Source organism: Strongylocentrotus purpuratus, unplaced genomic scaffold, assembly GCF_000002235.5.
Source record: "Strongylocentrotus purpuratus isolate Spur 01 unplaced genomic scaffold, Spur_5.0 spur5_scaffold_12, whole genome shotgun sequence".
Classification (NCBI taxonomy): domain Eukaryota; kingdom Metazoa; phylum Echinodermata; class Echinoidea; order Camarodonta; family Strongylocentrotidae; genus Strongylocentrotus; species Strongylocentrotus purpuratus.
In genome coordinates this window covers 14,811,507-14,864,033 of record NW_022145597.1, presented here as the reverse complement: position 1 = coordinate 14,864,033, position 52,527 = coordinate 14,811,507, and the positions used below count along the sequence as shown (strand labels likewise).

At 37.9% G+C, this 52,527-nt stretch overlaps 1 protein-coding gene across 10 annotated transcripts; it reads left to right on the top strand.

Moving 5' to 3' along the window:
- Positions 1–19,300: 19,300 nt before the first annotated feature.
- On the top strand, positions 19,301–41,973 carry LOC580923 (RNA-binding motif protein, X chromosome). Of its 10 annotated transcripts, XR_004063525.1 has the most exons (16): positions 19,301–19,431; positions 20,989–21,130; positions 21,793–21,899; positions 23,022–23,146; positions 23,427–23,720; positions 24,588–24,676; positions 25,303–25,395; positions 26,505–26,573; positions 27,190–27,267; positions 29,753–29,809; positions 30,214–30,318; positions 30,909–31,137; positions 31,783–32,126; positions 32,362–32,427; positions 41,147–41,320; positions 41,873–41,973. XR_004063525.1 is itself a non-coding variant. In XM_030981902.1 (15 exons), the coding sequence occupies exons 2-15, from the start codon at positions 20,998–21,000 to the stop codon at positions 34,565–34,567; spliced, it is 1,977 nt and encodes a 658-aa protein (XP_030837762.1). In that variant the 5' UTR covers positions 19,301–19,431; positions 20,989–20,997; the 3' UTR covers positions 34,568–35,291. The 10 variants fall into 10 exon arrangements, 9 of the variants coding, with proteins under 9 accessions (XP_030837762.1, XP_030837759.1, XP_030837761.1 ...); XM_030981902.1 differs by lacking the exons at positions 41,147–41,320; positions 41,873–41,973 and adding an exon at positions 34,374–35,291 and having other exon boundaries at positions 24,588–24,670; XM_030981899.1 differs by lacking the exons at positions 41,147–41,320; positions 41,873–41,973 and adding an exon at positions 34,374–35,291 and having other exon boundaries at positions 19,302–19,431.
- Positions 41,974–52,527: the final 10,554 nt, after the last annotated feature.

Here is a 52,527-nt window from a genome sequence, read left to right as displayed (position 1 = left end):
GTAAGTAGTCCTCTCTAAGAAACTTGGTAACGAGTATGAGTACCTTACTGAAGGGCACTATCGCATCGACTTGGTGTCAAACCCTGGACCTTCCACGCACCATTACAGTTTAAGCAATTATTTTTAGATTATTAATCTTAATGCCAGGCTTTCTGGAAAAGCAGGACTAGAATTTGCCTTGAAATTATGCAACCCTGTTGAAAAAAAACTGTTTTTTCCTTCCTTTTAAATAGAGTAGTCAATATCCAATAAATAAATAAATAAATAAATAAGTAAATACATACTTATGTATAAATAAACAAATAAAAGCTCTTGCATCTCATAGATTTTCAAAAGTTTATTTCCTCGTTTGCCATCTCTGACCTGTCATCGCTCAGTATCTGTTCAGACACAGCTCTACATGGTTGAGATCTACCAGCTCTTCGAGCGATGAAATATGCAACACCGTATAATTCCAGAAAGATAAAACACCCCACGGCTGAGAAAAAATATGACGGGGCTTTCGTCACACAACAGCGAGTATTTTTTTAAAAGTTTAGCAAGGCGGTATGGCCGGCGGCGATAAAAAAAGAAAAAGAAACAAAACCATCTTCCAATGTAATACATGCACTGTTCAGGTAAAGTTATTTGTAGAGGAATAAATTATATCAACTTTTCCCTAAATTGTATAACTTGATGTGTATATGAGGCGAGGGACCTCATTCCATGAAATTTCGAATAGAAGGTTCATATTTTCGAGAAACGACATAATATAGTTTAAACATTTATCAGGCATATATATCATATTCTGCATCACGACTTGCACACTGTTTGATGATGAGTGGCAGATAAATATAATAAACCAAAGAAAGTGAAAAATATATCAGATCGGTTCGGCTGGACAAATAACACAATTTTTCGTCCTCCAATTCGTCTCAACGATTTGGAAAAATGAAACTGAAATTTTAACTGTAATTATTAAGCTTTTTCATTGTCATCTGATGTAACTGTAAGCAAAAATAAACTGGCTGCGTTGCATATTTCTATGGATATAAAGACGCACCAAGGCTTTTAATTTGTATCGGAATAATAACGCAGTATAATACCTTTAACAGGGTATCTTATTGCGTGAATGTAGGACCCTTCTAGCGAGGATGTGACCTAATAGTGAGGGGTAGCATACCGATCTGACTGATTAATAATCCGTGCACCTGTTTCATAGCGATGATATTTCAATAAATCAGCAACATCGCTCAAAGTGAGATATGACGTCGTGCCAGTAGCTCCAAGGAAAGTGCGTCGTGGAGGCATCACAAGGGGTGAGGGTATGGGAGGGGTGGGTGAAGGGTACCTACACTCCCCCGAGTTGAAGTCATCGTCTCCCAATAAGTATGCTTAGGGTTGAAAATAGATGTACATATTTTTTGTGTGTTTTGAATAGCTTACTTTTAGCAATGGTACCATGAAGGGTGATATAATGGGAGCACTTATCCCCGCCCCTCCAAGAAAAAAAATAAAACATGAAATAATTTTTTTTTTTTTTTAAATCCCTGTCACCGAATGAGCTAACGGGATACAAATTTGAGGGCATATTTTTTTGCTGCTTGAAACGACCCTCTATTTGGGATTCAAATCAAAAGTCTATTTCATTCGTAATGTTGTGCTCCTTCCCCCTTTCAATGGTTTGGAAAGTTTGAAAATGGAATTTAAACTGTTATAAGTGAGTATTTTCACCGTTAGTTTAATGTTGTGCCTCCCCCCATCCTTTCCTCAGAAGTTGATTTACTGCTACCCTCTTTAGATTTTGGATTGGGAGACTTTTTTCTCCTATTTTCTCCCCCCCCCCCCAGCCACCCCTCCCTATTTTTAAATCCTGCCTCTGCTTACCCATGGCCATCTTTCAACATCATGACTGTGTCAAATTAGAGAAATAGCGACCCAGTAAGGAGGGCAAGGAGAAGCCTAGGCGGCGGGTATAGAAATACAAAAACTGTTTATTTGGGGCATTTCAAAAGCTAGAAAATATTGCTTCAAATCAAAATAAATCTATCTGATCTTACGCACACTTCCATTTGAAAAGGGGGGAAGCTTACATTCTATACATGATTGTTACGAAATATAAATTATCTTCGTTGTTAGACATTTTCCCTTTATTATGTGCCACAAACATGATGAAAGAGATTCAAATTCATGACCGCAATGTGAGGCGATACCAGAACTAGTGATAACATTGTTATTTTGCGGCAATTACTTATTATTCTCTAAGTAATTGATTAGGCTAAGAGAAAAGGCGAATAAAATGGAGCGGGGACATCCATTAGTAAGTTAATCATACACTCGCTATTACCTACCTAATGATTTCCGTTCTGTCCTGCGTATATTGCCAATTAAAAATGATTCCTCGTTTCTCGTCCAGAATTTTTGAAAGCGGAGAGGAGGTGGCTCCATTTTGAGTAGATTTTTTTTTGTCTGTACTTACACGAAATGCCAATGGCTAAATTTCAAGACAAATTTTATTAGATCCATTCCGTACATCATAATTATGTACATCAGAGGCTCAAAACAAGATGAAATTACAATCTAATAATTAATTTTTTAACGTCATTGTTTCGATGTACTTAGTTTTCTAATTCATTAAAGTTTCATTTCAGGACAAGATTATCAAATAACCACCATAAAAGGGGGGCGACGAGAAACTAAGAGTTGATTTGATTGACCTCAGATGCATACATGTAGTTATCTGCATCAAGCACTCTGCTAATTGAACCAATGGATACAATATTTAAGGCGTGGGCCTAATGCACTTTTTTTTTTATCCATAATGTAAATGTTATGTGAATAAATTAAAGACATGTATTACTTTAATCATGATGAATACTTGAATAAAATAGCAGCGCTCACAACAATATATCGATACACGAAAGTCTTCTTTTATTTTAAACAGATTCCTAAAATATGTTGGAAATGTTGTTGATTTCCTGAGATTTAAATGTAGGCCTACATGAAAGTTGCTGATTTTCCAACCAAACTTACTTCAGAAAATAATCAAATCCTAAAAATGCATATTTTTGGTAAATAGCACGTTACACGTAAAGCTTGCTACCAGAACTTGTTTGTCCTCTTTTCCAATGATTAGTATGACAGATTTTTAGACTTGAGTTGACTTCACTAGTAATTTTTATCAATTTATTGTGTGAATATTGAATGTGAATGTCTTGCCTTTGGGGGTTATACATTTCAATTAATACAGCCCAGTGGCGGTTCTATAGAGGGGGACTTTAGCCCCTCCCATCCCACTTTTTGTCACGCTCCCCCCCCCCCCCCCCAAAAAAAGTATTATACAGTATATATATATTCTAGAACTGAGGGCCGCTCAATATTCTTTAGACATGACACCTGAAGTAGGGACAAACTTCTGGAACCCTTTAATTTATTCTCATCGTGACGTTGAGGCTATCAGTCTCAAGGTTTACTTTCTGGCAGCTAGGAGTTAAAAGTAGAAACAAAACCTTGGAGATAGCATCTACGTCTTCTACGACATCCATTTCTTTCCATCGCAAGCCGTCAAAACAAATGTGACATTCGAATACCTTCCGGCCGTCTATTTCATCTTCACTTTACCAGCTCAGGGGCTGCTGCATGGACTTGGAGGAGAATTGGTGCGAGAGTTTGTGCTTCAGTCCCTAGCGTCCAATAATGTGTCAGCAACTGAGATCCCGAGCTGACAGCCAATCGTGTAATCAAACATTTTCCCTTTTCCGTTGCAATGTCAAGTTGAGAGGTGGAATGACGGGGGCTTTGAGACTCTTAATGAGAGGGCTTAGGTTGTAGGTCCATGCTTAGACTGTATCACGGTAGGTGTGTACATTATTACTGCTCCATCTATACCCACGCACCATGCAGGCACCGTTCGATAAGAATATCAAAGTGGGGGCATTGGGGGCTTTGAGGACTAGGAGGGGGGGGGGGGTAGGTTTGGGGTTCTTGCATCCATTTCCTACATGAGCCTCATTTGAATTAATTTATATCATCAACAAATGGGGAGGTTTTTTTTTTGGGGGGGAGGGGGCTTCGGAACCCCAAGCCTCCCTCTAGAACAGCTATTGCTATGCACCTTCTGTGATTTACATTCATACATTTCCCATTTAATGAAGAGATCTAAAAGGTGTTCTATTCAACAAATATGTTTTTCGATTCGATATCATACATGTATATACCTCCGTGAAAAGATAACTCAGCTATGCCTATCAATGCCAAAATAATGCAGAAAACTAGAAGCGTAATCTATTTAAACCCGAGACATGGCTTGAGGCTTATGTTTAAAAAAAAATTGGGTTTAAAAAAGTAAGTTAATCCGAGGTTTTAGTTAACCTTTTGTCACACATGTTAAAAGGGGTTTTAGACCCAGGATCGATTTAACTGAATATGAATAATACGGACCTGAGAGTTTTAACACCGCCCCTCCCACTGTGGAAATTGCCAACCTTTTGATATAAATATCCAAATCGTCCGTGTTCATCTTGACATGATGCAAGCTTTGATCGGATATATTTGTAAAATAACTATATAATTGGGGAAATGATTGACATCGACATTGCCCTACTTCGAAGAAGAAAAACCTCAAAGTGGGAATCTCTCTTATTTCCTGGGATAAATTGTATTTTTGGTTTGATTTTTTTTCAGATATCATAAATTAAATCACGAAACATTTGAGGAACGCATGCTAGGAGTACAGTCAAATTTCTGTATCTCATTAAACAGAGCTGAGGGACGACCTTTGTTGCCTTTCATGTACATGTTGAATAAAGGCCGCGGCTTTTTATTTTGTTTAGGTGGAAGGGGGGGGGGGGGGTGGATTTGTTACCGCGCCATAATTGAATAAGCCACAAATCAAAGAGAAATACGTAGGGGCCTACAAATGAAAGTAATCGTGATTACACAATAGTCTAAAATAAAACTTCAATCATTTGCTTCGCCTTTTCATTTCGAGCTTTTGTCGACTAATGAACTTCATGAAGGATCTAATAAATCCGCGTTGAATTTATTAATGATTATTTTTCTTTGTTATCAATTTGCAATGAATAGTAAACAAACACCCATGAATTACAATGACAATGTACTGGTACTTTCGTTTTATATATAAATATATTGAAATATAACCCCTGATACCAACTTGAATCTCGTGTCAAGATTACACTCGGTTTCATAATTCTTAAAAAAACTATATAATTAGAGAAAATGATTGACATTGACATCGGCCTGCTTCTTGGTAGAAAAGCCTAACTTCCCTTGAAGCTGGGATCTCTCTTATTTCCTCGGACAGCGTATTTTGGTTAGATTTCACAGATATCGTAAATTAAATCACTCAAACATTTGAGGAACGCGTGCTAGGAGTCCCGCCAAATTCTAGGGATTCCATAAATTCATATTTGGATGAGCATAAATCATTATTGTAGGTCAAGGGTGGTGTGAGGTCTTGCATTTGGCATCGCGTTAACAAACAGAGGTAGTATTCTAAACCTACCAACAACAAACAACGAAACAAAGTTGGTGCGTCGGGAAACATGTTAAATGAAAAGAAATTCTGTCATTTGTGTTATTTTGCCATTATTCGAATCGATATTTATTTCAAATATAGATTAAAATAGTAAATATATTGCAGTTCAAGAAGGTATCTTGAAATTTTGGGAAACGATTATAGAGCAAATGTTTATCATGTTCAAAGTACTTATCATATAGGCCTAATATTGGTTTGAAATGATATGACAATAAGAAGAATGCAGTAGAAGTACAGTAAAAGTAGTAGTAGTAGTAGTAGTAGTAGTAGTAGTAGTAGTAGTAGTAGCTGTTGTAGTAGTAGTAGCAGCAGCAGTAGTAGTAGTAGTACGTAGTAGCAGCAGAATTAGCGGTAGTAATAATGTACTTCTCATTCTCATTATTTCATGAAATATACCATGTTGATAATCTGCGACAGCCGTCCCCACCCCCCCCCCCCCCCCCCCTGCCCCCAACCTCAATGGGCAGGCGTACTTTGTTTGAAATAATTTTGGGCTCGCTTGAACATTGTAGCAATCAAGAATATTCCAGGAAAACAAGAAAAAGAAGAAGAGGAGGGAACACCATGAGTGAAATTTCAGCTGATGTATAATTCTTCCAATCGGCATTGCTTATTATCTCAGTATCTCTCATTTCAGATGATCTATTTCGGCGCCAAAAGTTATAGCACCCTAAAGGGCTAATCTCACCAGATGCGCTGACGATGCGCAGTTCACACTGACCAAGGAAAAAATGACAACGATGCGTTGAAAGCAGAAATTGACGTCAGCATTTAAGTTTTTGATACAGGCAGAACAACAGCTTTTATAACAATGATAAAATTATGATCATTAATTAAATTTCAGACAAATTATGATCCGACTGAGAAAGCTGTGACACCTTATCGCTATCTCATTGAGACAAAATATCAACTCGGTTATGAGTTTGACATCGATCTCTCCATTACCATTCACCGAGTCCCTTAATCAAATGATAATCAAAAAGAGATGGAAAGGAAGGAAGAAAGGGAGAGAGGGAGAGAGAGAGGGGGGAAGAAAGAGAGATAGAGAGAGGGGAGAGAGAGACGGAGAGAGAGAGAGAGAGAGAGAGGGAGAGAAATAAAAAGAGATAGAGAGAGAGGGGAGAGAAATAAAGAGAGAAAGAGAGAGAGAGAGGGAGAGGAAGAGAGAGGGAAATAAATAGAGAGAGAGACAGAGGGAGAGAGAGTGAAAGAGAGAGAGGGAGAGAGGGAGAGGGGAAGAGAGTGAGATATAGAGGGGGGGGCAGAAAGAAAGAATGAAAAGGGGTGAGGGCAAAGTAAAAACAAGATAAAAACTACTCTTCCCACTCTCCTCCTACTCCACGGCCTTCTTCATCTCACATTTCCTCTAGCTAAGACCAGAGCCGCCCCAACCCATCCCCCTACCCACCACCCCACCCCATACCCACCACCACCACCACCATGACGAGTCCTACACACGTGCGTCCACTTCACGGGGACAGTTTGTGTACACTACGGTCGAAGGTGAGACGAGACCGTGATCGAACGACGGAGAGAGGCGCAAAAGCGAGAAATTGGAAACGTGCTTCGTAAACATGCGAGCTGTCCCCTGCAAATTAGTCCCCGTTACTTAGCCTACACCTCAACGCCTTCGCAATGGTCTTGGAGTCTTGGTGATGCGATACGCTTCAATGTTTCCTTTACGTTTTGTCATCGACCCACCGCCCCCCCCCCCCTCTCTCTCTCTCTCTCTCTCTCTCTCTTTCTCTCTTTCTCTCTCTGCCACCTCATTCTTTTTTCCTCATGCACACATTCGATTGAAATCTCAAGGTTCCCTCGCAACTGTATTCTCAAGTTCGTTGAACATTATGCGACGAATCAGAATAAACAAGGCGCTTCAATCAAGTTCCTTGGAATAGACAGCTGACAGTTCTCAGGTTCCATGTCTATATACATACATGCATAATTTCACGCTACACAAGTAGTAACTTTCTAGGGAGTTCCTTTTGTTTTACTTTAATTTGCTCCCAGGTGAATAAGCTGGATTTTGATTACCAAAAATGAGTAAAACTTTTTTGGTATTCAATACTTTCGTTCAGCCTCTTCAATTCCATTTGGGTTTAATCTTCTTCCTTTTTCTGCCCCCCCCCCCCCCCCCTCTCTCTCTCTCTCTCTCTCTTTCTTTCTCTCCCTTTCTCTTTCTCCTGAATAAATAATTTCCTTTCAACAACAGTTAGTCATCAAATTCAATATCGCGTTTCTTCTTCTTCGGAAATCGTATCAATGTTTGTTTACTCTTTAATACCTTTTTATCATTATTTATTATATCTATTTATCGATCGATTGATTATTATTTTTTCCCCTTTTTTGCCTTTGTGTCTGAAAATGAAGACATTAGTTATGAAACGCAAGTAACATTAATTGCAATACTAATTGTAGATTAGAGTCAATTCGAAAAAGATAATGAGAGGAGAGAAGGAGACATTCGGATAAGGAGAGAGAGAGAGAGAGAGAGAGAGAGAGAGAGAGAGAGAGAGCGAGAGAGTGAGATAGAAGGGGGAGTAGGGCATTCAAGGAGAGAGAGGGGAAGAGAGAAACAGACATACAAAGAGGAAGAGAGAGAGAGGGGTCTCCGAAGAAAGAAAGAAAGTTTTAAGAAAGCAAGCACGAAAGACGATGTGACGCAGATGCATTCGTAGCCGTTCATCCTGCCAGGCGGAATAAAACATTGCCGCATTGCATTTCTTAATTCGTCTAATTTTCTCTTTCTTTCCGGTTAAACGTGGCCCCCTTTGCTAGCATACGAAACTGCCTCCCATGATGTGACGTCACTCTTGACATTCACGTTAATTTAACCTGCGATGTAAGTCCGGAGAATCATGTTGCTTATAAATTGGTGACTCAACTTTGCCAAAAATTTATGAATGTGCATGTCTACAGTTATTAATCCCGTTTAGACAATTTTAAAATCATGTTTAGTCAATTAAGCTAATTACAGGTGTACTTTTTACGACATATTGCTCTTACAATGGAAATAATGCCATACATCTTCACTTAAAATATTGATGTGATGAATTCTGGAAATGAAAACTCTCAACAAAGCGCGGAAACGTGCATTTTAGGGTAGTATTCTGACGAAGAATGCCTAAATTTATTTTGGCGACGATGACGATTGTTGCAAAGAATTCACAATTTTGTATCGATCGATGTGTCTAAAAGTTAAGTGTTATGGTTGGGTAATGTTTTGTTTTGAGGAAGTCAACAACCGAAAGTGGGAATGAAATATTTTTTTTAGAAAAACATCTTAGCAAAAATCAAAAATCACCTATAGTTATCGTATGATGTCGTGTCTTTTTTTCGAAAATTCCCAGTTCCCATTTTTTCTGATGCCGTCTCTCTCTCTCTCGCTCTCTCTCTCTCTCTCTCTCTCTCTCTCTCTCTAGTAGTATTTCGCGTTCCCTATTCTGCTCTCTCACCGCTGTATTACTTGCCAGCTCTCCTCTTTCAGCACCAGTAATGGCCTACAAATTTCAAGAGCAAATTGAATTTGGTGTCCAGTCATACAAACCGGCAACCCCAGACGGTTTAAAATATGTGCCGTGTATTCCGGTTGCACACTTTCACACCATCTTAAATACAAGTTCAATGCAAGGGCGAAACTAAAAGGGAGGGGTGGGGTATATCAGCAAATACCTACCCCCCCCCCCCCTTTGTTTTGTTGTTGTTAATAGTCGGTGTGTCCAGGTGTTGACCCCCGTCGGCAAATTTTTAAAGTATGAGATCCCGTTCTAGTTGTTGAATTTTTAAAGAAAATTGTCGGGAAATTAAGTCCTTTGTCATTCTCCTTCATATTCGGAAGGGTCGGGAGCCGCCCTGGTTCAATGAATTATGAATAGTGTTGGTATGTAATCTCTGCCCCTGCTTTTGACTCTCACTCGCTCGTTGACAATATTACAGTCGCCTTTATTGTAATTTCTGATATGCCTGTGAATGCGACTATATGATATATAACACTCTGGGCATTGCAGCAAATTATTATTATTTTTGAGAAAGAAAACTAAATTCATCATGAGCTCTTCGAAAACAAAATATCAAGAGGCATGCCAAAATATATAGATATTTTGTCTGTATGCCTATTCCTTGATAATTTTCTTACAGATTTTTACATCATGACAATTTTCCAAGTCGGTTTGATTTATTACTTTGCCCCTACAAGCTTGATGAAGGTGTCAATAAAGATACAAGCATTAGCAAAATTGAATTGCTAAGTGTTTGAAGCGGTCAGGTGCACGTCAGAGTGAGAGAGGAGGAGAGGAGGAGGAGGAGGAGGAGGAGGAGGAGAAAGAGGGGAACGAGAAGTGGAGAGAGAGAGAGAGAGAGAGAGAGAGAGAGAGAGAGAGAGGGGGTATAGGAAGGGAGGGTGTAACAATATCAAAACAGCAAAGAAAGACAATTGCGGATTTAAGGGGCACACGAAAAAAGTGCCTTCTAATTTCACTATCGTGCCCCCTATCAAATCTTAGACCTGCAACAGGCGCCTGTAAAATCTGATAATTATTGATTTTTCTTGTTACACATCAGAAACCTATCTGAAATGTCCCCCCCCCCCACCCGAGCCCCGAATCCGCGCCTGAAAAATGGGAAAATTCTAAAAGACCCGGCAGAAGGAGAATTAGAGAAACAAATTGTATTTTTACAAGTTAGAGTATTAACTGATGAGATAAGCCTCTCAGTGTATGATTTTTTTTATTTCATATTCATAAAGCATATGATTATATCTGATTTATTTGTTGCCTGACTTTTCTTTTTTCCTCTGTAACGCCTCTTCAAGGACTTAATCAAATTTCTCCAGCAATGCGTTGTACAAAGTACCTCTCACGTGTTGCTTTATGATAGCTTGTCTTCTTGCCATTTTGAATATTCTCGCCAAAAATCACAATTTTATTCTGAGATGAAAAATCGATTATTTTTCCGCCTTTGTCATTGCGCAACATAATTGCTTTCAACACATCGCAAGGCCGTAATGGCGAACATTGTGATATTAATGGCCATGTTGGGAATGCATTATAGCATAGACGATACCTCAGCCAGACAATGAAGTAAAACGATGAAGAAGAAGAAGAAGAAGAAGAAGAAGAAGAAGAAGAAGAAGAAGAAGAAGAAGAAGAAGAAGAAGAAGAAGAAGAAGAAGAAGAAGAAGAAGAAGAAGAAGAAGAAGAAGAAGAAGAAGAAGGAGACGGATTTGGAGTAGGAGGAGAAGAAGAAAAAAAAGAGGAAAAAAAAAGGAGGAGACGGGGGAGGACGATGAGAAGAAGAAAGACGAAAAAGGAGGAGAAGACTATTCTAAAAAAAAATAGGGGGAAAGAAAAAAGAGTTGACGAAAAGAAGAGGAGGAAGGAAATGGTGATGAAGGAGAGAAAAAAACAAGAAATAGAATAAGGGAGACAAAATAAGCAGATTAATTGAATATACACACACGCACCCCCCCCCCCAAACACACATAAAAGTCATAACACATCATGGCATACATTTTATTCCAGTCATTATGTCATATAAATCCCCCCCCCCCCCCTCGACAGACAGACTAACATGATGTTCCCCTATCCCCCTCTTTCCTGTATTAGAGGCAACCCCTGCACGCCTCCATGCAACATGTTCAGCAGTGTTCAGTAACTAAAGCGATGTTGATCTAAATTGACCTAATGATTCCGAGGCTAAAATTCAAAGTTGACACATTTTGTTTAAAGAACGATGCGTCAACGCTGAATTTAAAAGTTTAATGAAAATATCTCGATGAACCTATTTTTGAATTAACTCTTAGACGGCAGATATATATTTTTTTTAATACCAAAAATACTGAAACTAGATTTGTAATTCGCACATTTGCTGAACGATTATTCAACAGGGCTTGTTTATCATCTTAAATAAAGAACATGAAAGAAAAACATTCGCCTAGCCAATGTTGACTCATTTTTCACTAATTTAATTTTGAGCTTGTTTAAAGATAAGAAGACGGCAAGAGAGGCAACTCGTTTTCTGAAATAACTCACAAAGCACGCGTTCGTTGACGCTTATATACCGTACTTGTTGAGCCAAATTTTGTTCAGTCTATTTTTGTCTTGTTTTCTCTTTCTTTCTTGTTCTGCAAAGTATCTTATGTATTTATTTTGATTTTCTTGGGGGTATTCTACCACTTCCATTTTCTTTCATGAATCTCAAATTCTCCTTCTTAATATAAATTTATTGTTTTCGCAAAGGGACTTACAGGGGAAGGTGGTATTACCAAGTTGAATATATACACAACAAAACAAGCAAGTGATGCCTTATTGTTGAGAATCAAGTCAGATACATAAAAACCATGTATAATCATGATATCTTATTATTGAGAATTGTTATCCCAACATGTTTTTTTGGTTTAGATAAAATAAAGGAAGAACTTAATATTTACTAGTTTTCAATATTTTATAACAATTATCGCATTACGTGGCTTACCTGCTATGTATATCTACCACGTTGGTTTTCAAAGTAATTGTAATGATTTTGTTTAATTTTACGTTACCAGCCATCGAAGAACCATCAATCGGGTCAATTCCTGGGCTAATTTCCTTATCATGTTCTTATTTTCCTCTGTATGTCTTTGTCATAATGTCCCTGTTCCTTTCTTGCTGAAGTATCAATAAAGTGATGTATCAGCAAATAATATAAAAATTGGCGAGTGTATGTTATTAATGGTTGTGACTTTGGCAATGTGCAGTTTTCATACAGGTAAATCTTAATCCAAGAGCCTAATCTGACCTTCGTTTAGAAAATTAAAAACCTTCTAATCCTTACCACAATCCCATTTCAAAGAACGACGATTACAAATTGGCTCGAGTATGATATGACCACGATAACCCCGTAAAATTATCATAAAATAAAATATTATATAGCTTTGGTTTATAATCCTTTCGTCTAAATCTCCATGATTTGCAAGTCCTTACAGGCCTGTATAACAACATATTTGCAGATAAATGGTACAATTTAGAGAATTTCTAGTTGTTAGTGTGATCTAACTATATAGAGCAGTTCAAGATTCAAGTTTCAAGTTTATTTGTTCCAAAAAATTATAGACAGACATATTAAATATGAATCATATATATATACACATGTAGTATGAGCACGTCTTTAATGATACTCAATTCAGTAGAATGTGGGGAATCTATCGAAAAACAGTTTTGATTGACAATAAACTAAATTTACTTGGAATTCAGAAATTAAAGCAGTATCCTTGTGTGATACCAGATCCATTTCCCCCTAAGCATTATATACTAGAAAATAACGATTTCAAATCCTGGACATATTACACACAAACATTCTGGTGTATGTATCACTAGCCTTATCCAGAAGCGAATGAGTTCCGGAAGAATATTATTGTCTTTTCATTTTTGTTCTTCGCGATTTTGTTTTTGGTTGGGGGGGGGGGGGTCGCTTGAGCTTGACCCCCGCCCTAGAACCACTGCTGGCCTTATCATATGGCTGGTTTAATCCAAGTCCAGCAAAGACAGAAAAGGGAAGGTAAAAACAAAGGCTACAAACATGAGTGAGACAAGGAAATATGAAAGAGTTTTTTTAAAACGGACCTTCCCTTTAATTATAGCTTGACACTCATGATATTTTTTTTCTTGAGTGAGAATGACGTGAAAGTATTAATGGAACTCGTCAAAATATCATCAGTTCATCACACCGATATTACCTGTCAATTCGCGGCATTAGCCTTGTTACTCAAAAAACATGAGCCAACATTTTCATCCCTCATAAATTCGGTAGTTGCGACCCGCGAGCACTCTCACACGAACTGACGATTATCAAACAGTTGAAATGTAATATTGAACATGTTGATTCTAACCTCACTAAATTTGATGATGTTTCTTACAGCTTTCGGGGTGTTAAATTTCCCTATCAATTTAAGAAAAATTGATAACAAAGTCAAACACTTGTCAAAGAACTTGTACTTATGATTTAAAGATCTGGAATTCAGTACAGAAGTAACGTCGATTTTAAGGGGCGGAAACTATGGAAATTCGTTACATTTTTCTCTAAAATATGAAATGATAATGTATATATTTGATATCACAGATTGAATCCATTGACGTTCTCTTTTACAAAGATAATTGGTTCGTTATCTTCAAAAGGGATTTAATGATATAAATTGACTGTTATGATTCTATTTCAGCTTCAAACTTTCCGAACGTTTGACAAAATGTAAACAGCAAATGGGTACCAGTATAGAAACGGTACATTTCGTGAGGGCACAGAGTGTCGACATTGTGTCTGTGCCCTTTGAATGTGCCCCAAAAAGATAATATTATATTTTGTTGTCAGGCAGCATTCCGAATTCCCCTTCATACATCAAAATCATAGTTCTACCCTTGCCTTTAGCTCTTCCTACCGTAACTTTCCTTTTTCTTCTTCTAGAAAACCAACTAATATGAATGAGGTGTTTGTTATCTTTTCTTCATGTTCATGGTGTATGGCTAGGGGTTCAGATTTAATGGTCTATAGTGCTGTGACGGTTTCTTTTATGAGGGGATCATTACCAAATCATAAGCAGGAAACCATTTTCTAGATTGGAATTCGCCGCTAATGTTCACTTCGTGGTGATTAAAAGATACCTGGGGGCAAATTTCACTTAAGAATAATAGGTTTTAACGATCTGTTCGCTGAATAAAAATGATTTAACTGATGGCATACCGTATAGGTCCCTCTTTCGCAAATTACAGTAATTGTGTATATAAGATAGACATAAACATTTTAAATAATCAGTACTAATTGATATAAAAACATAAATTACATCTCGTCGAAAGAGCACACGCCGGCGTTGCTATAATTATAGTGGGGTGAGGGCTATGACGCCTTATTCATTTACTTGTTTATTTATTTCTTTATTCATTTATACATTAATCTTGTTTATGTATTATTGGAACATTTTGAACTTTCGAGCCTTATGGGCAAAATCTTGAAAATCGTAATATTTTTCTATCTCTAGCTGCCCCTTCTTCTTTTCTCCCTTCCTTTTCTCGTTAGAAAAATGGCTTAGGTACACGTGTAACATTATCATCCTCCCACTTCTGTTCAACACATTTTTAAGTTACGTCCCTAAAGATGTTTATTTTTAATGTTTAGTATAGGCATACAATTTAAAAGGCACAATAGTGAGGCAAAGTGATCAAAATGCCCCACTGCATCCACAACATGATGGGCTTTTGAAAAAGAAAAATTGAGGATGATTGAGTCCCGGTCGCCTTCTTTGATGGGCCCTATGTTAAATATGTTAAATATGCTCTCTGCATCGTATCGTCATTGCGCGACAATAATACATGTAGTATCAATAAAATTGTCACCGATATTGTTTTCGTCAGGAAGTTAAAACGTCCCCCCTCTTCATTAAAAAAAAAATAATAATATCAACAGATCTTGAAGAATGACTAAACGAGTATTTCACAGAAAAATGTAAACATACGATCCCCTCTTTTACGATCTCGTTACGAAAAGCAACATTACACTGTATCTACATCCATAGGAGACTGTATCATACCAAAAAAGTTGATAGTTTACATGATTCATGATAGTACATGACTGTGTTGTTATGGTAATACTCGAAATAATGCGTTTCCTTTTTTTCAAATCAGAAGCATTTTCCATAAAATTCATTTAAAATGGGGGTAAGCATTTTAAAAGGAACACTCACTACATATTTTCATAACTTCTCAAATTAAAATCAGGTGCAGATGAATGGAGTATTAAAGAGAAAGAAACTACGATGAAAGGGAAAAATGAGATGACCATAAAATGTGACGTGAAATTTGCACTTACATCATTTTTAGGCCCCACCGTTGGTAGTACTTGAGTGCCATCCAATAACTCTTGGAGGTAATTATCGGTTGCATTCTGTCCCTCAGCAGAAATGACGGTTCCACCAGCAAAAAGAAAAACAACCATTACGAGAGTAGTCACAAAATCACCCATTTTGATGTCCATCGGTTTCCGGCGCCAGAATAAGAAAACAAAAATTGACAGGTTTATGAGAGAGGTATCGATTTTGCTCGCTCTCAGCAAAAGATTTATAAAATCGATTTTATGCTGTTGTCAGGCGAAATAGCGCAGTGATTCAAAGCCTTACACGATATCGACCACTCGTGCGCATTCGGTCAGCACGTTTATCCTCACTTATATTCAGCATGTAATGTTCCATCAGAATATATTAATCTCTTTAGAAATTAGCCAAGATTCTGCTTTTGGCTCACTGTATTTCATTACAATTCAATGAATACATCCATTGCTCAATGTTACAGTTTAAACAGTTCTTGCATGGTGTTAAAAATTGTAAGGTTCCAGCAAGAAAATATCATCTAGTACGCTGACCAGAGCATCTATATCGCCCTGATGACTCAGGATTGGTTGTGTCAATTTCCTTCAATTTTTGTTCAGGCATCAGTCGATCTCCATCAGTCGCGCAACGCTTCTAAATTAACGGAAGAGCTTTTGCTTTTTCCTGTCCGCACAGTCGCATCAATCGGAGGTCGATGGTACTTTCCTCGGTCCAACTTCACTTTATTTGTATTCAAACAAAATATCCATAGCACTTTTTACTGGGATCCGTAGAAAGTGTTGCCATGGAGATTTTCGCGATTTAAATTGATTAGTCGGCTGGCTTTGAAGTCTTTCTGGTAGAAATGAAGGGTGTTCCGTATGCAGCTTCAATAATCAGCTGATGATAGGCATAATTATGCTTTAATTTGCCGTCACCACAGAGATGACAGAGGCAAACATTCAAACAAAAATTGTTGCATAAAAGCTTCACAGTCTCGTCAAGGACGCAACAGGCTTATTCGACAATGTCAAAACGTTTTGCTCACAAGTTCCTAATGAATCTCGATGATCCAGAGACCTAAAACGATGTTGTTAAGAGGCGATAATTCCCATGTACCTCTAAATGACTTTATTTAGAGGTAAGCGTTTGAGTCAAAACCAAATTTAGTTCAAAATTACAAAGTTTAGAATGTAGCGCGAAATGATTTTCGTCGAGTCACGGTTTTCGGAGTAACCACATGACTGTCAGTCCATCAACCCCTCTCATCTACTCTCCAGCTTCTCTGCCTTCAGATGCGTGCCTTCCGAACACGTCTCCTAGCTACAAAAAGCGGAGGTGTTCTCTTTCTCTCTCGAGCGTTCAACGCTTGGCTGGTTACGCAGGAGAAAGCAGACGGCAATCTGTAGCAGTATCGCGATATTCGGGAGTCGATCTCGCCAGCAGTGCGCACCATAATTATAAACCTCTTTCGTTTAACCAGCTTTTTGCGCTAGGGGATTAGTGTATTCGTAATATTCATCATGGCGGTGGGTTATGAGGCTTACCTCCTGCATTAGCGGCGATCCAGCTCCAGTGACACATTATTCATTAATTGAATTGCTAATTAAGATTTTAATCACCGGGGCCTAATGAGGGATGCCAAGTCCACTTGCGGAATAGGGGGACTTGACCTAACGGGTGCATGTATGCAATGGGATAGTGGAACAAAAATAATTAAAGAGAGATGGTAGTCAGTTTCTGTGCAGTAGGTCCAGGCGCGGATCCAGGATTTCTTAGGGGAGGGGGCCCAACTTTTTTTTTTTTGCTCCCGAAAATTTGAAAATCGCGCCGGCCGAAAAGTCGCTCAGTAAGGGGGGGGGGGGGGGGGGGGGGGGGGGGGGGGGGGGGGGGGTACAGAGCACAATTTTTTTTTTTTTTGCTCCCGAGAATTTGAAAAACGCGCCGGCCAAAAAATCGCTCAGTGGGGGGGGGGGGGGGGGGGGGGGGGGGTAGTGAGCACTTTTTTTTTTTTTTTGATCCTCGAAAAAACCTTGAGCGCCAGGGGGGAGGGGGCCCAACCCCAAAAAATCGTAAAAATCACGTGATTTTACATGATTTTTTTCTCAAGGGGGGGGGGGGCCCGGGCCCCCCGGGGCCCCCCCCCCCCCCCCTGGATCCGCCACTGAGTAGGTCTAATAACTCGATGACACTAGACTTGGTGGAAATATCAAATTACCATGAATTACCATGGATCAATGGGTGTACAAATCGACCTAGCACGCAGCAAACCCGTGGTCCTATCAAGAAATATTCCCTGTATTCTTTTATATTTTGTAACTATTCTCCGGGGATATTCTTTTCGTACACTGTCCCTGGTATACTGTCTTTGTTGTAAAATATCTTTGTACCATTAATCTTTTTCTTTGTGACTCTTTTCCAAATGTACTCTTGATTTATATTCAATGACTTTCTTCGTTTTTGTCGAATGTGATAATAATAATAATAATAATAATAATAATAATAAAAACAATCTGCATTTATTCCCTGCCCCATGCAGGTGGGCCGTTTAAGAAATAAAACAAACCTTTCAACCTTCAACACAAAATATGGACAACGCAACTTTGATATCATTTTTTTTTCCTTCTCCATAATGCCTGCTTAGTGCTTGTCCAATGCTATATTGATGAGAACATCCTTTTATCAACGTTATAAACGAAATCATGTTTAAGGATCCGATAGGAAATGTGTTGATTGGTCAATGAGAACGGAGCTTTGTTCACCTGCACGTAAAATGTTCTGGTCGATAGATGGCGCTCGACTTGTAATTAATTATCTCAAAAGAGTCATGGACAAAGAGATATAGGCCTAGGCTACTCAGTATGGTCATCATAGAGATATAAAGTTTTATTATATATCTCTATGGTCGTGTACTGAATGAACAGTATATATTATTTACATATACAATGCAGGTACCCAAGGAAAATTCACATGCAGTAATAATTTATCTGTTAGATTTGGCACCCGTTTGATGTAGTGAAACCTGCTAAAAGATAGCAATCATCTGTCTATCAATACCACTCTCTCCTTGAAACATTACTATAATCATGATTAAACCACCTGTTTTTAAAGAGCCCTTTTTAAAAGTAATTGTCTGGGTCTTTAAACTTTAAAATAAGTTTTGTCTGGGGCTGTCATATTTTCAAGCAATCTCAGTTTACAATATGACAGTCCTTTCGCAAATGTTTGATGGAATTTACTATTTATGACACTTTATCACTTCGTTTTTAGAAAATAAAAAATTGTTATTTGTATTCACTGTCAGCAAAATGCCTTTTGCATTTTATATTACAAAAAAAAACTGTACTTATATGAATGCACTGAAGAAAATGGAATGAAATCAAATCAAATCAAATTTTAGCATGGATAATTTCATAAATGCTTGAATATATTTTGTGATGGCGACATTTGAAGCGAGAAGACAATATTCGAATTTATAGATGGTTTACAAGTAAATAATACATTGAGCTTACGAAAACAAAAGACAAAAGTTGTCTTTGTCTTCTTCTTCTTTGTCTTTTTCTTCAATATCTTCTTCTTCTCCTTCTTCTCCTCATTCTTCTTCTTCATCTTCTTAAGTTCTTCTTCGATCTCCTCATTCTTCTTCATCTTCTTAAGTTTTTCTTCTTCTTCTTCTTCTTCTTCTTCTTCTTCTTCTTCTTCTTCTTCTTCTTCTTCTTCTTCTTCTTCTTCTTCTTCTTCTTCTTCTTCTTCTTCTTCTTCTTCTTCTTCTTCTTCTTCTTCTTCTTCTTCTTCTTCTTCTTCTTCTTCTTCTTCTTCTTTCTTCTTCTTCTTCTTCTTCTACTACTACTGTACTAATTCTTCACACTGCGCATGCGCACATATAATGCTTTGTGTGTGTATCGTGTCGAAAAAAAAGCGAGCATGCATGCTTTGTCAATTCATTATTTCGCGTGCATGCTGCATGTGCTACGTACAGCTAGCTCTTTCACACACAGATTTCATCGCGTTATCAGATTGAGAAGCATTGCACACGTGAAAGCTCGACATTTAAACCGTTTTTTTACTCGTAAGTATGATAAAATATATTCATAAACCATTTTGATAACGATTAAGCTACATGTATTTAAGGAGATGTGAATTTGGTTTTGGTGAATAAGTGATACTAAAGTTGAATTTTACTCGTTTATATTTCATGTCGAATTTGATTTGTCAGGGTCAGAGCTCAGCGAGTGCATGGAAATGAATATGTGGGTACCTTGTTGCGTAGACCTCTACAGCATTTTTAAAAGAGGCGAGTTCGAGACCAAGTTGAGTTGAAGTGCCGACGGTTACTTGATAAAGCCAAGGCCAGGGTGACTAAGTAAATAACTAAAGGTCTGTTTCAAATATGAATAAGGTGTCAGTATCAATAGTGGGAAATGATGGTGGTGGTGGTTGATATTGTTGGTAATTTACTTTGCATCTGACATCCGACTGGAACTTGATTGTGAAAGAATGTGCATGATGTGTGAGGTGATTGATTGAGAAGTGAGAATTATGTTTTTGAATATCAGTAGAGGGTGCTGGTCCATGAATAAGAATCGTCCGCATAAACGAGGATTGTCTTTGTAAAGGATTCTTGTTTCAGGTCCACTGGTCGGCGATGCGAAAAAAAGGGATTCCGCAATAATTTTCTTGATGCATTTCACCAGTAGGGGCGCTGGTCCGAGAATAAGGATCGTCTTCATAAACGAGGATCGTCTTCTGTAACACTGACCGATGCGTCCTCAAAAATAAGGACCGTCTGCATTTTTGCAGACGTTTCATATTTTTGATCGACGCATTGGCGATGCAAAAAAACGGATTCTGCAATGATTTTCTTGATGCAATTTACATTGACTTTGTACAGAGACCTTCACATTATGAGCAATAAATCCTTGGGAAGACGGACAACCCATAAAAGTAGACGGACAACTAGGGTTATTTTCCCCGGGGAATCCATTTTTGGCATCGCCAGCGGGCAGTTCTGTAACATGAAACCCCCAGAGCGCCGATGAAAAAAAACGTCCTCGAAAATGCAGACGACCCTTATTTTTGAGGACACATTTTGTCCTCGTTTATGAGGATATCCTTGTTTATTAGGACGATCCTCATTCTCGGACCAGCGCCCCTACTGTTCACATTGACTCTGTACAGAGATTTTCAAGTTATGTGCGATAAATCTTCGGGAAGCAAACAACCCATAAAAGTAGACAGTGAATTAGGGGTATTTTAGTACGCCGAATCCTTTTTTTGCATTGCCAGCACGTGAATCTGGACCCCAAAACCCGCAGAGCGCCAAAGAAAAAAGTGTCAGCGAAAATGTGGACGATCCCTATTTTTAGGACGCAATTTTCTGCCCTCGTTTATGCAGGAGATCCTCATTCTCGGACGAGCGCCCCTCCTGACTGTATAAATGCAGCCTACATGTATGTGCATTCAATAGTTAATATAGTATTACAGTATTAACACTATTGTAACATTCTTAACAATATTCTTTTTTTTTTAAGCTGACTACCAGTGTAGATCAAATTGAGTAATTTGAGTTTTCATTTTCTCATTCTTCTTGTTCTTGATTTCTTGATTTCTTCATCATCTACAATAGATAAGTTGAATGACACATCCATCCAAGATGCCTGCTGCAGTCAAGGACTCGCCAAACAAGATCTTTGTTAGCAACCTTCCCAAGACATGGGATGAGGGCAGAATGGAGAAGTTGTTTGAAACCTTCGGCAAAATTAGTCAAGGTAAGGAAGGATTCAGACATTTTTTTTACAATCTTTACACTATCTTATTTTTTCTTTCTTTTTTCTTTGTCTACAAGAGCTTTTTCTGGGTTTTCATCTTTATTTTGCTTGGTTTTGGGCAGAGTTTGAACTGTTTTTATTTTTTATTTTTTAAAAATTATTATTCTATTTAATTGATTTATTTATATTTTAATTAATTTTGTTTAGTGTGTATTATGTGCCTGCCAAAGGAGCCAAAAAATTTCAGCTGTCATGCAATTATACTTTATAATTTGTTGGCCAGTTCAGCATTACAATCCTTATTGAAGTATGAAACAAAGTTTGTGGGTTTATGATGTTCATTTGATCTGTACAGGGGAGGCATGTTATACATGAGAATTTTAAAAGCTTATGGTAGTATGAATTTATGAAACCTGCAATTCTTTGAGACCCAAACTAGATTAATTGCATGAATGCGAAGTGAACAAATTCCCCTTTTCCCCTCAGTAAAAAGGTGTAAACATGAAACAAGTTGCACATGAGACATTTGAAACAAAGTACAAAACTTGCAATTCTTTGTGACTAAATACATATATAGATTATTGCATTTATTAGAAGAACAACAAATATTATTTATCTGTTCCTTTGTTTCTCGTCAAATTTTTATTCCTTCTTCCCCTCAGTTAATCTGATGAAGAACAAAGAGTCTGGAGATTCACGAGGGTTTGGCTTCATCACATTTGACACAGCAGAGGATGCCAACGATGCTATCCAGGGCATGAATGGCAAGGTAAGGTCAAGGGTCGAAGGGTCAAGATGAAACAAGGCATACTTATAGCTACTTGCGCCCTCCATATAGCAAACAATGCCTAATCGGTACCTGTTGGTCCCCCATGATCCCATTTTTTCTTATGTTAATTGAGAGCTGATTTAATGAGATAACCACCTGTCAGTTACCTTGCAGGGCGGTCTAATCCTCATGGCCTTACTTGTACAGACGGCCTTTAAAGTGGAATATTTCAAATGTTAATCTTTACAACAGAACTCATGACTTGATGGCTATTTAAATTTTATCAATTTTCAATGACGAAATTAACCTGTTGAATACTGAATTCTTGCATTCCCATTGGCTTTACACAGAGACCACCCGGTTCCAGTAGGCAATGGGTTAAGTGGCTTGCTATCAATTACAGTTCCCATTTGGTGTGGGATTATTCACAAGCTTTAATTCATTGTGCAATTTTAGTTCAGACCTTTTTCGAGGAATTGTGAAGAAAATTTCATAGTTGAACTTTTGTGATATATATTAGTTTCTGAGTATTTTGAAGTACAAAACTTCCAAGTATCCATCATTATATACATTTTTATCCATTTTTAACAATTTTTATTCTCTTTCATTTTGATTACTGGTACTGTATTTTATTTTTGATTGTGGTGGTGTCATGATCGTTGTAAGGTTATTCATTCATTTGACTCTGAATCAAAGGATTGAGGGCAAGGCACTACTCCACATTTGTTCTCTCCACCAAGGCATACATGGGTACCTGGTAGTTGGTAGGGTAATGAGAATTGCAGGAAGAGCATGGGTGTGTTTCACAAGACTAAGATCGACTTTAAGTTGGATTGAACTATGGCAGGCCATTCATGCCACTGTTTTCTCTCACCATTATGATCTTTAGATAAATATTTTTGCCTTCAATAATGAATCATCAAAAAAAGTAGATTTGTGACCATGATTTGTACATCCCTTGAAAGACCAATGCCAGTAAATGGTAATAGCAAACAGTGGCATGAACGGCCTGTCATAGTTAAGTCCAACTTAAAGTTGATCTTAGTCTTTGTGAAACACCCCCAGGTGTGGTTACCCTGGGTATATACTACCAAATTATTATTTTGTTTTGTTTTTGTCCAGGATGTTGAAGGTGTCCAGCTGAAGGTAGATGCTGCGCTCAAATCTCTACACTCTGGCGGAGGAGGTGGCATGGGCGATAGGGGCGGCCGAGGGGGCTTCAGGGGTGGCCGAGGAGGCTTCCAGAGGTAAGAAGAACAAGTACCCTAATGTCTCAGATGATTTACTGTCATTGTGTCAGTTTATTAGCCGTAGATGGAAGATTATTATTCTGGCCAATTATATGGGCTATTTAGTAAAATAATAACGATGAAGGGCATGACCTAAGCAATAATTTGTTCAACTCTTGATAGACCATGTTTATCTTTCAGGACCCATCTGCAGAAAGGGCTGACTTCATAAAGTGCGCATAGTTGGTTCTTGCATATTGCTAATTACATTCCTTTCATTTATTCTTTCCATTTATAGAGGAAGAGGCGGACCCCTTATGCGTGGAGGTCCAATGGGGGGATTCCCCCCAAGAGGAGGCCCAAGGGGCGGTTTCATGCCAAGGGGGCGTGGTGGCCCTTACTCAAGGGGAGGGTACGGCGGAGACCGTGACTCCGGTTTTGATGGAGGACCACCTTCCAGAGGAATGGGGCGTGGCCGATATGATGGACCACCGAGGGGTGGACCACCAAGGGGAGGACCAAGGGGCGCAATGAGAGGATCGCCTAGGGGTGCACCCAGAGGAGCTCCTAGGGGACGTGGAGGACCAGGAAGGTGAGAGAAACTTCACTGTTTGATTTGATTTCTATATCATATTTCAAACATACATATTTTTAAACATACATAATGTCCATCAGTGTTATATAATTTATGTTTCAAAGTACAATACATGATACTCAGACTGTATAGAACATAGGCAATATACTTCTACTTCTACGACAATACTCAGCAGGATCCATAAGTCAGGATGTAGTGCTGAGGAATAAAATATCTAGTTCTTGGTCTAGATGCTGGGTGGAAGCGCTCCCTTGCACCCATCATCTAGACCAAGAACTAGGAGAACACTACTCACTTTACACTTAACATGACTGTTCTTAACCTCTGTTGTCTGTAACATACTTTGAATGATATTCATCACATGGGGAAAAAGGAAGTGCTATAAATGTCATTCAGAATAGCAGTTTAGGATCAAGATTAATCCCAAGTCCAAAGCCAACAACTCTAGTGCCCTTGCACAGTGCAAGTGGTATCCCCCCCCCCTCAAAAAAGAAATGTGCTTAGTACTCCACCTTACTGACCTTAGATTAACTGCTATTAGGCATGACATTCATCTAGTCTTTTGGTCGTTTATTACCTAATTACTGAATTTGGTTGTTTAAATCTGAATATACTCACAATCACATACATGTATGCTTGCCTGCTTGTTATTTCAGTTCAAAAATATGTCTGAAATGTTGTTTGATCCGAGACCCGTTTCACAAAGCATTCTTTCAATGACAAATGACAAAAATCAGTGACAAATCTGCTGATAACCAATCAGAAGCATGTATTTCAGTAGCTTATAACAAAAACTGTCAGTTGTCACTGATGACAAGTTTTGTGAAAAGCCCCCCTGACATTATTATTTTCCCCTTCTCCTAGGCCACTGATCGATAGACCCCCAATGGAGGAGATGGACCAGGATGCAGGCTACAACGCACCTAGAGGAAGCAGACCTCTACTTGGTAAAGGTAATCCCTCAAGCTCCACTGGTCCTCCACGCATGTCGCATGTCGGTGGAGACTAGAGGAGACGTACCATAGTTTCTAGTGCCTTTGTAGTTTCTGATTTGCTTCGCAAGCTCTTAAAGCCCCACTATACTACCTATACCTACTTGCGCCCTCTATATAGCAAACAATGCCTAATCGGTGCCCATTGGTCCCCCATGATTACCTTTTTCTTATGATAATTGAGAGCTGATTTGATGAGATAACCTCCTATCAGTGACCTTGCAGGGTGGTCTAATCCCTCCTGTAAACTAGTACAGATGGGCTTTAATAAATAGCTCTAGTTTGATTCCTTAGTCACTCTTTTATAACTCGTAGTGTAGCATTTGAATAATTCTTTTGTCTGTGTAAATCAAATGAGAAATCCAAGCCAAAACGTATTGATGACATCAGATGATTTTCAAAGAGCCTCATATTTTGTTGTTCGATCCTGTCCAACGTAAATTGTATCAGTTGTTCTCACTGGAAACTTTCCCCATTGTAGATAAGTTGATGGAGGCCTTTTGTTTCCACAAGTTTGTCAGGACATGTCTAATTAAAACAACAAAAATTCTAATTTTATACAATTTAACTATTCTATTTATTTTTAGAGCCCCTGTTACAGGACCCAGGAGCACCAGAATTCAGACAAGCGAGGGAGCCCCTCGGACATCCGATGGAGAGACCTCAAGAAGGATATCGAAGTAAGTTTGTGCGACTTACAAGTTTGTTACTTTTCACCGTTTTATTTATTTATTTTGTGGAGGGGTTTATGTTATTTAGAGAGTGAAATTAGTGATATTTGTAAGAGTGAAATTCTAAGTTTGTGTTATTTACAAGTAGTTGACTGTTCAATTTTTTATAATTTTGTTGTTTTGGGTTGATTGCATGTCTTGTAGAGAGTGAAATTTGTGAAAGAAATTGAATTAATCTTGTTATTACAAGAATTCAGGAAAGAACACTGTAAAGTACAATTTAGTATCTCCAAAGTATACTTTGAGACTCTTTTTTTTTTGTTACCAAAAGCATAAGTGAATTCAAAAGCTATATTCAAAAGTCATGTTCTGGTTTTTTTCTTCAGAAAAACTTAGAAGATGTATCTTTGCATGTTTTCAGATATAAGTATTGTAGTCGATTTGTATGTTCATTGTTGTGCTTTGTTAATTGAATGAAGTTAAAATTGAAGATGCAGCATGACACATCATCCTTGCATGGATGTGCTATGCTGTGACAATGAGCCAGAGTAAACTTCGGTAAAGTGTTGATGTTGAATGACTGTCCCGCACAGTGCAGCATCTGAGGAGAACCAGAAAGGCGTTGGTGTCAACTCTGTGGAAAGTGATACGTGTCGACACCCTTCTGGCTCTCAGCAGTCTATACTGAATATATATATATATATATATATATGTGAGATGAGGGAGAGAGGAATGCATGACTCCTACTCACTCCGTGATATCTTGTAACACATTCATGATGATATACGATGATGATTGTTTTACCTGACTGCTATTAAGAAGGCATGTACATGTATATATGCTTGTAAGTAAGCAGCCAGGGGACCTACAGCTTTAAGTCCTCTCAGAGGGACTTGGTAATGAGGAATGATGCCTCATCAAAGGGTACGAGCGCATTGACTTAGTTTTGAACACAGGACCTCCTGCTCTACCACTGAGCCATAGCGCCTTCTCAATTCATCTAAATTCAACGGGGGAAAGTTCAGTAAACTAATATTCATTCAATAGGAAGACTGCTGACTCTGAACTCATCACCCTCTCTCATCTATCCGTCTGTGCTTGATTTTTTACCCCCAAAGATTCGCAACAGCGTAGGCCTGGCATGAATCCCGATCATCGGCAGCAGTGGTCCAACAATGGCCGGAATGGTAAATCCCTTTGCAGTGATGCCGTCATCACGCTTTCCTTTTCCTGTGCTGTTTAATGTTCTCAATGTACACCGACTTCATGATTTTTTTTTCTCATTTGTCTTAACTACATGCAGTGGTGTAATGTGCAACCCAATAGTGAGCACACTAACCACATTAACACAACCCCAGCAATCTAACCCACATTCTATAGTCAGTGTGCATTGTAAAATCTCTCTTTTAATAATGAATATTCATATATTCACATGCCCTTTCAAGTACCTGTACATTAAAAAAAAAAAAAAATCTTTATTCACATGAACACAAAAATGTTTTGCTGTGGTTTACACTACGGAGATGCACACAAGCGATCAACCGCGCGGAGACATTCAAAAAGTCATTACAAGCGTCCAGGCAGACACATTACCGGTCGCCTTGATTTGATGTATCTTTTGTTTCAGCTGGAACAAAATGAAAACATATTCATCAGTCGAACACAATCCCCTTCCAGCTGCACGAACATAACTTCCCTTCTCCTTTTTTCTTTCTTAGGTTGAGGTGATGAAAGAAAACACCTCCTAAAAGTAGAACTAAAAATCACTCATCCTTTTTCCATTTTTGTTTTCTGTTTTGTTAGGTGGTGGGTATTCCGATGGTGGTTTGCTTCCGACTCGCCAAGCGCAGTGGGACAGTGCACCCGTCAGACGAGAGCAGGGTAAAGAATTAGCAACCATTTCTTATGTCATTCTAATTCATATCATTTTACCATAGACACTGCAAGAGAACTGGACAATAAATCTGCGTGTGTCAATTTTTTTCCATTTCTTACCATTCTCCCATATCTTGGTTAATGTGATTGTGTGTTTCTTCTTCTTGTCTTCAATTCATGATGGTTAACTTTTGTGTGTTTTATGAAATGAAGTTTGATAAGAAATACATGATATCCCTTATCCTGTTGCTGTGTTGTGTTTCACTCAATGTTTTAATGCTTAGCATTGTTTTTGTGCCAAACTCTAATTAGTGTTCCGTCCTAAACCTTATTGTGATGCGTTGTTTTAAAGAAAATCTCCACATTTATATGTAGTAGAATTGTAGTAATGCATGACTTTCACAAAAATGTAAAAACCATTGTACATGTAAGTGTTGTATGTGTGTGCATTTACATAAAATACATGTACCTCGTTTTTTTCTTCGAGGTATTCAATAGGCCATTATCTTAATGTTATCAAATGTATGCATAAACATTATGGCTAATACCCTACATGTACTACTGCTGTAACATCACGGATATCTCCAATTCCGTTTAACCGCCAGTCAAAACCGGACGGTTTTCGGTTTTTGACCGACTGTGAAAAAAAAAACACGCGGGAAGGATATTCATTTAAAAGAACATTTAGAAGAATGTGTAAGATCATTAATGTAAATTAAAAACATTAGAGGACCTAGGATAGAACCTTGTGGTAGTGTGTAAAAGTTGGATGAATTATTATTATAAACTACATATTGAGATCTATTACAAAGATTACTTTCAAAACAAGATGACAGACAAATTGGAGTGTTGTTCTAGTTTCGGAGTGGTGAGTCAACGCACAGATTACTGAGCTGGTAGACATTGCCAGGCATAGTACCAGGTGGAGGGGCATATATAAATCAAAACTAAAAAAAAAAAAAATTATAAATTTTTTTTTTTTTTAAAAACGGGAGAACGAAATTGTCCAATTGAAAACGGAATCCGCCATGGGCGGTCGGATACCGGACGGTTGAACTTTTGACTACAGCACTAACATGTACCCAACAACACCTAATACATATGCAAATTGCATTCTGACTATCGAAAATACGATTATTTGTAACAGGAATTGAAATGATTCGTAATGAGGCACTAAGTGTAAATTTGGTTAGATTACAAAAATAAGCCATTATACAAATATTGACTGCTCATGAGGATGATGGTGGGAAATATCACTCCCAAGGTGGTGTTTACACCGGCCCTTCTATCACCTCCGAGGCGAAGCCGAGGGGGTGATAGAAGGGCCGGTGTGAACACCACCGAGGGAGTGGTAGTTCCCACCATCATCCGATTACAGAGCAGTCCATATTTGTTTTATATACCTCATCCTTTTTATTGATTCATGATAAGGTCTAGCTGTAGGTCTAGATCTAGCTCTAAAACAGGAAACGAGATCAAGAGGATTTACTAACCCAAATAAGAAAAATCCAACATCAAGTCCAAGGCAAGAGTATTGAATTCCCACGCGCTGCGCGTAACCGCGCGACTTGCGGTAGCCTAGCAACTCAAAAAATTTGTGTGCGCAACTAAGTCGCGGGAGGGGTTAGGGGTCCTATCCCAGGGTTTGATAGTAGCTATCAACCCCTCTGACGTAATGATACTTGATAGATCGAAATGCTCCTTGACATGTGATATAGTCTTGACCAATCAGTGAATGACAATCTATGTATGAGGTATTAAATATAAATTAGGGACTTGTTGAACAGGATATAGTTATGAGTCATGTAGCAAGCAATGGATATCTTACACCTAAAGAAACCTTTTTGTCATATGTAACAATAATAAGGAAGTAGGGGTAAAAGGTTTAAATAATTGGGATTAGGGATTAAAAGGGAGAAAAGCAAATGAGTGGGGGGGGGGGGGCTAGGGGTGAGAAGGATACAAAAAGTAGGACATGGGATTAAAAAGGGGAAAAGCAATGAAGGGACAAGGGGGTAAGAAAGATACAATAGGTGGCATTTCAAAAATCCAAACAAATGAGCATACTGTTTTGAGCCTCGTTATTTCCAAAGACAAGTGACTCATCCTTCAATGTTGTTCTTCATGTAATTAAGCCCCTAACCATGCAGTTATGTGTGCTTAAAAGTATTTCCCTACGCTTCATATAGCTTTAGTAATCATTCATGTGTCTGGAATTACATAGTACATTCTGATAAGGTCTCTGCTTCATCGTTTGAAAAAAAAACTACCACCAGAAGCCAAATTTGCAGTTATTTTATTTCAAAATGTAATTTCTAAGGCAGGATTACAAACTTTCAATTGTTTGGAAAAAAAATAAAAGAGTTACTGCCCATGTGTGTGTATGTAGCTTGTACTTGTGGTGTTTGTGTGGATAACCCTTCTTGATGGATGAAATCAATGTTTAGTAATTCATCTCTAATTGATGGTGTTATGGATTTTTTTTCTTCAGAACCACTCATGCGTGACAGAGAGGCTCGAGCTCCACCTCCAATGGAACGTCTTACAGGTACATGATCTCACTCACTCTTCTTTGTTAATACTGAGAGTATAATCAACTCTGTATAAGTGTGACACACAAAAAGTGGTCTCAATCTTTTGTGACAATCTATTTTCCTAATTTTTTTGTTTGGCTCGATAATTTCTGATTCCGCGACCTAAAAAGTATGCCAAGTACAAAAGGCAAAATTGTTTGTACTCGCTATATATTTTAACAAAGAGTTTTGGGAAATGTGTCAATTTCTATTTGAAGAATAATCTACATGTACATTGATTTTTTTAAAAACGAAAATCATGGATTAAAAAATAAAGAACTTTTTGTTTCATTATAATTCATGCATGCTAATATTGGGAATCTTACTAATATATTTACACATATATTTATCTTCTCCTATGGTTCTGTCTTGAATTTAGCTGAGCGCCCTCGCTCATCCTTCCCACCAGAGCGTGAAGCAAGCTACGGCGGCGGCCGAGGTGGTGGTGCTGCTGCTTCAACTCAGTATGGAGAGGAGAGCTACGGTAAGTGGTTAAAGAGTAGGTTGAGTTCTGGAAAGAGGGGAAAAACAATTTGTGAGCGTTATTATTATTATGCAAGTGTTGAAGAGCATCAGATAAGACATGTTCCCTGAAAAGCATGGCTCTTCTAATGCCTTAATATTCTAAATATGGCATGTAACAGTATAAAAAATTGGGACGGATTTTTATGCCACATGTTCTTGTAGTCCCATATTCATATTTCTGTGTACAGTGCAAGACTGGGCCAAATTTCTTATTATTTTGATGATTCCAGAACCTTGCAGTCCACACCAATACTTACATGCTACATGATCAACTTTTTCTGATCTATCCCACACAGTTTCTTTCACAATGCAATCGCATGACCAGAACACACTTTATCTTTAAGCATAGAAAAACAGGCATTTTTACCAGAATCATTTAAACATGTACTAACGAGACCTGTTTACAAAGACCACTTTTTGTGTTTCCCTTGGGTGGTCGCTATAGACAGGTTTTGTTGCTAGAAGTAGTAGTAGTATTTTTGACATAAAGTACTCATGAAGTGCCAGGAAAGGCACCTTTAATCACCCATGCTGTGCTTTTACCATCAGGTGGAGGAGGAGCCCGAGGTGGCGCCGCCGGACGTGGTGGTGGTGGTGGCCGGGAGGAGTTTGGCCAGAGCCGCGGGGGAGGAGCCAGCTCCTACGACTACCAGGCTGAGTCCAGACCAACCAGGGCAGAGTATGGGGCTGCGGCCTCTGCTGATCCTCTCTTCAGGTCTAGGGACCCGTACGGCGCTGCTAACAGTGACCCAGCACCAGCTCGCCAGACCAGGGACAGGTGAGACATCATAAAACTTGTTATTGATAAGTTAACAATAATTGTTATGAGCTACTGAAAACATAATATTTGATACGAAGGTTTATTCGATTCAGATTTTTGCTGATACACTTTCTCAATGAAATATAAATTGTTGTGTTCTAAGATTCAGTATTAAAGACATTGGTTAATTTGACCTTGCTGGAAAAACAAGCAATTCAGGAACAAATTGTGAAAGCTTTGGTAGGCACATTTGACGTAGTAAGGCAACTGAGCATTCAGACCCTATTTCAGAAACCTCATTTCGCACCCCTCCAAATTTTGGGTCAACAGGTGTCAAATTTGCCACAGATGCTTTGACGGCTTATAATATTAATCTATGGCTCGTAAGATTTTCCTTGATATATAATTCATCTATTTCATCTTTCACTTCCTACAGGTCTTTAAAAAATGCCATGTTAATTGTATTCCTAGTGGTCTTTGGTATAATTGTGCATGTAGTTCAAGTTGAAAAAAAAATATGAGGCAAATGGCCGAGTTCTCACACTTCTTCGGGTGAACAATGGCTCTCTTCTGATTTGTCTTCTGAGATATAATCCTCAAGCCCAAACTATTCTTGAGTGATTTATTTAATTTTTGAATGACTGTCCTCCCTTTCCAATACAGCTTCATGGAACGAGACTATGCGCCCCCAGCACGAAGCGCCGACCCTTACGGTGCTGCACCATCTGCCGCTGCATCTCGTGGATATGGAGCCCGAGAGCCCGCCCTTCCCCGTGATGCCCCACTGTCACGCGAAGCACCACGAGGGCGCGACCCCCTCCCGTCCAGGGACTACGCCCCTCCCGCCCGCAGCCAGAGGGATTATGCTGAACCGAGGCGTGAAGAGACCGTGAGGGATTACGCCAGGGGAGGAGCCGGCGGTGGCGGCGTCGGCGGAGCCAGGGGAGGTTACGCTGATGAAAGGCCAGCGGCTTCTTCTTTTGCTTCAAGAACCTTTGAAGACTATGGTAAATATGGAATGCCCTCGTTGACTGAATGGACGTTATATCATTTTTACTGGTGATTCGTTCCACTCATGAATTCTCTAAGAATCTTAGATGTTTTACATAAGATGTAAGCTGAGGAATCTAACAAGAGTTATAAGTAAAAAAAAGTATAATACTGCATGTCTTTTAATCAGTTTAATTAGTCTTGTCCTATGTGAGATAACCATGGACTCATCTGTCATTTTTTGTCTCGCAGATAAAGCCAGTAGCCGTGGATACGGAGCTGCTTCTGACAGCTTTGGCGCTGCCAGGGACCCTGCTGGTAAGTTTCCGTTAACCCCCTCCCTACCGTAGTCTTATAAACCATGCATGGAATGAAAGACGGTTAGGGTTTCTGGTAACACAAGGGTTAAGATGTAATCTGTTACCACAGGAAAGCAATGATAATGACAAAGTGCTGTGTGAAACTAGTGCTACACGGAGCTAAGTACACACACTTTAGAAACCATGTGGGAATAGATTATGCTACATGAAAAGAAAACTGTGGAAAGGAAAATGTTTCATGGGCAGAAGCAATTAAAAACCCTTTCATCTTGAATGCATTGAGATAGGCTTGGAAGTCAGGTAGTGTCTGCTTTGAAACGAACCAATGGTGCGACATTATATTCACGATAAGATTCCGAAAGAGAATTTCGCACAAGTAGAAGTTCAGGAAAAGAAATAGATGTGAGTTTAAACATGACTGAAAACTGTTGAAAACCAGTGAAATGGAATTCTGTGCCAGTTTGAGTGGCTGGATGTCACTTTGGGTATGAAAAACTACTGAAACTGGAGAGATGCAAACGTGAAATCCAATTGATGGGAGCTGAATAAACAAAAAAAGTAACGAACAGAATATTACCTCTACGTCGTATGTCGTCGTTACAAACAAACCTTAAACATAAATGAATATCTTACTGGGAATTAAAAAATGAAATTCATGAATTTTAAACCATGATGCAACTTGTACATATGTATGTAAGATTAGGAGTGTTTCTATTATTTTAGTGCCATCCTGAAAATGAAAAATCAAATAACGAAAGCAAATATCAAAATATTGAATGTGATAGATGTATATTTATATTACAGCCCTTTTTATGTGGAAAAAAAAGGCTTGATAACTTGACTTAAATATTGGACTGAATAACTTATAGTGATGTAAGAAAAATTGTTTTTATCTGTCCAATATGGTGATTACAGTTCAGGCATTGCCTGTTTAAAACAGATATGTTTTTTACAAAATGTTAAAAGCTGTAGTAATGATACAAGCTTGTCAAGAGAATGAGAATAGGAACACAAATGAAAAAGTAAACAATGCAGATTGGCTTATGAAATTGCAATCATAACATAAAATTTGTTGGGAATTACCAAGGCCATTCATTCCGTGTGTGAAGATGTCAACTAAAAATTGTAATGTGACAAAAATATGAATGAAAACTATTGAATGACTAAGAAATGTTTTTAACTTCGGCGTGCGATATTTCACCTTATCAGGAGGCCCTCTACAAAACAAACAAACGCCAACAAAAATATACAAAGAACCATGAACAGACAAACGATGTAAAAGAGCTACAACTCCAAATCAGGGGGGGGGGGGATATATATGTGTGAAAATGGAAGGCACACTATTTCATCATCAAGAAAAGAGGGAATGAAGATTTTATTACGGAGAAGATGAAAATGAAAGAGATATTGTGAAATACAGAAGAAAAAAAGAAGGCACAATGGATTCCATCTGGTATATAAAGATGGAAAATAGCATGAAACATTGCGCAGTCGTACGATCATGACAAGTAGCATGTCTCACGTATGTTTAGCTAAGGGAATTTGAAGGACATGCAGACTTGTGTCTTTCAGAAGCTTTTACATTTCTCGTTAATATTACACCTACATGTAATTCCAAAGATTTGTACAATGAACAATTTATGGGCAACATTTGGAAAGTACAAGAGATGAATAATATATACAAATTCACACAAGACTTTGACATTGCTTGAACAGTATGTCCACAAAATATGAAAATATCTTACACAAACTTTGCAAGACTCAAGACCGGAAATAAAGCAAATAGAAATGCAGGGTACACGGCAACATCAACTCAAAATGTATGGCCTCCTGATGCAACGGGTAAATTGACACATGCTCCAGTGGTCTTCAGGAGACCACCCCAAACTGAAAAATGCCCCAACCCCTATACCTCACCCATGTTGTTTCTCCTAAACTATACAGGAAGTACGTCCAGCTCAAGATCGGCCTATGCCTCCCGCGATCCGTACCCAAGTGGGCGTGGCGGCGATCGTGCCGAAAAGCCCGGGTACGGGGACCCCTTCAGATCCGCACCCCAATCCTCCTCCTATGGGGGTCGCTCCGCCCCCTCCGATAGAAATGGGGGCGGGGGCGGCCGCCCGTACAGCCGATATTAGACCACAAGAAAGCAGTTTGAATGTGGGAGAAAAATTGTAGAATAATGCCTATCCATGTAGGCCAAGTGAAAACATCCTTTGGGCATTCGTTGAAGAATGATTTGTAAATAGGAATGCATTTTTATGCGATGCATCTACCATAATCAGTGAATATACTGTTGTTGACCATATGTGTATCTCGTGATGTTCCTAGTGTTATGGAATCCTACAATGGGTGTATTGATTGTCCGGAAAGGATTTTATATTGGACTACATTGAGAGGATAGTTTTTAATATTTGAGATACTGTACAGTCTTGCAACTTATTTGTAAAGTTTTAAGGGTGATTACATTTTTTCACATAGCAAAGAGGTTTATTAGCAAAATTAATGGAATTACTACCACAGTAATGTCAATCTCAAACCTGTTGAAAACAGTAATAATGGTGTATCTGAAAACTATGTCTTCAAGAGCATGAATAATGGTAATCTACTTTCTACACACAACAAAAAATAAAATGAAGCTTGATGGATTGAAATAAACCCCAGGGAATTTGCTAATGTGGGGTATATATAATTGTTTTCTAAGGTCAAGACAGTCATCCAAGTCTTATGCATTTAGAATTGAGAGAGGAGAGAAAAAGAAAGCAGAAATATAATTTCCAACAGAATCTTTTTCAACCATTACTCCAAATAAAAGCATCATTAAAACAATTTTTTTTAAATAAGAAGCACCCCCCCCCCCCCAAAGGAAAACAAAAATGGGGTGTGTACATCAATGTGTACATCAATGTGTTTCAATACAGAAACAAAGTTACTACACACAAAAAGAACAGATGAAAAACCAGTATGCAGAGGGGAAAATGGGTCAGCAAAATTTGAAAAATGAAGGTCTATAACTTTAAAAGTCACTTTGATTCACAGTACATACATTGCAGATAATGAATTAAAGGTGGAGTTCCGGTGAAAAAAATCAATATATCGACACTACCCTGTTGAAGCGTTATCTATGAAATGGAAATAAATTTAAGCCCACAGAATACTTTTGATATCAAGACAATGAGAAACACTTCACATATGTTTTTACTATTTTAATGAAAAAAAAAGAAGATTTTGAATGGTGCAAGTGGTATCTTGAGGTACGCTGTGTGCCATTGTAAATTTGTTATATACATGTAGGTAAATTGAATTAAGCAAACCTGAATAGAAGTGTATCAAACTTGTTGTTGTAATTGATGTTCAATTCATGAAGAAAATGTTAGTTCGATCTATGGACAAACTTTTGAAGGATGTGTACATATGTGTTAGTAACCTGATCTGTTTTTAACGAGGCATGGTGTTTCGACAACAACAAAAAGGGTGGTAGAATCAATGGCGAAATAAAGTGATTGGAATAATATGGATGCTCAACAAAAAAAAATCTGAGTTCAGATGAAAAAGTTTGACAAGGTATAGGATATGCACTACTTTCTTTTTTTATTTTCATCATTATTTTATTTTGTACTTGTCTTTTTTAATGCACAAAATATTATGATGTAAATTTATTGCCAAGTAATTTGCCTCTACCCCCCCCCCCCCCTTGCAGTAGAGGCATCATTAGTTATTTTTGTATTCTTGTTTAAAGTTCCCATCGAATGTACTATGCTAGCCTTATCTCAGACTGAAGCAAGTAGTTTTAACGTCTCAAAATAAGGGAAAAAATGAGAAAGAAAAATTATGTGTAGGGTGAATTTACATACATGGAAATGTGATATAAATAAAAAAATATGTTGCTAATGCAAAAAACACACACAAAACCTAAGAAGAAGGGGGGGGAAAGAAGGTTTCAACAAGTATCTGCTGCTGGAAATGTAACTGCTTTTATATTTTATTATGTATCTTTGAAGAAAAAAAATGATCATCAAATAATTGTTTTTTAAAGTCTCTTGTATGAATTATGTATCGCACTGTGTATGTAGTATTGTCATCTTTTAGACATTGAACGCTGTATTGATAAACTATGATAACGAACCTAAAGAATTGTCTGACACTTTTCATTCTTTGAAATATTTCACATAACACTAACAGGGCCTGCTGCATTAACAATTATTTGGTTATTACATGTACAGTTTCGAAAGCAAAAGTAACAAAAAAAAATGGAAAGAAACATGTTTGGTATAGTCTCATGTTTCTCAAGTATCAAAATATATACATTTGTACATGTTTGTAAGTAAAGCCTCGGTCACAAATGCCATTAAGAACTGCTATGAATGCCGTATAATGGAAATTTGGGAAGACAATGGAAAAACAGTGAGATTCGTACAAACCTTTGTGACCGTAGCTTAAGGTCGCTTGGTAATCTATTATGCCTATAATCTTTCCATGATTTCAGGTGTCGTAACTGGGATATACTAGGTTTGAAAACTAATTGATGTGCTAGTGCTCTCTGGTAAGACATTGGTTCTCGATTACAAAGTCCTATGGTTAGGACTTAAAGCTGTAGGTCCCCTGGCTGCTTAGCTCCAAGCATGTTCCCTTTGCAGATAAATAGAATAAATCTACATCAAGATTTTTCTTTAGATTTAATTTTAAGGGGTTGGTGTGTCAAAATAGTTTGGGGACTTTCACCCCCATTATCTCGCCTTTTTTAATCATTGTATTAGGATCATTGCAGCAGGCTTTCAACTAACTAAATATTTATAATGTTATTATCTACATGTATGCCATGGTTCATTTATTTTACAAAAATGCCATGGCTCACCAAACTAAACCTACAATCAATAAACATGCTCTACATTCATATTGCATCACAACCAATCCTTTCACTAGGGAATCACAACATTTCACCCACTGAACTTTTACATGTCATACACACATACCTGCTATTTCCATCACATTTACATGTTTCAAGTAAATAAAGAGTTCTGAAACCACAATGTCTTGAGGAAAAAGAAAAGGGTTGAAGAAAAGCACATCAATGGTATCAGAATCTTTTGGCCTCCACAACAATCAATATTCTACTGCACAACACACATTGAATGTCTATTGTCTAATAAATTAAGTTACCACCTATACCTACCAACTGATACTAATGGGAGAAAATTGCTTTGAAAAGCCAATCATTAAACTAAAATATTCAAGGAACGACTAGCTGAAGATTTTTGACTCTTTCAACATTAAAATAATAAACAGTGGATGGAACCTGTTTACCTGACTTCTTTTTCTTACCAAAATGAAAGCGAGGTGGAAAATAAATGGAAACAAAAGAGGGCCTTTTTCTTGTTCTTTTCCTCTTTGAACAAGTGAACAAGGAGTCAAATCAAACTAATGTCTGAATGCCAGAGAATATGCTCTGTCGTGTTTTTGTATCTTATTAAAAATCATTTTTTCAATCAAGTGAAAAACCGGACATGTCAAAACTGAAGATTTATGAACATGGCATGAATTACAGATCTGAAATATTGGACTACATAAACCTGCAAGAAGCAACTAAAGAATACATGTATCTCTATTGATAATTGTGTTGTTAAAGAGATACAAACTGAGCAGATATGGATTCTGGTCCCCTCCATAATATATACATGAACATGTGTATATGTACAAATGGTTTCCACGGTCATGGAATAAACCTAGAAAGTCATGGACAAATAAATTCTGAAAAAGTCATGGAAAGTTTTGGAAAATGAAGGAACAAAAATCTCCCAAAGTCATGGACATTGTGAGAGAAGGCAGAGGCCATCACAAACATGAACCACTTTGTGGTACTTGTATGCCGCTTGGGTGCTGCAACCCATACCAAAAAGGTACTTACAGTATCTAGTCATGGAAAAAAGGCAAAATTGAGAGTCATGGAAAGTCGTGGAGTATGGTTCTTAAATTTCAGTGGGAACCCTGGTACATGTATTTTGTGACAATCTGGACTACTGTTTACATTATGGATCTACCAATTTTCAGAGTCGGTTGGTTGTTAACTCAGTGTACTGTATATGAGTTAACAAACAGACAAATCATGGGATGAAGCTACATGTACTATATATATATCAGGGGTCAAAGCTAATATGGAGTGTTGTTTGTGTCAATTTATTGTGAAAGAAAGTATCTAGAAGTTTTCTGAATGGTTGATATATTTAGTAAATAGGAACAAATGTGCATTACAAAATTTAAAATTGTCAAAGTGCACTTTGACAATATGACAATTTGGGGAATATGACTTAAATGAAGAAAAAAATCACAAACAAAGTAAAGCACTGGATGTGATATTAACGAATAGGATAATGCAAATGTATGCTATCAGAAAACTTTTTCCAACCTTTTTTAAAAAATAATTCTTTCTAGTTCTGTCTTAAAATTTGAGAGCATTTGAAAAGCAATTCTTTTCATGAGGAGACATTGCTAGTGCTATAAATTGTGATATTGATTCATTTGGGCCTGAAATGAAAAAAGCGAGCCGATATATTCTTTTTTTTTAAAAAACCTTTATCGGAACCCAACCTTCTTGTTTACCTTTACGAAGATCACAAGATATAGCAGCCTACTTGTTATTTGCTATGCCCTTGATCAGAACCACTTACATGTCTATAAAGTAAAGCAAGGAGCCTAAGTGTGTACCGACAAAGAAATATCAACAACTGTATTTATTAAAAATATACAAAAGAGAAGTTCCCAGAAGATGGGAAGAAAAGGATCGCAGAGAAAGCACTTCATTTTTCAAGATATGTGATGCAGGAAAATTCAAGGAAAAGAAAAAAGAAAATGCAGAAATGTGGTAAGTATGAAAAAGAGAGAACAAAATATAAGTCACTCTCATCTTTTCATTTAATCGTAGAACATTACCAAGAAAAAAAGACTGCAATTTGCACAGATCAAATTAGTTGATTTCAACAAGAGAACTGCAGTATCAAAAAGGGATATCAAAGAGAAAATTCAAATCTTCAAACTTGTGTGAAAAAGATAAAAGTTCAAAATTGTGCTGAAAACATGGCAAGTTAATATTACAAAACTTATGAATTTTTGGTAACTGAGCTTTTACAAAATGCATTTTACAGGTGTATACCGTACAAGAAAACGAATTGTGGATCCAAATAAACATTGTATGATGTAAGAAATAGAAGTCTTATTATTTTGATATGACTCAGTTATTGAAAGTGAACAGAGCTCAACTTTTCGTGGAAAAATGTTATCAACTGAATAAAAATGAAGAAATCAATGGGAGATTTAGGTGTATGCCTGTTTTATTTCCTTTTTAATTTTGTTTTACCATTCTATGAAACAGAAGGAGAAAAAAAAATTGAATCTGGGGCTTAAACAGTAGGAGAAAGAACATTTGCACATGATGATGTGCAAATTTGAAAAAGCTTTTGAAGACCTAAGAAATTGTCACAATGGTATGTTCGTAACCATGTTAAACTTTGTAACAACTTGGTTACTAATCAGTAGTAAGTACTGTTATTACATAAAGCTACTTTTCAAGTATTTGCAAGGTAAACAAGAATCAAAGGGAAAGGAAATGTAACCAAACAAATGAAACTTTTTCACACTTGACATTTAGCGTGCTATTTGCACAAAACAACTGCTTGAATACTCGACATCATTCAATGATTTGAGCCAAGTTAAGAACGTAAATATTGACCAGGATCGACCTTTCGGTTGTGAAGTACAAGTCATGACCTATTTTCTTGAGTGGGTTGGGAAAACAAAATAGAGAAGAAAATGGAAGATCATAAAACTCCAATTGATCTTACTTCAAGTTGTATAAACTAAAAATGTTAAATCATATGTGACATTTAAATATACATGTGTCACTCAACATATCAACTCTAAGTAAACATTTAATATTAATTGTTTATTTTGTATGTTCTGTTGATGTTCATGTTCCATCAAATTTGTTTACTACCTGAACCAGTTCTGTCAGTAACGTTAAAGAAATACAGTTGCGACTTCTAGGCATCATTATATTTTGTTTTAAAAAAAAGGGAAATAAAAAAACAGTGTTTCTAATAACCAGTAACTTCATTCTATCCCATCTCACTACCACTTTACATAAGAGAAAGAAGACTCCCGAGTTGGTACAGTTAACTTGCATGTTTCGTGTGGACTGGAAGTGCTTTCCTTTCTCTCGTTTATATTTATAATGAAAATATAACATTTTGCATTCTTGTTTCCAAGATTGTATTTTTTCAATGAAAAGGAGACGAATAATAAAGATTGAAAGTTAAACCTTTTTTTTCTGAAAGAAGTATATAAGGTCATTGTTATTGAAGAATTTTGAATAACCTCGCACTGTCCCAAACTACAACTTCTTTTAATGAAAGCTGGCAATTATAGGAAAATTCTTTATTTTCATTTCCTTTGTTGTCCTTCTTTTTCAAATCGAAGAATGGCTTTGCACAAAGACATACTCAAGTTTGACAATTTGCGCTTATCAGAGTAAAGCGCAAGAAAGAACCAAATACTTAATTAAAAATATAAATGGACTTCCCATTTATAGTTTGATCTCAGCTTGCTTCTAATTCTTACGTTGTCCTCCGATCCGTGCAAGTAAGTCTTTGTTCAAAGCTTTTCTTTGTACTACAGTACTAATCTCTTTATTTCTATGTTTATTTTTGTTTGATGGCATGGTTTAGGTTGACTTCCAGTCGTGATGTCATTTGATAGTTGTATAACCCACACTGCTGCCATGTTGTAGCAGGATGTGGCACTAGTCACATGACAAAGCACCTGACTACCAATGCAAGTCACCTGACAGGATAGCACCTGGCCTGACATTATGGACAAATCTGGATGAAAGGATGAAGAAGGTATGTGTTTAACAGCTTGAAAAATGTAAATCATTTCATTGATATATGGTTTTTCCCCCTCCCCTCTCTCTCTCTCTTCCATCTCTCTGTCTCTCTCCATCTCTCTCTTTCTTTCTCTCTCCACCTCACTCTCTTTCTCTCTCCATTTCTCACTTCCATCTCCCTCTCTCCCATCTACCTCTCTCCCATCTCTTGATCTTGTTTCTCATCTATTCTTGATTCCTTTCAGTTTGCTTCGACTTTAAAAGGGGTTTTTGATGTATGTATGAACTGGGCCGTATTCATATATTTACAATTTGGGCATGGGGGGGGGGGGTTAGCATTTAGCCTCCTGATCATAGTTTATGTTTTACAGGAATTTAATGGCACCATTATTTCATCATTTAACTTCTCAGGACTCCTTTAGATTTTTAACAAATGCATTTGCTTGAAATACCCTTTACAGATCATACCTGTGTTTCACCTTACTTGGTGTGAATATAAAAACTGTCTTCTTCCAATAACACCTAAACTAACTGATGTTCTTCACCTTTCCGTTTCTTTCCAATGCAGGTTTTTCAGATTCTGTGCAGAAAGGAGAAAATCCCTTGAAGGATTTATCTGATGCAAACTCTGCGGAACAATGAATCACGATCATAGGCAAAGACAGAAGAGAGGGCAAATTTGAAGAACCAAATTTCATACCCCCCAGTTGCACCGACTAGGCTGACACCAGACCGACAACAAACAAAACATTTCCATAGCCCAGTAGGAATATCCATACCTTCACATCAGGGGCAAAACATTTCAACTTGCTGTGATTCAGATATTTTCAATACAAAAATTGAAATTAAAAAGAGAGAGAGAGAGGGGGGGGGGGGCATTATCCAAAACAACTTAATTGAGGAATAAAAAAATAAGTGTTTTGAGAATGTTTCTACACTTCATGCGTTTCTTTACTTGCATCAATGCAAAATACTACTAGTGTAGCAACATCTCTGTATCCCGGTCGGATATCTGTCGAGAAGGGTAAATTGCCCCCTCCCCCGGCTCCCTCCTTCAAATATGCTGATGTCATAGCCCCATGGCTAAGAATTGGTTGGTTTGAAGTCAGAATGGAGTCATAGTCGATTTGGTGTTGTGTCAAAGGTCAAATGCCAGCATCATTCCCAAAGCTCCCAGTTGCCTCATTTTCCCCTTTTTGTGATTTGAGATGGAAATTCGGACAGAATGAGGACTGGAATGAAAGACTATTAAAAGTGATTCTTTTTCACAAGTTTCAAACAAAGTTATTATGTGTTAACAGACTTATTTGTAAGATATGGAGTGCAGTATGCTGTTTTTAGAAAGATTGTGAAAAGATAAAGTATCTCTTTCTCGACAATTGTTCCACATTATTAGGTTTGGCTCAATAACTTTTTATTTAGAGCCCTAAAAAAATATGCCAGATGCAGGAGTAGAAAGGGCAAAATATTTATACAGGCACCACACCCACATTTTATCCATGACTTCATTGCGTTTGATGCCGGAAATTTTTAAAGAAAAATAAGCCTTCAAATCCTTAAATTGGCAACATTGAGATACTCAAAATCATTGTTTTTCAATCAAAATTTGCCATTTAAAAAAAACGTTATTACAACAGTTTTGCTTATGTATATTGTTTATATAGACATTATATTATTTTTTTTAATTCTAACCATGTAGCAATAAAATAATTTGTTTTTATTGTTGCCAATTTGAAGAACAATATGTTATAAGCTTTAATAGGCCTAAAAATAAACCCTGACCTGAAAGGGATATAGAATTCATGTACAGTAGCACATTGTCTGTTCAGAGCCAGAAGGGCACTAACTGTGCATGTGGTGAAGTACAAGAGTTAGCGTCCTTCTGGCTCCAAACAGAAGATTTAAAGGGTAGATGAGAAGAGAAAAGGAAGGGATGAAGCTTGAAGAGAGTGGGAAGGAAGATTGAAAGATGTCGAGGAATGAAAGAAGCGAGGAGAAATGGAGAGGAGATATTTATCACTGAATGTACGGTGAGAGGGAAGATGATCATAGTTGACCCGAATAAGAGAGAGAGAGAGAGAGAGATGTTGCATTTTATATGAGCAAGATAAGACAGAGAGAGAGAGAGATACAAAGAGAGACGGAGAGAGAGAGAGATAATGATACAGAAATGAAACGATGTGAGATGTAGGATGGAGGTCACATTAAGAGAGATAAGAGTGAAAGAGAGAGAGAGAGAGACGAGGAGGGTAGGTTGGAGTAATGTAAGAAAAATTATATCATCTGTTTTGAGCCAGAAGGGCATTAAAATATAATTATTATACACAGAGTTTATAACGCCCTTCTGGCGCCAAGCAGACAATAACTGAATGACTGAATAAAGGAAGAATGATAAAAGAGAAAAACATCAAAGAATGAACGAGAAAAGAAATATTTAAGGCTGGATAAAGAATCAGTCAAAAGAGAGAGTAGTGGCGTAAAATATCAAATTGAACCAGATTTGTGTCCGATTTTTTTGTTATTTTGTTTTTGGGGGGATCACTAAAAATAAATTGGCATTTCAAAATCTCCATCCTATACGCCCTATATTTCTTTTGCATCAGTTGTTTGCCCACAGTGTTGATTCCCCCCCCCCCCCCGGGCTACAATATCTTACTACTATAATGCTCCCCCCCCCCCCTCTTGCCCTGTGTTTTAGCTACCCCATTCTTTTAATGATAGTCATAGTAATTAGTGTCGTATTTACCTAGGGTAGTCATTATTTATACTGCTCTTTCTGCGGGCCCTCCGATTAGTATTACCCCAGCTAGTGGCAAATGTGGATGAATGTCTTATCATAGGACAAATAGTGCCGGAATGGGATTCGAACCCTCAACACTTGGATGGATATTGAAGTGAATGAACCACCACGTGAAAATTTGATGATTGGAATAGAGAAAACGCATGAGTAAAATTAGTGGCTTGGTGACTTATACTTTGCGTGATGGAACGCCTCGGTCCCACACATACACGCAGTCACGCATTCTGGTAAACGACCATGGGGTGTCGATCCCGGGGGGGGGGGGGGGATGGGGGGATATATCCCCCCCCCCCAATTTTTCAGGTGGGGAGGGGGATGGCCTGTACAATCACCCCCCCCCCCCCCCCCCAATAATTCACCATCACAAAAAAAAAAATTAATGATGAGAGCCCGATGAGAGTACATGTAATGGTTATTATACTCGTCTTTTGTCTTCTTTCTCTAATAATTCAATGAAACATCAAAGCTTCCGCGCTTCGCGCGGAGGAAGGGGAACTTGATTCAAACAAGGATTAATAGTCGAGAACGGTACAACGAATCGTCTTCTTTCTCTCATAATTTAATGAAACGTCAGAGCTCATTACCACCCCCTAAAATAAAATCCTGGTAATTACGCGCTTGAGAGGATAATAACCCAGGTAGCAAGCTCATGTGGGCCCCACATGGGTCCCATATTCTCTGAAATGTTATCTTTATTGAGGGTGACTTGAAAAAGTAAATAACTTGGAAAGGAGGGGTGCAACCTGCCACACGCTTCTACCTCTTGGTTGCTTTGATCCATTGCCGAAAATATTTTGGCCCCTTTCATCCCCCCCCCCCCCAACCACGGATACAAATCGACACCCCTGTAAACGACTATTTGATATACCTTTCTACTCTTCATTACTGAACCTTGTATGAATCATTTGATAACACCGATATACTCTCTTTGCATATACGATTATATTATATTCATGATCCTTGTCTTCGATGAACTTATACATGATGAGCTGACTACCCGCCCCCCCCCCCCCCACTCAGTGTTATTTAGGGTACGCATATGCTCGTTCCCTCTTTTTAAAAGCACCCCCTATCTGAGGACTGCCAACATTTTCGAACCCCCCTTTCGCGGGCTTTTCGCGGGCTTTTCCTGCCTTGGAGACCCCCCTAAATCAGGAAAAATGCTCAATGTACCCCCCTAAATTCGGAATAATTTCTCAGGAGTCCAAAGAGATGAGAGAAACAAAGAAAAACACTCCCTTTTTAATGAAATCTCCGGGTGAAAAGTCAAATACACCCCTTTTTTTTACAATTCTCGGGCCGGACTTTGTCGCACGAAAAGTACCCCTTTACCGGACATTTTGGCAACACGCATGCGGTCATTCCGACCCCTGAGTGGGGGGGGGGGGGCCGGGGCTGACTACAACGTTTTATATGCGACAGGGTGCAGTTGGTGTATGTGAACAATGATTTTCATTCAAACGGACCTACATCATAACTATGGATATTAATCATCACATCTTTGGCAATTACTCTACTCAGGGGCGTCGCCGAAGGGGGGGGGGGTGTGGGGTGCGACATCCCCCCCCCCCCCCCCACCTGTCAGGATGTTGTCGGTAAAATTGCGCTGCCGTCGGGAAAAAGAGAAAAGGGGGAGGGAAAAAAAGAGAGGGGAAGGGAGAGAAAAGAAAAAAAGAAAAGGAAAAGAAAAGAAAGAAAGGAAAAGAAAGGAAAGAAAGGAAAAGAAAGAAAAGAAAAGAGAAGAAAGAAAGAAAAAAAGAAAAGAGGGGGGAGAGGAAAGAAAGGAAAAGAAAGAAAAGAAAGAAAAGGAAAAAAGAAGAAAAAAGAGTGAAAGGGAAACAAAAGAAACGGGGGATGAAAGAGAGGAGAGAGAGGGGAGGTAAGAGTCTGAGAGAGGAGGAGTGGGAGTAAAAGAGAAAAGAGGGTTGTTGGGTGGAGTCATCTCGTCGAGGGAGCAAGAAAGACACGGGTAAATATGTTGCTGTGTCGGGTCAGCTGTGTCGGTATTCTTGCTCGATCCTCATCAATGCATAAGTTTGAAGTCGGTGAGATGTATATTGTCGGTCGGCCGACAAGTTTTTTTCCCTACGAACTGCGACTTCTTATCCGCTGTGACGACTTCGAGAGTGACTACAACTACAATACTTGTATTTTCTCGAAGTTTCACTTTCCTATAATATCAGCTAAAGAAATCAGAGGTTTAAAATTTTCGGGGAAACTAAATTCAAACAAGGTTTAAGAGTCAACAACGGTACGACGAATCATTTTCCTTTCTTTATATTGTGATGAAACGCCAAAAATTCCGCGCTTCGCGCGGAAGGGGAAACTTCATTTAGACGAATCGAGAACGGTACGAGGAATCGTCTTCTTTCTCTAATAATTTAGGAAACGTCAAAGCTTCCGCGCTTCGCGCGAAAGTGGGAAACTGAATTCAGACAAATAGGGCTTACTAAAAGTCGAAAACGTTATAACGAATCGTGTTCTTCCTCTAATAATTTGAGGAAACATCAAAGCTTCCGCGCTTCGCGCGAGAGGGGGAAACTGAATTCAAACAAAATTAATAGGGTTTATTAAAAGTCGAAAACGGTACAACGAATCGTGTTCTTTCTCTAATGATATGAGGAAACGTAAAAGCTTTCGCGATTCGCGCGAGAGGGGGAAACTGAATTCAGATGAATAGGGCTTATTAAGAGTCGAAAACGATACGACGAATCGTCTTCTTTCTCTAATAATTTAATAAAACCAAAACTTCCGCGCTTCGCGCGGGAGGGGGAAGCTTCATTCAGATTAGGATTAAGAGTCGAGAACAGTACACCGAATCGTCTGCTTTTTCTCATAATGTAAGGAAAAGTCAAAGCTTCCGAGCTTCGCGCGAGAGGGGGAAACTGAATTCCGACAAAATTAATAGGGCTTATTTAAAGTCGAAAACGGTACAACGAATCGTGTTTTTTCTCTAATGATATGAGGAACCGTCAAAGCTTTCGCGCTTCGCGCGAGAGGGGGAAACTGAATTCAGATGAATAGGGCTTATTAAGAGTCGAAAAAAGTACGACGAATCGTCTTCTTTCTCTAATAATTTAATGAAACGTCAAAACGTCCGCGCTTCGCGCGGGAGGGGGAAGCTTCATTCAGATTAGGATTAAGATTCGAGAACAGTACACCGAATCGTCTGCTTTTTCTCATAATTTAATGAAACGTCAAAGCTTCCGCTTTCAGAATTCTGAATTCAGAAAAGGATAACAGTCGAGAATGGTACAGCAAATCGTCTTCTTTTTTTTAATAATAATTTAATGAAACGTCAAAGCTTTCGCGCTTCGCGCGGGAGGGGGGGGGGGGGGAACTTCATTCAGCCTAGGATTACCAGTCGAAAACGGTACAATTAATCGTCTTCTTTTCCTAATAATTTAAGGAAACGTCTAAGCTTCCGCGCTTCGCGCGGGAGGCTCATCACCCACACCCCCCTTATGAGCACGCTTTTAAGTGATTCTCTTGCTCACTACCACCCCTCCCTAAAATAAGATCCTAGCTCCGCGCCTGCATTAAAATATATAGCTATGATGCTGACTAAATTTAAGAAATAATTCGTATATTAATGTCGTCGAGGAAAATGACCATTTTGCGCATATGCAAGTACTATAGATAGTCCATAGGAAAAACAATTTAGCCTTCGGCCCCAGGTTTATAGGTTTGACTTTGTAAATATTGGAAATTTAATTTTGTCGGTAATTGGTGGCTACTTTTGTCGGTAATCGTTGGCCTCTACACCCCCCCCCCCCCCCCCCCCCACTGAAAAAGGTCTAGCGACGCCCCTGACTCTACTATATCATCTTGCTCTCCACTGGAAGGTCTACAATCAACAGTCTACTTATATTCATCGTTCTTGTATATACTTGTACTTCATTCCATCTATCTTCATATCATCATCATGGCGAAAGCCCAAGCGGCGGCCGTGCCGCTGCCCATGACTATCTTAAAGGAGAGGAATTCCTCAGTTCCATCGAGAAAACAGTAGAAAATGCTATTGAAAAGGCAATGAACAAAGAAATGGCCAAGTTCCTACATCGACTTGAGCTCATCGAAAAGTCTAACAATGATATCGCCGAGCGACTTGACCGTAACGACGGGAAGACAATGGAGATAGAAGTGGACCTTCAAGCTAAGGAGAGAGAAATCAGGGTTCTTAAAGACCTATCAATCAAGCAAAGTGACGCAATCAACAATCTTCAAATCGCCGTAAATGAAGCGGAACAATACTCAAGACGCAATTGTTTAAAGTTCTTCGGGGTAGTAGAGCATGATGGAGAAGATACGGACGAAGTAGTGTGCACTATCGCCAAGGAGAAGCTGGGCGTGGAACTATCGAAGCATGACATCGATAGGTCGCATCGTGTCGCCGTGAGCAACAACGAGAGGATCGAAGGAAAAAAGAAAAAAAAACTCGAACAATAGTGATGAAATTCACTTCATACCGAAAACGGAATGAAGTTCTCCGATCCCGCAGGAAATTAAAAGGTTCTGGGATTGGCATCGATGAGTCGCTGACCTCCGTCAATCAAGACCTGTTTTTTGCTACCAAGAAACAAGAAAGAGTCGAAGAGGCCTGGGCCTCTGATGGCCGGATCATAGCACTGCTTGCCACGACAGGTAACAGAACAATCAAAAGACAAATACGATCAAAAGATGAACTTTCAACGCTTTAACTGAGCTCTTTAATAGAGTTGAATGTATGAAAACATGTAAAGTTGCGTACTTCAATAATATTGCACCCCTGCATGTAAAATAACTTTTACGCATTTTAACCTTATTCTTGTTTACCTTACCTTACTTTATTTTGTATACGTATATACAGGCGCCTACAGAGAGGGGGGGTTTGGGGGTTAACCCCCCTTTTGGTATTTTTGTGTGTGCAAACCCCCCCTAAATTTCCCTAAACCCCCCCCCCCTTTTGGATTTTTTTTAAAAATTGTTATTTCCCATGGCTGACCTAAAAAAGCTGACCCCCCCCCCCCTCCAACGGAGCAAAATGTCAAATTTTTCAAATTTCAATACAAAAAAAAAAAGTGTCCTCTTACCCCCCCCCCCCCCACGCCCCCCCCCCCCCCCCCCCCCCGCTTATTCAGCGGTCGGCTGAGTCGTTGCGATTTTTTGGGACCAAAAAAAAAAAGTGACCTCTTACCCTTGTGACTTGTTAACCAAGAATAAGCACAATCTTAGAAAAGTTTGGCAAATTATTAAATGATTTAATGTGTAAGAAAAATTAAAAAAACTTTCCGTTATACTTTATGAAAAATAATGTAAAAGTGTATAAAAATGAAGATATAGTAAATGAATTTAACAATTTCTTTTCGAACATTGCTGCAAATACCTTACAACAAATTCATCATAATTCTAGAAAACAATTCAGACACTACCTTAAAAATCCAAGTCAAACATCCAGACACTACCTTAAAAATCCAAGTCAAACATCGATGTATTTTTATCCAACTAATGAATTAGAAATCATCAAAATTGTTAAAGAAATAAAAATAAGTTATAGTACTGGCTTTGATGATATCAGTACTTTTGTTGTAAAAAAAAGTAATCCATTCCATATTAACCCCTCTAGTCCATATATTTAATTTATCTTTATGTTCAGGAGGAGTACCTAATAATCTGAAAATTGGAAAGATCATTCCTATATTTAAAAAAGGCGATAAACACTTTTTTTCCAATTATCGACCAATTACATTATTACCATGTTTTTCAAAAATCCTGGAAAAAATTGTTTATAAAAGACTCATTTCTTATTTGGATGGAAATAAAATATTAAATAATTGTCAGTATGGCTTTAGGGCAAGACATTCCTGTGAACATGCATTAATTGATTTAAATAACACTCTTTTAACTAATATCAATAACAATTATCACTCATTTGGAATATTTTTAGACTTGTCAAAAGCCTTCGACCTCATAGACCATAACATACTTTTATATAAATTATTCCATTATGGTATCAGGGGAGCAGTATTGAAATGGTTTCAGAGCTACTTACTTGATCGACGTAACTATACTTCATTTAATAATCATAATTCCCAATACTCGACAGCCCAGTATGGGGTCCCTCAAGGCTTCATACTGGGCCCGCTCCTCTTCCTAATTTATATTATTGATTTATGTACAGCTTCTTCAATTTTTGATTATGTCTTATTTGCAGACGATACAACTATTATTTCAACCCATAGTAACTTTATGTTTTTGTTAGAAAAAAACCAATAATGAATTATGTAATATAGCCGATTGGTTCGATGCTAACAAATTGATTGTTAATTATGAGAAAACTAATGTTATGTATTTTCGAAAACCTCATGTATCACACAATTGTTTAGATTTTCATATAAAAATGAATGATGTTACTTTAAATTCGGTTAACTCTGTCAAATTCCTAGGATTTATAGTTGATGATAATCTGTCATTTAAGGAACACCGTTTCTGTATAAGTAATAAGATGTCAAAGAACATAGGTATATTAACTAAATTACGTAGTACCCTTACTGAAAAGCACCTATTTATGCTTTATAATTCTTTATTACTTCCCTATATTTATTATGGTAATATTACTTGGGCAAGTTGTGGCACTACTAAATTGAACCCTATACACAGACTGCAAAAAAAAGGCCTCACGCATTATGTCCGAACTCCCCTTACTTAGCTCCGTCAAGCCCAATATTTGCAAGATTAAACACATTGACAATTTTTGATATTCATAAAATTCAAATTGCGATCCTGATGTATTACGTGAAACATAATTTAGCACCTCTTAATATAATTAATCTATTTCAGTATAATAAAGATTTCCATCAATATAATACCCGTTCCCACTCTAAATTCCATTATCCATTAGCACTGAATCAGTCAACTCTTAATGCATTTAAATCTGTTGGTCCTCGAATATGGAATTCCCTCTCTTCTGATGTAACTTCCAGCAGTAATGTTACTTCCTTTAAAACCAAACTCAAACGTTCAATAATAATTACCTATGTCAAATAAACATGTAATTTCATTTCTCCTCCCTACGTTTTCTTACTTCACCTTTTCCTATTTCACTTTGCCTGTATGTTTAGTGTTTAATGTTTTTTTTTTTTTTTTTTTTTAAATTAAGTTTGTTTTGTATCTCATGTTTATTGTATGTATATTTCTTTATGTTTTGGGTACCCCATTCATCAAGCCTTGGCTTTTAGGGTTACCCTGACCATTTAAACTGTATAATTTTCATACATGCATGATTTGTATATTTATTTATTTATTTTATTTTAAATGGATAAATAAAACGAATTGAATTGAATTGAATTGAACCATACCACTACACCTTTTTATTGCCACATTCCGATATTTGCTAACTTACAGTTACAATCTCAAAAGCAAATTTAAACATAAATATTAAGTAGCACATTACCAACTTGATAGCAGGTTAAAACAAATTAGCCAAGTTTTTGATCGATCGGTTTGACATATTTCAAACTCGTCTAGACGTTTTTAACAACTTTGGTAGTTTGTTTCCTACCGTTTTCTCCCAAGTAGCAATTATGACATTTACTTTAAAAACTTCAACTTTTGATATTTGCATATCTGCTACGCACCCACACAAATCTTGAAAGTTTCATAGTGCTTGAAATGAACATGGATAGAGACGCTGCTTAATGTCATTTCGACAACTACTTGTACTCGGGGAAAGATCTTTAAAAGTTTGTTCCCTTTAGGAAATGCCTTTAATAGGCTGAATCGTTTGGGAGACGGGTTTTAACCGGGAACGTTTAGCCGACTTATCAATTCCAGGAAGTTAGCGGAGTGGTGTCTTTCTGCTACTGGGGGAGTTCGGGCTACTAACTATGGCGGGAAACCGATGGCTCTTTGCAGGTGTGGTCCTTGTTACCGCACTGTGCAGATGTACCGTCGCTCTCCCTGTTCCTCAACTACAGGTAAAGTGATAGTGGCCTTGTATCAGTTTCTAATAAGGTATCTAAACATTTTAACTAGGATTTATGCTTTACTGGCCTCTGCATGTACCGGCTGTGTGCGAGCGAATGAAGCGATTGAGTAGAAAGATTCTGGCCACTTATTTTGGTCTGCATTATACTACAATAATATTTATGCATGCGTATCAAATCAGATTTATTCAATTTCATCACGTGATTACAGTATTCAAGTTTTCTATGCTAGACTTTACCTACAAAATAAAACATCAAATCTTTATAGACAACTAAGGAAGCGGAAAAATCAGAGAAGCAGACTGGCAAAAGTTTGAATAAAATTTGTTTTTTTTTAAGGAGAAAGTTAAAAAAATCTGACTGTTGTGATTAACATGGGCACTTCCAATTGGCCGCCGCTGAATCGTAGTACCGGACAACTTTCCCATTTGTTTAATTCAACACACAAAATTACTAAAA

Bases quoted from the DNA above. Each gene is read 5' to 3' on its own strand.
- LOC580923 (XM_030981899.1), top strand. From the start codon at position 20,998: ATGACACATCCATCCAAGATGCCTGCTGCAGTCAAGGACTCGCCAAAC. The intron at 25,396-26,504 runs GTAAGTTTGTGC...TTACCCCCAAAG, and splicing joins ACCTCAAGAAGGATATCGAA to ATTCGCAACAGCGTAGGCCT. The intron at 32,428-34,373 runs GTAAGTTTCCGT...TAAACTATACAG, and splicing joins CGCTGCCAGGGACCCTGCTG to GAAGTACGTCCAGCTCAAGA.